This window comes from Pyrus communis, chromosome 3 (assembly GCF_963583255.1).
Source record: "Pyrus communis chromosome 3, drPyrComm1.1, whole genome shotgun sequence".
Classification (NCBI taxonomy): domain Eukaryota; kingdom Viridiplantae; phylum Streptophyta; class Magnoliopsida; order Rosales; family Rosaceae; genus Pyrus; species Pyrus communis.
The window spans coordinates 22603849-22664796 of NC_084805.1; the positions used below are offsets into that span (position 1 = coordinate 22603849).

The 60948-nt window shown below is 38.6% G+C and overlaps 5 protein-coding genes across 5 annotated transcripts; 3 read left to right on the forward strand and 2 right to left on the reverse strand.

Annotated features, from left to right (window-relative positions):
• The first annotated feature begins 14305 nt into the window (after positions 1-14305).
• LOC137728448 (uncharacterized) lies at positions 14306-14881 on the forward strand. Its single transcript, XM_068467231.1, has one exon. It carries the CDS (start codon positions 14306-14308, stop codon positions 14879-14881), a length of 576 nt encoding a protein of 191 aa, XP_068323332.1.
• Positions 14882-26959: 12078 nt separating this feature from the next.
• On the forward strand, positions 26960-27907 carry LOC137728449 (uncharacterized). The gene has a single exon (XM_068467232.1). The coding sequence runs from the start codon at positions 26960-26962 to the stop codon at positions 27905-27907; it is 948 nt and encodes a 315-aa protein (XP_068323333.1).
• An 8568-nt stretch (positions 27908-36475) lies between these two features.
• LOC137728450 (uncharacterized) lies at positions 36476-38145 on the reverse strand. Its single transcript, XM_068467233.1, has 2 exons — positions 38076-38145; positions 36476-37095 (listed from the first exon to the last, which is right to left on the reverse strand). The coding sequence occupies exons 1-2, from the start codon at positions 38143-38145 to the stop codon at positions 36476-36478; spliced, it is 690 nt and encodes a 229-aa protein (XP_068323334.1).
• Positions 38146-39524: 1379 nt separating this feature from the next.
• Positions 39525-41551, reverse strand: LOC137728452 (uncharacterized). The gene is made up of 2 exons (XM_068467234.1): positions 40918-41551; positions 39525-40477 (listed from the first exon to the last, which is right to left on the reverse strand). The coding sequence occupies exons 1-2, from the start codon at positions 41549-41551 to the stop codon at positions 39525-39527; spliced, it is 1587 nt and encodes a 528-aa protein (XP_068323335.1).
• A 9736-nt stretch (positions 41552-51287) lies between these two features.
• On the forward strand, positions 51288-54646 carry LOC137729867 (MDIS1-interacting receptor like kinase 2-like). Its single transcript, XM_068468918.1, has 2 exons — positions 51288-54001; positions 54095-54646. Exons 1-2 carry the CDS (start codon positions 51301-51303, stop codon positions 54442-54444), a joined length of 3051 nt encoding a protein of 1016 aa, XP_068325019.1. The 5' UTR covers positions 51288-51300; the 3' UTR covers positions 54445-54646.
• The last annotated feature ends 6302 nt before the right edge of the window (positions 54647-60948 follow it).

Here is a 60948-nt window from a genome sequence, read left to right on the forward strand (position 1 = left end):
CCCGGTCCAGAACGATCCCTACTTGCACCTATACTACAATTTGACAAAAAGAGGGTTTAATTTGTGCGCGTATAAAACTCGCATCAATCTCCGGGGACCATTTGGACTCCAAGCATGTATAATCTTGTTCTACACTTCTCTACCTTCGTTTTGGTATATTATAGGTCGAATTTGGTTGAAAAACAAGTGAGATATGGAGTTCCAAAGATTGCCCAGAAAATCTGCAAAATCTGCAGAATCCGGCGAAATTTCGTTAAGGTCCGCCACTTGAACATTATAACAATCGATGATCCGACTGTTGAATTGTTACTAAAATTTAATACATTATAGTACGTTATATTTGAGGACTATAGAAACTTACGGATCTTCCTGAATTGGAATTGTAAATTTATAAAATAAAACGTTAACCGTCACTTGAATTTGCAATTGGCGTAGATCCAGCCGTTGGATCGTAATGAAACTTTAGTATGTTGTTCTAGAAGCATAATGTGGATCTTTGGAAGTTACGGACAAGAAATCTGAGATGCGGATCTTCCAGATTGAGTTACGTAGGGTTGTGGACCCTACCGTCGATCTTTGACCGACAGTTGACTTTTGGTCAATGGGTCTTAAATCATTCTAGAACTTCCTTGGGGATGTGTTTTATGTAAATTACGTGTTCTATCAGTAGGGATTCTGAGACGTGGTTTGATATTTGTTCTAGACGCCGATTGTTCGTGACGCCTCGATGTTTGTGCTAGGGAGTTATAGCGCGGACTCCAAGTGAGTGGGCTTTTGGTTTTCTATATATACGTATATATATGTTTTCCATTTTCCCAGAAATTGTTTTAAATGGATTTATGTTTTTAAATGCCATGTCAATTACATTACTTGTTAGTATATGCACTAGTATACATATGCATAATATTTGTTGATGCTGCGGAGGCCCATGTAAGTTTCAAGTGAGTATGTCACGAGGATAGTGATTACGGTGAGTATGGTTATGTTTAGATGCATTTAGTGCTCATTATCCTGCACCCCGATGTTAGTGCTCCGCCTGTGGCCAAAGCCTAGCCTTTGCGTGATCGTTTACCTCCCACACCGCACGCTCAACTTGAATCCAAGTCAGGTGCCAGCCTGTCCTACATAACACATTAGGTCGTTCTGACTCGTAGGTGAGCTGCGATTCGTCGCACAGGCTTCACGTGATCGTAGCACTTGAACGTACTTATTTACACCCAATCTATCGTCGCACAGCCTTCACGTGATCGTAGCACTTGAACGTACTTATTTACACCCAACCTATCGTACAAACCATATTTGGTGGTTCCGACTCGTGTGCAGGAATTAGTAGATGAGTTATAGGCTTAGCTGTATAGGTCACGTTAGGTGACTCCGACTGACATATTAGCTACATTAATTTATTTCACCTGACTTACTTATTTTATTACTGAGATACTTGACATGGCATATACTTGGTTTTCACTACTCTTGAGCATGATTTCTACATAGGTATGTATTACTATTTTCTGAGAAATTATACGGGTGTTACGGTGAGGGGTTATTATTTTTTCGAAAAGAGAAATGGTTTAAAAAAAGCTTTTTTTTTGCCCATTCACGTTTTCTGTTTTTTGCCCCTCCAGGTTTTAGCTACTGAAAGTTCGTATCCACAAGGATTCTTGGCGAGTCTCAGTATAAGTGGCTACGTCTGAGGGTATAATCCTTACCTACTTTACTGAACTTTACTTATGCTTTGACATCACGTGTGAATGAGTTTATTCCCGCTCACTAGTGCACTCTGGTATTTAGGCACTTATAGGTTTAAATTTATTCACAGTTTCCACATCATTACACTTTATGGCTTCGTCACCTTCCGGGTGTCGGCTACTACAACTCGATTTGGAGCCTTAATGGACATTCTGGGTTGGGGTATGTCAAGATAGCTTGAGTTTGTGCCTCCATCATCGTGGCGGTGCACAAATTTAGTTTCAACACTACTCAAAGTGCCTTTATTTGGAATATGAATATATGCTCACATTGCAAACTTTCTGATTTCTATTTTAGAGCAGTTCAACAGTTGCTAAGGCCCCCGGTCTATTCACTATTTAATCCACCCAGTAAACAGTAACTGGCTTTTGCATCTCCACCCCTACACTGAATAGCCCTGGTAATAGGTAATAAAATATTAGTATTTTTTTTAAATAATACAAAATAATTTTATTTGTAATTTCGGATAGGACTTTTAATGGGTCTTGTTGTACCATTTTCTATTAAAAATTTTATTTTTATTTTTTTAATTTTTTCTTTTCACATAGTGCAGCACACCATTCCAAAACCTTTGTTTTTTTCACATGGTGCCGATGCACCATTCCAAAACCTTTTTTTTATTCTTTTTTTTCTTCTTCTTTTCACTTCGTGCCAACGCACCATTCCAAAAGCTGTGTTTTTTTTTTCTTTCTTTTTCAAGCTTAGCAGCTTTCTCTCACTTGAGCTCTGGAGGTAAGGCCTCAGACTCTAACAACATCAATAGCCGATTCGCGCAAAAATTCACAGTTTTTCCTTAGTTAAGTAGGTAAAGGATCACCAACTCCTTAGTTAAAATCTCTCTCTCTCTCTCTCTCTCTCTCTCTCTCTCTCCCCCCTCTTTTCCCCAAAAACAAATCCCAAATCTTGCAATCTGGGCGCGCGAGTGGAAGGAGGGGGATCGCGAATGCGTGTAGGCGAAGGCGATGTGGGGTGCGGCGGCAGCTGCAGAGGAGGAGGGATTGGGGTGCAACGGCGAAGGAGGGGGATCGTGAATGCGTGGAGTCGAAGCCTGTTGGGTTTTACATTTTTTTAATTTTTTATTAATATTTTTTATTTCTATTAATTTTATATTGTGGCTGACGTTGCCCTGACGTCAGCCCACGTCACATTGCCTTGGGCGCTCGGATTGGCACGAATTGCCGAGCCTCTCCCTTGGGCCTACTCGGGCTCGCTCGCTAGCACACGCTGGGCTTCATCACTCGGGCTACATGGCGTTGTTCCTGTGCCTGTCCCTTGGGCTGGAGCACACGGTGGACCTGCTCTTAAAGAGACAAAAACTTCAACGCAAAGTGTAACAAAATTCGAAGTCTTGTGAGACAAAGACCATAAAAGTGTAACAAAATTCAAAAGTCTTGTCGGACAAAGACCATAAAAGTGTAACAAAATTCAAAATCCTCAGACAAAGACCATGAAAGTGTAAAAAATCCAATTTCTATTTTAATACAAAGACCATAAAAGTGTAACAAAATTCAAAATCCTCAGACAAAGACCATGAAAGTGTAAAAAATCCAATTTCTATTTTAATACAAAGACCATAAAAGTGTAACAAAATTCAAATTCCTCAGATAAAGACCATGAAAGTGTAAAAAATCCAATTTCTATTTTAATACAACATTTGGATCAAAAGTCGATGATAACAAAAACAAATAGAGGATATGCAAATTAATAATGCATCTCACTATAAGTAAAGCTCTGAGTTGCTTAAGAAAAAGTATACACAAACCATGGTGAGATTTTCAAAATGAAAATTATCTATTTTTTATTTAAGTGGTTACCTAGGTAAGTTTTGGGGTCCTTTCTTAATTTTCAAACTCTTAAGAATTAATCGAGGTAGTGGTCAGCCGCCTAACGAATATTTTCAGAATGGTGATGTTAGGCATGCTATAAAAAGAGAGATACAGGCTTGAGGAATTTACATTAGGAAAGATCTTCAAGTAATACAAATACTAATAAGAAAGATCTTCCAGATCTAATAGGATTTCTACATAATCTTTACTTTGGATTTACACAATTACATTTTTAATCAAATTAGAATTTTGCAACCAACTGTACCAAATAAAAAAAATCTATATCTCAGAAAGAAAAAAACATACAATTAACAAAACTTAAAATTGTTGGAGTGTTTAGTACTACATTGATATAAAAACGAAAAAAAAAACAAACAACTAACAAAACTTAAAATTGTTGGAGTGTTTAGTACTACATTGATATAAAAACGAAAAAATAAAGAAGAAAAGGCACTTTGTAGTTAGACGTACGCAAAGATGAGGAAAGCAACACGAAGAACATGAACACAAATACCCTTAATGTATTCATTTGTGGCTAAAATATGTTCGATCGATATCTATTTTCTTCTCTTCAAGTTTTCACGTATGACTGAAATTTGCATATGGTCTAATATTCTAATGAATAAGGTGTTGGATTTCTACATATGCGTCTGAGTTTGGAACTTCTCCTTAAAATTATTGTAGTAGTTTCTAACTCTCTCCATTACTTTAATAATAATAAATTAATAAAAAAAATGAGTTAGTAAAATTCCAGATGTAGAGTATTCTTCAGATCCTCATGGAGCATGCATGCATTAGTAATATTACTAGTCAGTTGGTTTTGGAAGATTCAAAGTAGGACAGACTTCTATTTTCTGGCCCGATCTAACTTTGTCTTCCATGCTGAATTATACACAGCAGGCAGGTGTACCCCGCCACAAGCTGGCCATGAATCATTGAGAAGGTGATCACTTGATTCCATAAACTCGCGACTTTGAGATTTTTATCTTCATCACGACTAACAATAGTATAAAATATTGCCTGCGAAAGAAGCAGAACACTACGTATGAGTCCCGTCTGTGCATGTGTCCAGATTTATCGTAGAAGTTTCTTAAACAATAGTTGATATGGGACTTTATGATTTGGTGATGTTATTTGAACACACAAAACTAACATGCATGTTGATAATTTTATAATACATCTGTGATGCACATATTAGAATAAAGTTTAATTATAATAAAAAAGTATGTCAACAAAGGATATACTTAACATGATGAAAAAAAAAATTCAAAACCCAAAACCTAACCTCTAAAACCTAATTAAGCCTTTACATGCCACGGAACTTTTTGAGTTTCGTGGGCAAGATTTCACACCCTGCGTGCCATTTTTCCTTGATACCAAATGTTTGCCCAATAAAAGTTGACTTGTCCAACCGAATGACTTTGACGCGCACAGCCTTTGACAAAACCCTAAACGTAGATCATTTTTGTTGACCAACTGAAATTTCATCAGGTAAAAACACTCTACTTGACCAATTTTTATTCATCGAGCAAATAATAATTTCTGGTAGTGTGACATAGTCCTATTTTCTGGTCTAATGTTCAGACTTTGCTTTTATTTTCTTCCATCCTTAATTGCATAATATATGAGGCATTCACATAGTGATCACATTAGACGTTGAAAACCTCATACATAATAACAAGAAGAAATTTCGTTTTGCATAATTTCATCAACATGTGATTTTAACAGTTTTATTTTATTATCTCGAAATTATGTGGAAGTTTTGAGCATGACTTAATGGGTCGCATTTATATATACAGCTTACTTGCTTAGCTAGGGGAATGAAGGATACAAACTTTATACCTTTACTAATGAAAATGGTTCCCTTCCTTGTATTGCTATTGTTATCATCAAAATTAGTCTTTGCCAATATTTCACAAGATCAAATACACAGTTACTCTCTCTCTCTCTCTCTCATAAACATTAAACTATTGTTCTGACTGTTTGATAACTATTTAATTTTTAACTTAAAAATAAAAAATAAAAAATAAAAAATAAGTTGTAAGCTATTTTGTGAGTGTGTTTTCAATATAATGCTTTGATTTCGGTTTTCAATTTTCAATTTTTGTTAAACACTTACCAAGCAAATTTCTAAAACTAAAAAGTTGTAAATTGAATGGTTGTTCTAGTCATCTATAATGATGAAAGTTTCTTCTTGTTAATTCAGGGGATGCAAGGAAGATGGTCTTCAGAAGGTCGCAACTGCAAATGGAGCTGATTCTGGCACGGAAATCACCCCAACTGCAAATGGAGCTGATTCTGGCACGGAAATCACCCGTACGAGTACCTGATCCACCTTCTGGGTCGGATTGGCACCGTAGGATAAATGCCTAGGCGTTTCAAAATTAAGAAAGGGCACCTAGACCTGATGAGGCATCTGTCTAGACCGCCTAATCTGTCCAAACCCGTCTAAGCACCCACTTAGGTTGTGACTTCCTTAGATAGAAAATAGACAACTTTTCATTTTGTATTTTATTTTTTTCAATAAATTGTAAGAGACTTGCTAAATAATTAAATGAACACACACTGTATGCTTGTTCCCCATGTTTTCATTATGTTCTAATACTTCATAATATATATGTCATTCTATTTTGTAGTTTATGATAAAATTATATATTTTTTAAGTATAAACAGACACTTATTTACATGAAATATAATAGATTTACTTAAATCCGCCTAGTTCGCCTAGGCGCCCGCCTAGACCCCGCTTAGCAACCTAGACGCTAAGCCCCAGCCCGCCAACCAACTAGCGCCTAGTGTCTTTTAAAACCTTGGTTGTGACATCTGTCGTATTAGCTAGAAGTGTCACATCGACAAGCTTGTCAGAACGATGATTAGTTTGTTAAGCAGTTGGGCGAATCTCTCCAAGAAGAATGATTAGTATCTTTGTTTGTAATAAAATTTTCTACATGTTTATAATAAAACACTTTTAAATAAGTGTTTATTAAAAAAAAAGTGTTTTTTTTATAGAGTTTGGAATTGCTGTATTTTATTTAATAAATTGCTTTTGATGTGCTTTAAGAAGAATTAACTGCAAAATAAAGCAGTTGAGTGTTTGGTAAACATCTTTAAAAGTGTTGTGAATTTGAAAAACAGTGTAAAAGTAGTGTCTAGAAGGATAAATAATGTCATTGTTTAAAGTTAATGAGCTTATCATATGAATTAAAATATTCTAAAGACTCAACTCTATTAAAGCAATTTTTAAAAACAATCTATAGGTTGCGATCAGAAAGTCATTAGTTTTAAACAAGTAATATATTTTATTTTTACCAAATATTTTTTTACTACTTAACTTTAAAATGAAGTAATTTTTGATGAAAAAAAAACAACATCAAATTGAGCCAAAATGAATGAATGGGCGAAAAAGGTAAATCCAAAAATAAGAGTTTTTACCTAGCTACTATAATCTTTGCGGAAAAAACAGAACGCTGCAAAAAAAAGTTGTTCTTATTAACAATGTTAGGCATGTTGTAGCTAAATTTTGCGAGGCTTTTTACATGCAAGTGTTTTGTAACTTAACACTTTAAAAAAAAACACTTTAAACTCAACTTTGTTGTAGCATAAGTTTAGAGAGAGAGAGATCCACATAGATAAAAGATAGATAAGGGCATGAGGACTATTAGAAAATACGAGAAATTATTAAGAGAAATACACTAGACTAGGTGAAAGTCATGCGGTAGATAAGTAGCTTGTTAATAGGAGAAATTATTAGGTAGTACTGTAGTACCACGTAGCTGTGATACTTTGATTCAAATTTCGCCATTTGTTATTATTTTGGGTAAGTTACAGTTTGCCTCCTCAGTTTTAGATGTAATTGGGACCTCATACAATATTTTTTTTTTAAATTTCAATCTCATATATTTACTTTTTTTTTTTTTCTTTTTCAATATCATACTACCGTTTTACTTTCTATTAATTTATCTGTTATCTCCTGATGTGTACATTGCAAACCTACAATATTTGTGCCATGTGGATAAAATAAAAAATAAAATAAATTCAAAAAATTCCTATTCTTCAAAAAAAAAGGAAAAAAAAAAAAAAAATTGGATAACAATAAAAAAAAAATTAAAAACTAAAATTAAAAAAAAAATGAAAGAAGATACAGGAGGAGAATCAGGAGACCAGATCCAAATCCAACACCTTTGCCATTATCGTACAGAGGTAGGGAGGAGACCGAAGTTCATTTGCTCTTGGCCTTGCTGAGATGATTATTGAGACCGAGTTCTTGTGCCGAGTTGAGCCCGGCGAGACTTGCCCAATCAACGTCATCAATATCCGGCAACCACTCGAGCACGTCGTCGAGCTGACGAGCACGATTCACCTCACGACATCACTCCCCCATCTGTGCTAGACAAATCGAACCTCTTCTGCGACCATAACAGCTGTGAACGGCCCCGACCTGCCCCCGCAGAAGCAAAACATGGCGTTTGGGCTCGTTCAACACTATCGCGTCCTCGATCCTTGTGCTAGGTCTAGCCATGAACGCCAGGATAGCGTGATGGTGTCGGGAACTGCACTCCGGGGACGACGGTAAACCATTTGGTTTGGAAATTGATGTGGGTAAAGAGGGAGATTTTGAGTCTGATTTTGGTAAGGAAAAAAAAGCCTAATTTCATTTTTTCATTCGAGGAATTTGAAAAATCTTATAAGCAAAAACGTTGATTTGAGTTGGGGAATTAGGGTATTTAGAATGGGAATGAAACTTTGTAATTAATTGTGGATTATGAGAAGACAGAAGAAGATGAGCAGTGAGCGAGGTCGGCGGGTCTGGGAAGAGGTGTGGGCTAGCAGCGGTTGGTAACCGGGGAGGTTAGGCTGGGGAAGGAGCTGTCAGGGAGGAGTGGCGTTGGGTTAGGGATTGAAGGGGTGGGCCTACCTTTTTTTATTTTTGTTATTTGTTTGAATTTTTATTTTCTTTTATGATTTTTTCTTTAATGATTTTCCATGTGGCAAAATTTTGATGTCCATATCAGTAGGTTTGAAGCTTGTCATATCAGCACTTAACGATGAAACAAACGGATTGATTAACGGATGTATAAAATTGAATTAAATAATACGAAAATGTATAAGATTGAAATGATTTAAAGATATTATATGAGATTGCAATTATATTCAAACTTAAGGAGGTAAACAATAATTTACTCTATTATTTTTATACGGTTAGAATTTAATTTAATTTTTTCTTTTTAAATAATTTTTTTTAAAAAAAAGCAGAGGCGATCCGACGATCTCATACGTTTACTTTTTTTTTTTCTTTTTCAATAGCATACAACCGTTTTACTTTCTATTAATTTATCTGATATCTATTTTTTTCTCTTCAAGTTTTCACGTATGATTGAAATTTGCATGTGGTCCAATATTCTAATGAATAGGGTGTTGGATTTCTACATATGCGTCTGAGTTTGGAACTTTCTCCATTCCTTTAATAATAATAATTTTTTTTTTTAAAAAAAAATGTGTTAGTAAAATTCCAGATGTAGAGTATTCTTCAGATCCTCATGGAGCATGCATGCATTAGTAATATTACTAGTCAGTTGGTGTTGGAAGATTCAAAGTAGGACAGACTCCTATTATCTGGCCCGATTTGACTTTGTCGTCTATGCTGAATTATACATAGCAGGCAGGTCTACCCCGCCACAAGCTGGCCATGAATCATTGAGAAAGTGATCACTTAATTCCATAAACTACGTACGAGTCCCGTCTGTGCATGTGTCCAGATTTGTCGTAGAAGTTTCTTAAACAATAGTGGATATAGAACTTTATGATTTGGTGATGTTATTTGAACACACAAAATTAACATGCATGTTGATAATTTTATAATACATATGTGATGCACATATTAGAATAAAGTTTAATTATAATAAAAGAGTACGTCAACAAAGGATATACTTACATGATGAAAAAATATTCTAAACCCAAAACCTAATCAAGCCTTTACATGCGACGAAACTTTTTGGGGTTCGTCAAGCAAGATTTCACATTCTACGTGCCATTTTTTCCATGACACCAAATGTTTGCTCGACAAAAACTGACTTGCCTGACCGAATGACTTTGACGCGTACAGCCTTTGACAAAACCCTAAACGTTGATCATTTTTGTTGACCAACTGAAATTTCGTCGGGTGAAAACACTCTACCTGACCAATTTTTATTCATCGAGCAAATAATAAATTTGGTAGTGTGACAGACTCCTATTTTCTGGTCCAATATTCAGACTTTGCTTTTATTTTCTTCCATCCTTAATTGCATAATATATGAGGCATTCACATAGTGAGCACGTTCGACATTGAAAACCTCGTACATAATAACAAGAAGAAATTTCATTTTGCATAATTTCATCAACATGTAATTTTGACAGTTTTATTTTATAATCTCGAAATTATGTGGAAGTTTTGTGGATGACTTAATGGGCCGCATTTATATATATAGCTTACTTGCTTAGCTAGGGGAATGAAGGAGACAAACTTTATACCTTTACTAATGAAAATGGTTCCCTTCCTTGTATTGCTATTGTTATCATCACAATTAGTCTTTGCCAATATTTCACAAGATCAAATACACAGTTACTCTCTCTCTCTCTCTCTCTCCCTCCCTCCCTCCCTCTCCCTCTCTCTCATAGACATTAAACTATTATTCTGGCTGTTTGATAACTATTTAATTTTTAACTTAAAAATAAAAAATAAAAAATAAGTTGTAAGCTATTTTTGTGAGTGTGTTTTCAATATAATGCTTTGATTTCGGTTTTCAATTTTCAATTTTTGTTAAACACTTACCAAGCAAATTTCTAAAACTAAAAAGTTGTAAATAGAATGGTTGTTGAACAAGCCTTAACATCTAGTCATCTATAATGATGAAAGTTTCTTCTTGTTACTTCAGAGGATGCAAGGAAGATGGTCTTCAGAAGGTCGCAACTGCAAATGGAGCTGATTCTGGCACAGAAATCACCCCAACTGCAAATGGAGCTGATTCTGCCACGGAAATCACCTGTACAAGTACTTGATCCACCGTCTGGGTCGGGTCGTTCCCCAATTAATGTCTAGACGTTTCGAAATTAAGAAAGGGCACCTAGACTTGATGAGGCATCCATCTAGACCGCCTAATCCGCCCAAACCTGCCTAAGCACCCGCTTAGGTTGTGATTTACTTAAACAGAAAATAGATAACTTTTCATTTTGTATTTTATTTTTTTCAATAAATTGTAAGAGACTTGCTAAATAATTAAATGAACACACACTATATGCTTGTTCCCCATGTTTTCATTATGTTCCAATACTTCATAATAAATATGTCATTCTATTTTGTAGTTTATGATAAAATTATATATATTTTAAGTATAAACAGACACTTATTTACATGAAATATAATAGATTTACTTAAATCCGCCTAGTTCGCCTAGGCGCCCGCCTAGACCTCGCCTAGCAGCCTAGACGCTAGGCCTTAGCCTGCTGACCAATTAACGCCTAGCGTCTTTTAAAACCTTAGTTGTGACATCTATCGTATTGGCTAGAAGTGTCACATCAACAAGTTTGTCAGAACAATGATTAGTTTGTTAAGCAGCTGGGCGAATCTCTCCAAGAAGAATGATTAGTATCTTTGTTTGTAATAAAATTTTCTACATGTTTATAATAAAACACTTTTAAATAAGTGTTTATTAAAACAAAGTGTTTTTTTTTATAGAGTTTGGGATTGTTGTATTTTTTTTAATAAATTGCTTTTGATGTGCTTTAAGAAAAATTAGCTGCAAAATAAAGTAGTTGAGCGTTTGATAAATATCTTTAAAAGTGTTGTGAATATGAAAAACAGTGTAAAAGCAGTGTCTATAAGGATAAATAATGTCATTGTTTAAAGTTAATGAGCTTATCATATGAATTAAAATATTCTAAAGACTCAACTCTATTAAAGCAGTTTTTAAAAACAATCTATAGGCTGCGGTCAGGAAGTCATTGGTTTTAAACAAGTAGTATATTTTATTTTTACCAAAAATTTTATTACTACTTAACTTTAAAATGAAGTAATTTTTGATGAAAAAAAACAACATCAAATTGGGCCAAAGTCTCCAGCGAATCCTTAATACTAGTTGAAAAGTTGAAAAACCAAAGAAATTTTTACAAATGAATGAATGGGCGAAAAAGGTAAAACCAAAAATAAGAGTTGTTACCTAGCTACTATAATCTTTGTGGAAAAAACAGAACGCTTGTTCTTATTAACAATGTTAGGCATGTTGTAGCTAAATTTTGCGAGGCTTTTTACATGCAAGTGTTTAGTAACTTAACACTTCAAAGAAAAACACCTTAAACTCAACTTTGTTATAGCATAAATTTAGAGAGAGAGAGATCTGCAGAGATAAAAGATAGATAAGGGAAAAAGGACTATTAGAAAATACGAGAAATTATTAGGAGAAATACCACTAGACTAGGTGAAAGTCATGCGGTAGATAAGTGGCTTGTTAATAGGAGAAATTATTAGGTAGTACTGTAGTACCACGTAGCCGTGATACTTTCATTCAAATTTCGCCATTTGTTATTATTTTGGGTAAATTACAGTTTGCCTCCTCAGTTTTAGGTGCAATTAGAACCTCATACAATATTTTTTTTAAATTTCAATTTCATACGTTTACTTGTTTTTTTTTTTTTTTTTTTTTTCAATACCATACAACCATTTTACTTTCTATTAATTTATCCGTTATCTACTTATGTGTACATTGCAAACCTACAATATTTGTGGCACGTGGATAAAATAAAAAATAAAATAAATTCAAAAAATTCCTATTCTTGAAAAAAAAAAAAAAAAAAAAAAAAAAAAAAAAGATGCAGGAGGAGTCAGGAGACCAGATCCAAATCCAACACCTTTGCCATTATCGTACAGAGGTAGGGACGAGACCGAAGTTCATTTGCTCTTGGCCTTGCTGAGATGATAATTGAGACCGAGTTCTTGTGCCGAGTTGAGACCGGCGAGACTTGCCCAATCAACGTCATCAATATCCGGCAACCACTCGAGCACGTCGTCGAGCTGACGAGCACGATTCACCTCACGACATCACTCCCCCATCTGTGCTAGACAAATCGAACCCCTTCTGCGACCATAACAGCTGTGAACGGCCCCGACCTGCCCCCGCAGAAGCAAAACATGGCGTTTGGGCTCGTTCAACGCTATCGCGTCCTCGATCCTTGTGCTAGGTCTAGCCACGAACACCAGGATAGCATGATGGTGTCGGGAAGTGCACTCCGGGGACGACGGTAAACCATTTGGTTAGGAAATTGAGGTGGGTAAAGAGGGAGATTTTGAGTCTGGTTTTGGTAAGGAAAAAAAAGCCTAATTTCTTTTTTTCATTCGAGGAATTTGAAAAATCTTATAAGCAAAAACGTTGATTTGAGTTGGGGAATTAGGGTATTTAGAATGGGAATGAAACTTTGTAATTAATTGTGGATTATGAGAAGACAGAAGAAGATGAGCAGTGAGCGAGGTCGGCGGGTCTGGGTAGAGGTGTGGGCTAGCAGCGGTTAGTAACCCGGGAGGTTAGGCTGGGGAAGGAGCTGTCAGGGAGGAGTGGTGTTGGGTTAGGGATTGAAGGGGTGGGCCCACCTTTTTTGATTTTTGTTATTTGTTTGAATTTTTATTTTCTTTTATGATTTTCCATGTGGCAAAATTTTGATGTCCATATCAGTAGGTTTGAAGCTTGTCATATTAGCATTTAACGATCAAACAAACGGACTGATTAACAGACGTATAAAATCGAAATAAATAATAAGTAAATTTATGAGATTGAAATAATTTAATGATATTGTATGAGATTGCAATTATATTCAAACTTAAGTAGGTAAACAGTAATTTACTCTATTAATTTTATACGGTTAGAATTTAATATTATTTTTTCTTTTTAAATAAATTAAAAAAAGAAAAGCAGAGGCGATCGGACGATCTCCTTCCTGCTTTTGGATGGAGGGATGGTGCTGGTGACAATAAGGAAGGATGGTACATATTACTACCTCTAGTGATAATCAGACGTGGGTGAACATGATTTCGATCTCTCTCTCTCTTTCCCGCCTCTGGGTTGAATCCCAGTTTCTTCGCGCCTCCTTCTATGGCAAAACCCAGCAAATCCTAATCATGGGTTGCAGAATGACACAATCTATTAGTGAGGAGGTGAACAGAATCCTGGCTTTTTTTACCAAATATGGGCAAGTACAGAGGTCAGGGGAAAGCCTAGAGGAGAATAATTGTTTGGCAAACTGAAGTTTGGGTCAAGTTTTGCAGAAAGACACAATCTTTGAGAGACCCAGAGGAGGGAAAAAAAATGTTGGCGTGAGTCAACTTTATGATTTAGGAATGTAATTAGAATAGGATTACTTGACTGATTCCTTGGCTATTTGGGATTCTTGTTTCCTAATTTATAGGGCCTCGTGTATAACTATATATATGCCTCCTAGAGAGAAGAATAATATAACAGATTAAACCCTAAACACATATACTTTTATCTTGGCATCAGAGCAGGTTTCGGCCTGTCTCTTCCCAAACCCTAAAACAAGTCAAACCCAAAGCCGTGCATTCTGCAAAGATTGCATAAGAAAAAAGAAAAAAAACAAATCTTGGTGTTCTTAGAATTTGAACCCAGAAACCAAACAAGACCCTTGTGGCTTTGTAATAATCAAAGCTACATCAAAATTTGATCTTGCCAAATCTCAACTAACCTGGTGCGATGGCAGAAGATAGAAAGTTTGGAGAGTTGGTTACCGTCCAACCCATGTCCAGTTCGATGGAGTCCACCAACATCAGCGGCGTACCGTTTAGAATTCGATTGAATGATACAAACTTTAAAGTTTGGTCAAAGATGATGGAAGTCCATGCTGCAGGCCTCGGCAAGCATGGATATTTGACTGGGAAAATTCTAGTTATGGAAGCAGACTCTCCGGGCTACACAAAGTGGGTCACCGAAGATGCGATCGTGCGAGGGTGGCTGTTGAAAACCATGGAACCACACCTGTTGAGTCTCTTCATTGATCTTCCGACAGCCAAAGATATCTGGGAGAGTGCAACCCAGATGTTTTACGACGGATCCGATGAGTCTCAGTATTATGAACTGAGATGTGAGGCTACACGGACTAAACAGGATGGTCGTCCTGTAAATTTATACTTCACAGAACTGAAGGGAGTATGGCAAGATCTTGATAAAAGACGTCCTATCAAGACGGTTTGCGCAGTCGATCTTCGAACCCATAAGGAAGAGCTGTCAAAAGATAGGGTGTATGATTTTCTTGCAGGCTTAGACAATTGATGCGAGAATTATACGCGCATAAATTAAACCCTCTTTTTGACAATTGTAGTATAAGTATAAGTAGGGATCGTTCTGGACCGGGGATTAGGAGGGATTGTTAATCTCTTGGAAACTGACTTAAAAACGTAAAAACAATATAAAACACTAAACTAGACTCAAAGAATTCAAAAATACTTTAAAACATAAACTAAACAGATTCTAACAAGTTCAAAAGACTCAAAACTCTTAAAAACACAAACTAAATTGATTTCTAACTAATTTGACATTAAAGTAAAGGGGGATTTAGGTTTTGACAAAATTAAACTAAATGAACAAATTGCAATTAAAACAGAATGTAAATATGAATGTGAATAAAATATGGATGATGGAATAGCCAAGGGGTTCTTCTCCACACATGTTACACTTGCATACAAGATTGATTCTCAGTTGGTCTTTCGATAAATTATGAAACTCAATGCTCCAAGTTAATTAGGTCCGCTTAAATTAACCTTCAGATTTCCCTATATTCATTGGATTGAATGGGATACGCATTACAACCAAATTATTCTTAATCAAAGTCCCTAACTATGGAATACGCATGATAGAGACATTCAACAAAGATCATTAAGTTCAACGGAAATCATAAACATCGACGAGGCATTCGTTACTATGGAATACGCATGAAACTTATGCCAAGAATTCATTTAACGCGATTGTTTATAAGCAACCTCCACTACTTGTGAATATAAGTTCATAACGATTAGGTGAAATTCACTTATATTCTAGCGTCATATTCATGCATGAAAATTAAGCTTGCAATCTCAATGAACATTCATAAATAAGTTATCAATCAAACGGTTAAACAAATTGAATCCACAACTTATGAAATTCCAACGAAAGTTAATCAATTCATATTGCAAATATAAACATAGTTTCGAATCACCCCCTAGCTAAAGGGGGTTTTATTTCCTCATATCTTTGAAATCAAAGAAACGCCTAAACATTCCAACAACTCAAACTTGAATTGTATGAACGTTTAGGCACTCTTCTCTTCCATTCCTCATACGCACAAAACAAAGAGAATTAAATTTAAACTTTGAAATCAAAGAAACACCTAAACATTCCAACAACTCAAACTTGAATTGTATGAACGTTTAGGCCCTCTTATCTTCCTCGTTGTTGTAGCACAAGGTCTAAGGTGAGGTTTGGGGGATTATGGAAATGGATGAGGAGTGGTGTAGAAGTGGAAGGGGAATGGAAAAATGGTGTTTGGATTATAAGGGGAGAGATGGGAAGCTCACGGCTAAGAGAGAAAGGGATGTGTTTGTGGTGTGTTGTGTATGAAATGAGATGTCCATGAATGAATGAATGCAAGGGTATTTATAGGAGTAGTGGAGGGAACATATGGCTATGTCATTTGTAGGTGAAGTAGGTGGATGTTGTAGGTGAAGTAGGTGGATGTTGTAGGTGAAGTAGGTGGATGTTGTAGGTGAAGTGGATGTTGTAGGTGAAGTAGGTGGATGTTGTAGGTGAAGTAGGTGGATGATATGTTAAGTGATAAGTGATAAGTGATATGATATGTGGTTATGATATGATAAGTGGTTAAGTGGTGATGATAAGTGATAAGTGATTAAGTGATATGATATGTGGTGATGATAAGTGATAAGTGCATGTGGGTTAACTAATGAAGGAAATGCATGTTGATGCGAGAATTATACGCACACAAATTAAACCCTCTTTTTGTCGATTTGTAGTATAAGTATAAGTAGGGATCGTTCTGGACCGGGGATTAGGAGGGATTGCAAATCTCTTGGAAACTGACTCAAAAACGTAAAATAAAGTTTAAAACACTAAACTAGACTCAAAGAATGCAAAATTAAACTTTAAAACACTAAAACAAACCAAAAGACTCAAACAGTACCCAAAGCACTCGAAACTAAAAAAAACACTTTCTGGGCAGTTTTGAGCACCTTGAGTACTTTGGACGAATTTGGGAAACAAAATGAATCAAAATACTTATAAGCACAAGCTAAATGTATTTCTAACTAATCTAACACTTTAAAATAAATGGGGGATTGGTTTTGGATGAATTTAAACTAAATGCACAGATTCTAATTAAAACAGATTATAAAAACGAAATTGATAAAATAGAATGATGAAAAACTAGTTAGAGGGTTCCTTATCCACACATGAACATAAGCATATAATTTGACTCCCAGTTATGACTTCAACAAACGATGAATGACAATGCTCCAAGTTAATTAGGTCCGCTTAAATTAACCTTCAGATTTCCCTAGATTCATTGGATTGAATGGGATACGCATTACAACCAAATTATTCCTAATCAAAGTCTCTCACATGGAATACGCATGATAGAGACATTCAACAAAGATCATTAAGTTCAACGGAAATCATAAACATCGACTAGGCATTCATAACTATGGGATACGCATGTTAATCCAGCCTAGGGTTTACTAAACACAATCGTGACTAGCGATTTTTACTACTCATGAATATAAGTTCATAACGATTAGGTGAAATTCCCTTATATCCTAGCATCAAGTTTTAGGCATGCAAATTAAGTGTCGACCCTCAACCCACATACATAAACAAGTTCTTAATCAAAACAGGAAAGTAACCCACATCTAAAGTTCATGAATTCATAACTGGAGTAAATCAAATCATAACCAACATATGTCCATGGCTTCAAATTCGCTTCTAACTAAAAAGAAATTAGTTTCACATGTTTAACATAATTGAATAACAAGTTAAATTAAACATGAAAACAGAAACAAGAAAAGAAAGAACAAATGGATGGAATTGAATGGATGGAAAGTTAGCTACGGGGTTCATCTCCACATATGTTATACTTGCATAATAAAACGATTTCCAATTGCATTTCAACAAATCATTAATTCTCAACGCCCCGGGTCAATTAGGTCCGCTTAAATTAACCGTCAAGTTTTCCTTAAGTTAATGAATTGGATGGGTTAGCGCAACGCAATTCACAACATTCTCCAAAAGTCCTTTACGTGAAAAGCACAATAAAGATACAATCAAAGATCATTAAGCATCATGAAAACTTTAAGTGTTGACGAGGCATTCGTTACTATGGAATACGCATGAAACTTATGCCAAGAATTCATTTAACGCGATTGTTTATAAACAACCTCCACTACTTGTGAATATAAGTTCGTAACTATTAGGTGAAACTCACTTATATTCTAGCGTCATATTCATGCATGAAAATTAAGTGTACACTCTCAATAAACATACATAAATAAGTTATCAATCAAACGGTTAAACAAATTGAACCACAACTTATGAAACGCAATTAGAAGTAATCAAATCAAAATGCAAGCATAAACATATATTTCGAATCACCCCCTAGCTAAAGGGGGTTTAGTTTATTATAACTTTGAAATCAAAGAAACACCTAAACATTCCAACAACTCAAACTTGAATTGTATGAACGTTTAGGCACTCTTCTCTTCCATTCCTCATACGTACAAACAAAGAGAATTGAATTTAAACATTGAAATCAAAGAAACACCTAAACATTCCAACAACTCAAACTTGAATTGTATGAACGTTTAGGCCCTCTTCTCTTCCTCTTTATTGTAGCATAAGGTCTAAGGATAGTTGGTTTGGGGGAATGGAAGTGTGGAATGGAGTGAGGAGTGATGGAAATGGAAAAATGGTTTTGGATTCTAAGGGGACTCACGGCAAAGAGAAGGAATGGAAGTGTTTGTGGTGTGTTGTGTATGAAATGAGATGATGCTTGAATGAATGAATGCAAGGGTATTTATAGGGGGAATGGGAGAATATGTGGGTGATTGTTTAAGAGTGAATGTGGTTGTTATGATTGAGAGTGCATGTGGATGAAATAATGATGGAAAAAGAGCTAGGTTGTTGGTGTGTGAATGCATGTGTTGAATTGGTGGTGCAATGATGAAAGAGTAAGTGCATGTGTGTGTGAATGGTGGTGCAATGATGAAAGAGTAAGTGCATGTGTGTGTGAATGGTGGTGTAATGATGAAAGAATAAGTGCATGTAAATGCATGTGAATGCATGTGGCTAAGGGTTGTTGATTGGGCTAGAGGTTTTGCATGGCTCAAATGATTGTTTGATTGGGCTAGGCCCTTTGTTTTATGTCCAAAGTGCATACAAGGCTTTCAAATTCGTCCAACACTTTGGCTCCAAGCATATGCTATCCATTCCAAGCCCAATTTTGCTCCAAAATGCTCCAAAATGCATCTTTTTGCTTCCTTAGCCATATGAACCTAAAAACACACGAAAATGGCTTAAACTACTAAAACAACTATGAATTAACAACATAGATGCACGAAAACAAGCTAAGTAAGTCGCCTAAATATGCTCCTATCACATGTGCAATGACAATGTGTTAGAATGGATGTGTGTTATGCATGGCATGATTGGGATTAGGAAAGGTTTAAATGTCCTAAAACTAAAGAGAACAAGGTTCCAACACTTTGGCTCCAATTAGGTCTTCAATTTCGTCCAACACTTTGGCTTCAAGCATAAGCTATCCGTCCTTAGCCCAAAAGTGCTCCAAAAGTCTCCAAAATGCATCTTTTTGCTCCTTTAGCCCTTTGGACCTACAAACACACGAAAATAGCTTAAAGTACTAAAATAACTAAAGAAACATAACGTAAATGTACGAGAACAAGCCATTTAAGTCGCATAAATATGCTCCTATCAAATACCCCCACACTTAGCTTTTGCTAGTCCTCGAGCAAAACAGAAAAACAAAACAAAAAGAACAAAACACAACCTACACCTTCCAACAATCGTATCAGGGACTTCCAATGCACATGACAAGTTAAAAATCATTATTCTCACAGATTTGAGCCATCTTTACACTTAAGTACATTCTTAATCATAGTCACCACATACTAGTTCACAATTAAGCAATTAAAACACATTTCAAATGTAGTAACATGCCTTTAGAGAATTCCCTCAATTTCTTACTAGATGTACTCTCGTTTTTCACACAGATTTTCTGACTACACACCCTACACTAGGTATATGTGAGAAGATTGATGTAAACATGTAGACGAACACTCACATATGTTACAATAAGGAAAGCATTTTCTGGAGTTAATAAGCATGTTTAGATATGATCTCATGAATGGAATGCTACTACTTAGACGCGAGAACCAGTGACACCATAAGCTCATACCAAGTTCAAACTCCACAATTGAAATACATAACACTCAATATAGAAGTCAAAGGGTAGTAACGGGGCTAGGGTATTGGCTAACAATGAAAGGTGAAGGATAAACAAACATTCTTAAAGCAATAGTGAGCAAAGTATTGAATTAGGCACTTAGAATTCCCTTAAGAACGCAGAAAGTCAACTTTGAACACCCAAGGGAAAATCACACAAAACTTAGGGCCATATTCAACTTTTTGGACCCTTTCTTCCACCATCAATGCTCGTGAGTTCATTCTTACTTATTTTCACTCTTTTTTTTTTTTTTTTTTTTTTTTTTTTTTTTTTTTTCTTTTCTTTTCTTCTTTTTCTTTTGAATCTCAAAACATACATATAAACGTAAGAACAAACTTTTACTCCCCCACACTCATTTTCTTGCATAATGTAACTCAAAAGGAATTCATTTAAGTCATGCTCACTAAACTTTAAGAACAAGGGTATAGGAAAGTCCTACTCTAAGCTAGGTAAGGGGTGATGTGGGTAAACAAGGAATAAAGGCAAAACGAGGCTCAACGGGGTTAAAACTTACAACATATACGAAGTATGGGAAGTAAGGCTATTTGGCTATGGTGGTGGTCACTACACAACTTCTTCTTGAATATGTGTTATGCAAATCAATAACATGCTTTGAATGAAATGGGCATGAGTTCTAGCATTTGGAACTATATGATGAAACGCCTTCTAAGTAGTAACCAAGCAAAGAATAATAAGATCATGCAACGACTTTAGAAAACAAGAAATCACAGATTATACTCTCCAAAGAACGTTATAGGCTCAAGTCTCTCAGGGTTGTAGCGTTTGTTTGAGTTCCTTCCTTCAAGCATGTTACATAACTAATTTTTTTCTTTTATGATTGCATGTGAAGTCATACATTATAACCATAACCAAGCATATACCAAGAGTAAATCAAACTTTTCTCTATGTTTATAACTCTTTTTAACAGTCATGCAATTAGAAACCAAATCCTTATCATTGTGTTGGAAGGTGACCTACGACACAAAAACGACTCAAAACAACTCTTTTTGGGTTTTTCAAAACAATTTTTCAAATTTTTATGGGATTTTCGAATTATAAAACAAAACACACTAAAACACTCTAAAACAACTTAAAAACACCTTAAAACAGCAAGGAACAACATTAGAAGTTATGGTGGATAAAACCCTACGAATTTGCATCAAAACACTTTAGTTACCCCCCCACACTTAAATCAAACATTGTCCTCAATGTTTTAAGCATAGATTCACACAAAACATAAGTAAACACACAAAAAGCAACTAAACATATTAAACATGGCATAATGTAATTAACAAAGAGAAGAGTTTAGAGACGCAAATCTGGTTATAGAGTGTAAATTCCATCTTCTCCTTGGTAATTGCATTGAGGCTTTGATCTTTGTGATTCCACAGGCTTCCTCTTGAATTGCGCTGCTCCCATCGTTGATTTTCCTTTGTGCTACTCATGAACTGGGCAGCAGGCTTCTTTTGGTCTCCCCCGAAGGTCTGAGCTTACTCCTTTGGTCTGTTTCTTTGTTCAATCTTTCCAATTCGTATTGAAAAGGGTTGGAGGATAACTCAGCCTACGTTTGTCTCCACATGCTTCAATGTATCATTTTCCCTTGCCTTACTTGCTCCCCTTTGCAGAAGTGGTCCCTTCTCTGGAAGTGTATCAACCGTTGAAGATGACTACTCGAGAGCAACGCTAGGTAAGCAATCAGGAATAGATTCCAGGCAGTTGGCTCCAGATCGGAAGACTGACTCCAAGTGCCGGCTGATTGCTTCTTTTACTTTGCCATGCGAGTAAGAACAAGGACAAAGAAAAAGACAGGGAAAGAGCATGATATGAGATACTTTTGCTTTTGACCTTGATGATATGAGATACCTTTGCTTTAAAGAAGCGGTGAATGAATCAGCACATGCTTCAATCTGCCGTTTCCTCCTGGGTCATATGTACTCCAGGCATCTGGTATCATCTTTGGGGAAGAAGAAAGAATTGAGTATTTTGAAAGGCTTTGCTGGGAGTGCGCCCTCAGAGGTGAGGGAGAGTTGGGCATTTTCTTCAGGTTTGCCTTGCCATAAAAGACGAAGGTCGACATATATAGAGATAATATCAAGTGGTGGTACTTTTTACCCTTGTCGACAAACGTTTTGATCCCGCAAATCCGGCTCTTTGAAATAGTGGCGCCTCTTCGATCTTTGAATACGCCTCTTCGATTTCTGAGCAGGCGCCCCTTCGATTTCTGAACGACGCCCCTTCGCTTTCTGAACGACACGTGGTAGTGCAGATGCGGCTCCTTTTGACAAAGCTGCACGCGTCTTCTGAAAAGCAGAGAAAGCGTCGCCGAACTTTGCGCTTGTCGGCTAAAGATGTGTAGATGCGATGATGGCCTCCACGTGTTTTCAGCTTTGTCAGAAATCTTTTGACAAAGTTGAACGCGTTTTCTGAAAAGCCGAGGGAGCGTCGCCTAAATTACGCCGGAAAATCCGGCTCTTTGAATCGGTGGACGCGTCATCTTGGCTTTTTATAGAGCTATCAATCACCGCCAACAACACACTCTGAAGATTTCCCATTCTTGAAAATCGACTCCGGCCCTTGGAAATTTAACTCCAACCCTTCTCTTTGAACACTTTTGAAAAATGGCAAACTCATCGAACCTTAGCTTGGAATTGAGCCTTAGCAGTGATACGGGCGCGCCGCGTCAAGGTAACGTATGGCGCCCTTCTTTCTTATCTTCAAACGGTCCTCTTTCAGGTGAAGACTCTGTGATGCAGGACGCCACAACAGCTACAATAGTAGCTAGGAACCTCCTCACTCCAAAAGATAGTAGGCTGCTGTCAGGACGGTCCGATGAGTTGGCCGTTCAAGAGTCCCTCGCACTTAGTGTTCAGTGTGCGAGTTCTGTGTCCAACATGGGCCAACGCCTGCTTGCCCGCTCCCGTCAGGTGGAATCATTGATGGCAGAGGTGGAAAGTCTTAAGCAGGAGATCAAACTGCTTAAGCATGAGAATAGAAGTTTGCACGTGCTTGCCAACAACTATTCGACGGGCATGAAGAGGAAGCTTGATGAGCTGCAAGAGTCTGAGGGTCGAATTCACAATGACCGTCAAAGGCTTGCGTCTTATCTCCAGAGGCACCTTTTTCCTGGGTCATCCAGCGCTTGGCCAAGTATTGAGGCCTGGAATGCTCTAGCTCCGATGCCTCCCGCTTCTATGGCTTCCGCTCCGATGCCTCCCGCTTCTATGCCTCCCGCTTCTGCGCCTTCCGCTTCTGCGCCTTGTAGTGGGGCTTCACGTAAACAACCTTTGTGAAGCTCCACCTTTCTCCATGTTTAGTATCTTTTTTTTTTTTTTTTTTTTTTTTTCATTTTTTTTACATAAATAAAATCAAACGGCATGGAATTTATCTTTGAATGGGCGGTGATACTTGAAATGATCCGGTAATAGTTTAAATTCCAGATTGGGTGCCTGAATCATTAACCACATGTTAGTATAAAAGAAAATTGAAATTCGGGGAGGCGGCTTACCTGTGTGCTCCAAAATGAACTCCAGAATAAACACCCCTTCGAAAGTTATGACTTGTCCCGTGTCATAAAATCCAACTTCCTTGGGAATTGTGGTTTCAAATATGTCCTCTTTGATGCCTTCTACATCTTCTCCAGCCACTACCTTCTCTTGAATCATTCTTCTTGGTGTACAAAGTCCTTTGAAGAATTCAACACCATCTAAAACTTGCTGTGTTGCACCAAGAATTTGAATAGCATTTTGCACCTTTGGGAAGGCTTCCACGATGTCCTTTTTACTCTCTTCTTGGTTGGGAATCAAAAACCTGCTAGGAAAAGGGACATTGGGTGGAATAACATCAGAATAACATGGAATTGGGACGTCCTTACTGGTGGTGGGTGGTTTAGAGGGCTTAGGGGGCTGCGGCAAGGGTTGTTCTACCCTTGCCGTGTGCATGTCTTCTTCCTCCTCCTCAATTAGCAGCTCTTCATCCACTTCTAAGCTATGTTTGGACATTTTTAGGTCAGCTCCAACCTCCATAGCACTTCCCAAAGTGATAGCATTATGGATTTCAAAATCTTCCTTCGAGTTTTCAATAGTTGAGTTGGAGAGTTCACTTTGCTCTTGAATTTGTTTCATGAACTCCATAATCTGCCCAAATTGCTCGTCCAATTTACCCAACTCCTTGGCTTGATTTTGTGACCCCTGCGCCAAAGAGGTTAGTAATTGAAAATTTTTATCATTATCCATGGACATACTTGAACTTGATTGGAATTGTTGTGGGGGAGGTTGTGGTGGCTGCATAGGTGTTGTATTGAACTCCTCATATGGTTGCCAATATGCTTCTTGTTGAGCCTCCTTGGCTTGATTTTGTGACCCCTGCGCCAAAGAATTTATTTCATTAAGAATTTGATTATAATCTATTGGCGAACTTGAATTTAATTGAGCATATTGCATATGAAGTTGTGGTGGCTGCATAGGTCTTGAATAGAACTCCTCATATGGTTGCCAATATGCTTCACGTTGAACTTGTTGATCTTCCCACCATATAGAGTTTGAATGATCCCTCCAATCTCTTTGTGGACATTGATTGGCTTGAAATCCTTGCCTATATGAAGCACCAAATGTAGGGACACTCTGCATTGTGGTCCTTTCGGCATACGGCGACAATTTAGAAGTAAGATTTGCCAATTGAGCTTGAATGCTAGCAAAATCCATATCTTACTTCTCTAGTACCTAAAATCAAAGAAAGAGAACTAAATCAAATATCAAAAGTAACAACAAACAAAGAAAACAACATTAAGTTAGAAACTAAAACGAAAACAACTAAACAAAAAAAAAAAGAAAAGAACCAAGGGATTAGCAAAGTTGCTAATCCCCGGCAACGGCGCCAAAATTTGATGCGAGAATTATACGCGCATAAATTAAACCCTCTTTTTGACAATTGTAGTATAAGTATAAGTAGGGATCGTTCTGGACCGGGGATTAGGAGGGATTGTTAATCTCTTGGAAACTGACTTAAAAACGTAAAAACAATATAAAACACTAAACTAGACTCAAAGAATTCAAAAATACTTTAAAACATAAACTAAACAGATTCTAACAAGTTCAAAAGACTCAAAACTCTTAAAAACACAAACTAAATTGATTTCTAACTAATTTGACATTAAAGTAAAGGGGGATTTAGGTTTTGACAAAATTAAACTAAATGAACAAATTGCAATTAAAACAGAATGTAAATATGAATGTGAATAAAATATGGATGATGGAATAGCCAAGGGGTTCTTCTCCACACATGTTACACTTGCATACAAGATTGATTCTCAGTTGGTCTTTCGATAAATTATGAAACTCAATGCTCCAAGTTAATTAGGTCCGCTTAAATTAACCTTCAGATTTCCCTATATTCATTGGATTGAATGGGATACGCATTACAACCAAATTATTCTTAATCAAAGTCCCTAACTATGGAATACGCATGATAGAGACATTCAACAAAGATCATTAAGTTCAACGGAAATCATAAACATCGACGAGGCATTCGTTACTATGGAATACGCATGAAACTTATGCCAAGAATTCATTTAACGCGATTGTTTATAAGCAACCTCCACTACTTGTGAATATAAGTTCATAACGATTAGGTGAAATTCACTTATATTCTAGCGTCATATTCATGCATGAAAATTAAGCTTGCAATCTCAATGAACATTCATAAATAAGTTATCAATCAAACGGTTAAACAAATTGAATCCACAACTTATGAAATTCCAACGAAAGTTAATCAATTCATATTGCAAATATAAACATAGTTTCGAATCACCCCCTAGCTAAAGGGGGTTTTATTTCCTCATATCTTTGAAATCAAAGAAACGCCTAAACATTCCAACAACTCAAACTTGAATTGTATGAACGTTTAGGCACTCTTCTCTTCCATTCCTCATACGCACAAAACAAAGAGAATTAAATTTAAACTTTGAAATCAAAGAAACACCTAAACATTCCAACAACTCAAACTTGAATTGTATGAACGTTTAGGCCCTCTTATCTTCCTCGTTGTTGTAGCACAAGGTCTAAGGTGAGGTTTGGGGGATTATGGAAATGGATGAGGAGTGGTGTAGAAGTGGAAGGGGAATGGAAAAATGGTGTTTGGATTATAAGGGGAGAGATGGGAAGCTCACGGCTAAGAGAGAAAGGGATGTGTTTGTGGTGTGTTGTGTATGAAATGAGATGTCCATGAATGAATGAATGCAAGGGTATTTATAGGAGTAGTGGAGGGAACATATGGCTATGTCATTTGTAGGTGAAGTAGGTGGATGTTGTAGGTGAAGTAGGTGGATGTTGTAGGTGAAGTAGGTGGATGTTGTAGGTGAAGTGGATGTTGTAGGTGAAGTAGGTGGATGTTGTAGGTGAAGTAGGTGGATGATATGTTAAGTGATAAGTGATAAGTGATATGATATGTGGTTATGATATGATAAGTGGTTAAGTGGTGATGATAAGTGATAAGTGATTAAGTGATATGATATGTGGTGATGATAAGTGATAAGTGCATGTGGGTTAACTAATGAAGGAAATGCATGTGCAATGACAATGTGTTAGAATGGATGTGTGTTATGCATGGCATGATTGGGATTAGGAAAGGTTTAAATGTCCTAAAACTAAAGAGAACAAGGTTCCAACACTTTGGCTCCAATTAGGTCTTCAATTTCGTCCAACACTTTGGCTTCAAGCATAAGCTATCCGTCCTTAGCCCAAAAGTGCTCCAAAAGTCTCCAAAATGCATCTTTTTGCTCCTTTAGCCCTTTGGACCTACAAACACACGAAAATAGCTTAAAGTACTAAAATAACTAAAGAAACATAACGTAAATGTACGAGAACAAGCCATTTAAGTCGCATAAATATGCTCCTATCAACAATGACTTTGATCAAGTCCGGAGTGAAATCCTAAGAATGAAACCCATTCCTGGGATTGAAGAGTGCTTCAGTTTGGTTCGACGTGAAGCGCAAAGAAAGACAACTATGCTTGGGACAAAAGCCACGACAACAAGCTCCTCTATGGCAATGGTCACCAAGTCCCCATCATCGTCCATGCGTCCACCATTCACGGGAACACCACGTCCGAATCGTACCCAAGAAGACATCGACAAGGATAGACTTCGTTGCAATCACTGCAATGGAAAACGGCACACTGAAGAAACATGTTTTGAATTACATGGGTATCCAGAGTGGTACTGGGAATTGAAAAAACAGTTGAAAACCAAAGGGAAGCGCACAGGCCAGGCCAAACTGGCCGAGTCTGGAGATGGAGGAGCTGCTATAACAGCAGGCCGAATTGGATCCAATTGCAACATTGGGCAAGTTGCTATGGCAACAAAGTGTTCTGAGCCTAGGCCCCACACATCAGCCCACGGCTTGGAGAAACAATTGCAACCCACGGCAGAAGAAGGTACTGACCAGATGCTCTCGTTGACTAAGCAAATATCAAATGAGGATACAAGTAACATGAGTACTGCACTCTTAGCATCCATTAAACGAGATTCCGGCTGGATAATAAACTCCGGGGCTACTGATCACATGACATACGACAAATCATTATTTCACCACATGACTTCCCCACCAAAGGAAAACGTTATCACGGCAAATGGTGAAGTTGGTCCCGTTACAGGAGCTGGTTTAATAAATCTTACTCCATCTTTATCCTTGCACAATACACTGCTTGTTCCGTCATTATCAAATAATTTACTCTCTGTTGGTCAGGTTACGGAACAGTTGGATTGTGTAGTACTAATGTTTCCTACTTTTTGCCTACTTTAGGATATCCAGACAAGGGCGATCATTGGGCGTGGTACTAAGAGGAGAGGGTTATATTATGTGGAGGATGTGGCACCAGGCCGAGTCAATCACGTGCGTAGCAGTTACAATAATAAGACCAAGACAATTTGGTTATGGCATCGTCGACTAGGACATGCATCTTTTGGTTATTTGAAAAAATTACTTCCGTCGTTGTTTAGTGGCATTTCTGAGTCTGATTTTCGCTGTAATGATTGCATTCTTGCAAAAAGTCATCGTACTTCATATCATTTGAGTTTCAATAAAAGATCAGTGCCTTTTGAGTTAGTTCACTCTAATGTATGGGGTCCTTCACCAATAGTTACACAACATGGTCTTCGGTGGTTTGTTATCTTTGTGGATGATTGCACTCGAATGACGTGGCTGTATACAATGAAACAGAAAAGTGATGTTGGTCCAATCTTCCAACAATTTTACTGCATGATTGGGAATCAATTCTCCCTTCCTATTAAAGTCCTCAGGTCAGATAATGGTGGAGAATATCTTAATTCAGAACTCTCTCAGTTTTTCACGGAGCACGGCATTGTTCATGAAACCACTTGTCCCCAAACTCCACAACAGAACGGTGTGGCGGAGCGTAAGAACAGGCATATCTTGGAAACTACTCGAGCACTTCTTATTGGAGCACATGTACCTAACACATATTGGGCGGATGTTGTCACCTATTCTGTGTATCTCCTGAACCGAATGCCTTCCCGGGTTCATCATTTTCGTACCCCTTTGGCAACCTTGACAGATTATGTCTCTCTTCCGTCCTCTCTCCAATTGTCACCCCGTATTTTTGGATGTGTGGCATATGTGCATCTTCAAAAAAACCAACGGAGTAAATTGGACCCCTGTGCGGTTCGTTGTGTGTTTTTGGGATTTAATAGCCAACAAAAGGGATACCGATGTTATCATCCCTCTACTAGGCGTTTATACGTCACCATGGATGTTACGTTCTCTGAAACTGAAATGTTCTTTGTTTCACAACAAACCCACCCTACTCGTCAGGGGGAGTTGATTGGTATACCAGACGAATATCGGTGGTTTGATATGCCACTGGAGCTATCCAATGGGAGAGTGGAAAACAACCAAGAAAATAATGAGCTTGCTGCTAGTACACAAGGCAGCGGCCCAATCATTAATCCATGCAGTGATCCATGCATTAACAGCGAACCAAGTCCTGATCCGTGTATTGAATGTGGGGAACATGATGTGGGGTCTTTGGGCAGCCCAAGTGCTGACCCACATGCTGTTTTTGAGGAGCATGCTGCGGAATGTAGCATTGGACCGACAGGAGAGCCTTTGACTAGGCCTATAAATGGGCTTGAATTGTTTGGGTCAGCGAGAATGGAAATGGATGGCACCGAAGTAGCAGCAGGTCCAGCAAACCATAACCATTATTCTCCTCTGCCAGTACACGCTCATGTCCCCGAGGATATCCAAGAGGTACGTTCTAATAATTCAAGTATTATTGAAAATTCGTATGTTTTACCTCCTAGGCAAAACCGTGGTAAACCACCTGACAGATTCTCTCCGGATGGAAAAGTGAGATATGCAATTGCACAGTATATGTCAACACATCGTTTATCACTTAAGTATCAAGCGTTTGTGAGTCAAATGGCTGGAGTCAAGATCCCAACCAAAGTGGAAGAAGCCCTGCAGGATCCTCGTTGGATAGAAGCCATGGAGGTTGAGATGGAGGCCTTACAAAGAAATGGAACATGGAACGTGGTACCACTACCACATGGGAAGAGACCGGTGGGATGTAAATGGGTATTCACCATAAAACACAAAGCAGATGGATCCATAGATAGATACAAGGCAAGATTGGTTGCTAAAGGGTACACGCAGACATTTGGAGTTGATTATCAAGAAACGTTTGCTCCAGTTGCAAAAATGAATACTATTCGAGTTCTTTTGTCCTTAGCTGCTAACTTTGATTGGCCCTTGAAACAGTTTGATGTGAAAAATGCCTTCTTACATGGAGATTTGGAAGAAGAAGTTTACATGGATTTTCCACCTGGATACGAAATACCAAATGGAGGTGGAAAGGTATGCAAACTTCAAAAGGCCCTTTATGGACTCAAACAATCACCTAGAGCATGGTTTGGGAGGTTCACCCAGGTAATGAAGAGTTATGGCTACAAACAAGGAAATGCAGACCATACACTGTTTATCAAACGTATGGGAGGTAAAGTCACTTTGTTGATAATCTATGTGGATGATATGGTAGTCACTGGCGATGATACAGAAGAGATAAAGAGGCTGCAAAGTTATCTTTCTTCGGAGTTTGAAATGAAGGATCTAGGGGGCTTGAAATACTTTCTCGGAATCGAAGTTGCTCGTTCTCGCGACGGTATTTACTTGTGTCAGCGCAAATATGTACTAGATCTTCTCTTTGAAACTGGGATGTTGGCATGTAAACCAGCAGAAACTCCCATCGTGCAGAATCATCACCTGGCAATATACCAAGATCAAATTCCGACTAACAAAGAGAGGTACCAGAGGTTAGTAGGAAGATTGATTTACTTATCACTTACGAGGCCAGATATTGCATATGCAGTTAGTGTTGTAAGTCAATTTATGCACTCTCCTAGTGAGGATCATATGGCAGCCGTAATGCGTATATTGAGTTATCTGAAAGGTGCACCTGGGAAAGGATTAATTTTCAAGAAACATGGACATATGGAGATAAAAGGGTATACTGATGCTGATTGGGCTGGGAACATTACCGATCGTCGTTCCACATCTGGCTACTTTACATTTGTAGCAGGAAATCTTGTAACTTGGAGAAGTAAGAAACAAAACGTGGTGGCCAGATCCTCAGCTGAGGCGGAATATCGAGGTATGGCACATGGGATTTGCGAATTGTTATGGATCCGGATTCTTCTCACTGAAATAGGTTTTAAGCCTCGGAAGTCGATGTTGTTATATTGTGACAATCAAGCGGCGAGAGAGATAGCCAATAATCCAGTCCAACATGATCGTACAAAACATGTGGAGGTGGATAGACATTTCATCAAAGAGAAGTTGGAGGTTGAGTTGATTGACATTCCGTATGTGAAATCCGAAGAACAGTTAGCTGATGTGTTAACTCATGCAGTGTCGGTGAAGTTTTTTCAAGACTCACTCGACAAGTTGGGCTTAGGTGATATCTACGCACCAACTTGAGGGGGAGTGTTGGCGTGAGTTAACTTTATGATTTAGGAATGTAATTAGAATAGGATTACTTGACTGATTCCTTGGCTATTTGGGATTCTTGTTTCCTAATTTATAGGGCCTCATGTATAACTATATATATGCCTCCTAGAGAGAAGAATAATATAACAGATTAAACCCTAAACACATATACTTTTATCTAAAAAGAGAGATCGAAATCATGGGTTCCTTTCGTTTCTTGCATGTTTTGGTTCTTCCAAAGACAACAAGACGTATGAGTAATCAGGAGAGCAGGTTGGTGTGCGGAAAGAATTACCGGATTTGGTGGGAGGAGGAAGGAGATTGTCCGATATCCTATGTTCTCTTTTTTTCATTTTTGTTAATTTATTTAAAAGGCAAAAATGATATCAAATTTCAACTGTGTAAAAATAATAACAGATGGCAAAATTTAAATGGAACTATCACGACTGACGTGATATTACTGTACTACACTATAATTTATCTGTTAGTAGGTAGTTTAATTTAAAAGTTAATTTTTGTTATTTCATAAACTGGTTGGGTATCCAAAGAAATTCAAAATTAGATATGCATATCCAAAGAAATGGAATAGGATCCTCTCCTGAGCAAATGCTTGGGATCCTCATGACCAACCAACACAGGCTGTTGGATTTTGATCCAACGGCTACAATTGTTATAACTTTTAGGGGGGCCCATGTTTGTAGCCATTGGATCAAAATCCAACGGTCTGTATTAGTTGGTCATGAGGATCCTGAGCATTTTCTTAGGAGAGGATCCTATTCCCAAAGAAATGAGGTGTGTCCAAAAATAATTTTCGGGCGTAAACAAAATTTCCTAATTAGAATTTGGATTAATCTCTATCGATGCAAATTTCCACTGTCTCTAGGATATAGACGTCCAAAGAAATGAGGTGTGTCCAAAAATAATTTTTGGGCGTAAACAAAATTTCCTAATTATAATTTGGATTAATTTTTGTCGATGCAAATTTTCGCCGTCTCTAGCTTTGACCAAAATGCACCTACAAAACAATCAACACTTTTGATCAAGGACCTAAGCCAATGCGCCCACGAGGTCGGGAGGGGGGGTGGGTTAGGCCAATAGATCTCCAATACCTAAGTTAGTTTCTCTGAGAAGGTGATACTTACTTGATCTTAATGTACTCTTTTTCCCTACAATTAAGAGCATTTTCCCACTGGTTTTTTGCTACCTAACTAGGTTTTAACGAGGCACCCACTTTGAGTTGATCATATCCCTTGTTGATGCATAAAATCAGTGATGACTTTGGTACAACAGAAAGTGTGAAGTTTATGACCTTCGCTAGATTGCTCTGGTCATTATTGTGGTAAATGAATAAAGACAGGGAAGCAAATAACACAAGATGTACGTGGTTCACCCAGATTGGCTACGTCCACGGAGTAGAGGAGTTCTCATTAGTTGTGAAGGGTTTACACAAATACATAGGTTCAAGCTCTCTTTTAGTGAGTTCTAGTGAATAATTTAGTACAAATGACATTAGGGATTATTGTGGGAGAATGATCCCCTTTTATAGAAGAGAGTTTCTAGCTTTGTTCTGACATTGACACATGTTGTGTTATGATTGGCCTCTGATATCGACACGTGTTGCGCTGTGATTGGCCTCTGATACTGACATGTGTCGTGTTGTGATTGGCCTCCTGGTTGGAGGAAAAGTCTTGTGGGTCCTTGACGGTATGTTGTTGACTGGTGTTTAGTAGTTTCGGGATTGGTTAAGTATGGTACAAACAGTGTTTCCCTAAGTTCCCGAGTGAGGGAAGCTCCTCGGTTGGGGACTTGCAAGATTGAAGCCATTGAGTAATTACGAAACTTCCAAGTACCGAAGTGTGGTGTCGCCTTCACTTGCCTTCTCTGTCCTGTAAGTAGATGTGGCATCTTCTCTTGGAAGTACTTTTCCTTCATCCATGAGTGGTATCTCTAGTTGGCGTTGACGCACAAGGTAATGTATCATTTTCATTTGAAGCTTACTTATAGTTTCGAGTTTGGTCAAGTGCGATACAAATCATATAGTAGGAGTTCTCCAAGTCTCTAAGCGAGGAGATCTGCCGAAGGAGGTGACAGACAAGGTAAGCAATCAGGGTTCTAAGCAATCAGTCTCAGATCGGTAGGTTGATCTTGGGTTCCGGCTGATTGTACTCATTCTCCCTGTCTCTCATTCATCAATAAGGATAAAGAGCAGAAACAGGGAGAAGAGATGATATGAGGTACTCTTGTTTTTGGAGAAGACGGACGAATCAGTACGTGCTTTGTTGTACTTGACTTTCCACAGATGTATTTTTGAACTGGGCTGGAGGGTTTTCTGGTTTCCTCCAAAGGAGTGAGCCGACTCCAGAATTTGAAGGTCAAAATAAGTCCGTTAGACCTGGAGTATGTTCGATCCTGATGATATGGGATACTTTTGTTGTTTGACAAAGTAGTAGATGTGGTATGGCAAAGCTTTGTTCTTCGACGACGGTGCTAGCAAAAGGCTATTGAGGCTTCTCGATCTCTTCAATTAAAGCAATGATGCCGAGCTTAGATTTAACTTAGACTCTTCCGTCTAGATTATACGGTTCCACAAGAAGGGCGTCGTGCTGTAGTGATCTGTTCTAGCTCGCCGTTGAACCTTCTGCTTCAATCTTTTGTATAGCAAAAATGGTGCGCAACCTTTGCATTTAAATGGTCCTTCAGAGCACTACTTCTCAGTGACTCATCCATGCTTGGCAGCTTTAGTGTAAAGAGCCAATATCGTACCAATTGTTCTGAGGTATTTGCCGAAGGAATTCATGACCTTGACAACATTTGAGGATGAGTACTCAAGAGCAATGCTAGGAAAGCGACTAGGCAAAGGTTCTGGGCAATCAGTTATAGATCGGAAGTTTGATTTCAAGTTCCGACTGATTGCATTCTTTCTCCCTATCATGCAGGTAAGAGTAATGGCAAAGGAAAAGACAGGGAAAAAACATAATATGGGATACTGTTGCTTTCAACCCTGATGATATGAGATATTCTTGCTCTGATGTAGCTAGTTGGCATGGGTATTATCGAATGAGAAGAAAACGAAGTATTTCGAGAGGCTAGATTGGGAGTGGCATTTCAGATGTGAGGAAGGGTTGAGCATTTCTTTTTATTTGGCAGGTCTACCTAGCTATGGAGGATGGAGGTCGACATATATAAGAATTGTCCCAACAGCGAGTGGTAATGCTATTCCTTTACCCTTCTCGGTCAAAGCAATTTAGTGGTCGCTACAAGGTTCACGTGTTTTAACTTTGTCAGAGCACTTTGAAAAAGTGGCCTGTGGTATCCAGAAAGCTGATGTTGCGTTTGGGAAGCGGTGCCTCTTCGATTTCTGAGCAGGCAATTTTGTTGGGGATATGGTTCTCGAGATTCAGAGAGCGGTACCTCTTCGATTTCTGGGCAAGCAATCTTGTTGGGAGTGTTTTCTTAGATGTGAAGAAAGGTTGGGCATTTTTGCAAGTTTGCTTTGCCACGGAGCACAGAGGTTGACACACATAAGGATTTTCCAATAATCAAGCAGTGGTGCTATTCTTTTATCCTTGTGGGTAATAGTAGGGTAACTGGGCCTTCAACATTTACATGTCTTAACTTTGTCAGAGTTCTTTGGCAAAGTTGACCTTGGTATCCGAGGAACTGATGTCGCATGTGAAGATTGCTAATAAATTTTAATTCAAGAGTGTGTGAGGCTTTTGACATTTGTTGCCCTCCATTTGTTGAAGCTCTTTTACTTCACACTATCTTGATCAAGAGTGTGTGAAGTTTTTGAGAATTGTAGTTGCTTTCCATTGATGAAGCTTTGTTTGATGTTAAAACTTTGTTGTTGAAGCTTTGTAGTTGAGAGTTGAACCTTTGTAGTGGTGTTGAAGCTTTTGTGTTGGAGTTTTGGTGTTGAAGCTTTTGTGTTGGAGTTTTGGTGTTGAAGCTTTTGTGTTGAAGCTTTGTAGTTGAGAGTTGAACCTTTATAGGTGAAACTTTTGTGTTAGTCACCATAAATTGGTTTTGCTTCACACTATCTTGATCAAGAGTGTGTGAAGCTTTTGAGATTTGTTGTTGCCTTTCATTTGTTGAAGCTTTTGTTGGCACTATAAGTTGGTTTTGCTTCACACTATCTTGATCAAGAGTGTGTGAAGCTTTTGAGAGTTGTAGTTACCCTCCATTTGTTGAAGTTGTTGAATTTCCCAATTTCTTTTTCTTTTTTTTTTTTTAGGAAAATTAGAAATTTGAAAATCTGGGAGAGACAACATATACAAATTTTGTGGAAGAGAGACAACATGTACAAATTTTGTGGAAGAGAGACAACATCTACAAATTTTGCTTCTATATTGTTGAGCAAGAGATTGTGATGCAAGCCACACCTTGTAGTAGTCAAAGGTTTGGATGAACCATATAAATTGAATCTGCTTCGAACAGTCTTGATCAAGAGTGTATGAAGCTTTCTACGAGTTGTAGTGTTTGCATTGTTACAAATGAGAAATGTCTGAAGCAGATGTAAGAGGGCTGAAGAGCTTGATCTTCGTATATCATGGACTAGTCGTTGTTGGCTTTCAATAAGACTTTGTTGGTGACTATAACTCTTGTTAGGCATAAGTGCTCCCCTAGTTGAGTTGTAAAGCTTGAGGTTTTTGATTATTTATGAATGCTAGGAGTTCACATGTACAAGTTGTACCATTTGTCTTCTGGTTGGTGGAATGAATGGTGAGTTGCTTTCATCACTTGGTTAGTGGTATGAATGTGAGTTCCTTTATCACCTTTCATCACCTGGTTGGTGACACGAAGATGAGTTCCTTCTTCACCTGGTTGGTGGCATGAGTGGCAAGTTGCCAAATGATGTTAGAGTACGGGTTGTACATTTCATCACCTAGTTGGTGGCACGAAGATGAGTTCGTTCTTCACTTGGTTGGTGGCATTAGTGGCAAGTTACCAAATGATGTTAGAGTACGGGTTGTACATTTCATCACCTGGTTGGTGGCACGAAGATGAGTTCATTCTTTACTTGGTTGGTGAGAATAAGGGCAAGGTGTCGAGGCACATTGTAGCAAGTGCCGAATGACACAAAGTATGTTGAACCCTTTCGAAGCACAGTTGGCTTATATATGGATGTGTTGGAATGTATGATGTTTATGTATGAATGTATTGGAATGTATGATGTTTATGTTGATTGACATGAGTGATGCTTATGAATGTTTTGTTATACGTGAAGGGATCCCTTGTTTGGATATAAGTCATGTTGACATATACTTAGACTTTATTTCATGTTGTAAGCATTCGTGTTGAAGCTTCAAACTTGAGCTTTTCAGTGATAGGGATGTAAGGGAGTTAGGACCAAGTTGTCTAAATCACCTATTTATTGAATTGATGCCAAATGGCCTTCATCACATAGGATGCCGAATGGCCGTAGCTCAACACTTGTACAGTGTGAGTCGACTTGTAATAGTACTTCAAGTGATCAGCGTTCCATAGATGGCCAAAGGTCTTGCCATCGGAGCTCCTGAGCTTGTAAGAACCAGGGCAACTGATGCCAATAACTTCACTCGAGACTGTATCACAGAGTAGTTTTTTCTTCAATACCCAGTCCCCCGCTTTGAAAGAGCAAGGTTTGACTTTTGACTCATAGTAGTTGGAGATGCGCTGCTTGTAGGCGACATTCCTCAAGTGAGCCTGGTTTCTGTGTTCCTCGACTAGATCTAAGTTGAGGGTGAGTTGTTTGTCATTTTCACTTTGTATGTAGTTCTGGACTCGGAACGTTGCTTGCTCAAGCTCAACTGGGACAACAGCCTTTATACCAAAGGTAAGTGAGAATGAAGTTTCTCCTGTTGAAGTCCGATATGAAGTGCGGTATGACCAAAGAACCTGGGGTACAAATTCTGGCCAACAACCTTTAGCCTTGTCCAAGCTGGTTTTCAAAGTGCGCTTGATTATTTTGTTGATGGCCTCAACTTGTCCGTTAGACTGGGGATGAGCTGGGAAGGCAAAACATAAGTTGATGTTGAACTTAGAACAGAACATCCTAAACTTCTTGTTGTCAAACTGTCACCCATTGTCCGTGACTATCGCATTAGGAATGCCAAATCTGCAAAGGATGTTCTTCCATACGAAGTCTTCTATTTTTGCCTCAATAATGGTTGCCAAGGGTTCTACTTCGGCCCACTTTGTGAAGTAGTTAACTGCAACGATTGCATAGCGGACCTTGCCCTTTCCTGCAGGCATTGGGTCGATCAAATCAAGTCCCTATTGGGCGAAGGGCCAAGGGCTAATTATAGGAGTAAGAGGCTCGAGATAGGAGTGATGAATAGTTGCCTAGCGTTGACACTTATCACAAGAGCGGGATATTCTGATGGCATCTTGGTGGAGTGTTGGCCAGTAATATCCTTGGTGAAAAGCCTTGTGTGCTAGGGATCGAGATCCAGCATGATCTCCGCAGACTCCTTCATGTATTTCTCGAAAGACAATTTCCACTTCCGCAGGTGTGAGGCACCATAAATATGGTAGGTTAAAACCTCGCTTGTAGAGTTGGTCATTAATGATCAGGTAGCGGGTAGACTTGTATAAAATTTGTTTAGCTTGGACTTTATCATTTGGGAGAGTACCATGAACAAGGAATTTATAAATTGGGGTGATTCAGCTATCCCCATGTTGCAAGTTGCACACTTCTGTGACCATGGTGCTTGGTGTTGCCAACAATTCAACATGAATTTTTCTCCAATCTTGTTTTCCACTGGTGAGGCAAGGCGAGCCAAAGCGTTTGCATGACTGTTTGCCACTCTAGGGACTTGGGTGATCTGGTAGTGGAAGTGTTTGAGCAAAAGCTGCATTTGCGCAAGATACGCTGCCATGGAGTTATCCTTAGCGTCAAAGTTGTTCGTGACCTAGTTAACCACCAATTGGGAGTCATTGAAGATATTAATTTGTTTAACTCCAAGGTGTTTGGCCAAACGTAAACCTGCTAAAAGGGTCTCATACTCGGCTTCATTGTTTGACGCCTTGAATTTGAAGTGAAGAGCATACTCCATTGCCACTTTGTCGGGGGTAGTCAGGACTAGTCCTACTCCACAACCCTATTGGTTGGATGAGCCATCAACATATAGAGTCTATATTGGGAGTGTTGGTTCTACCTTCCAGGTTTCCAGGGGTGATGAAGCCGCTGCCTCAGGTGTATGAGAAATGTTAAAGGGATAAGTGAATTCCGCAATGAAATCTGCAACTGCTTAGCCATTTTTAGCTAGCTTTAGGTGGTAGGAGATGTCAAACTCTCCCAGTGCTATGGCCCATTTGATCATTCGCCCCGAAGTGTCAGGACTCTAAAGTATTTGTCGAAGGGGGTGATTTGGTAAGCACGATGATGGAGTATGCTTGGAAGTAGGGGTGAAGTTTCCCAGCAGACATGACTAATGTTAGGGCTAATTTCTCAATGTTGGAGTATCGTGTCTCCACATCTTATAGAGCCTTGCTAGCGTAGTAGACAGGTCATTCGATACTACCATCCTTACGAATGAGGACGGAACTAACTGCTAAAGCTGAGACAAATAGATAGACAATTAGGGTGTCGCCAACTTCAGGTTTGGAAAACAGATGGGCTTTACTCGTGTACTCCTTGAGGTTCTTAAATGCTTCGACACATTCATCGGTCCACGTGATATACTTCTTACTTCCCTTAAGTGCTTTGAAAAAATGAGCGCATTTGTCTGTTAGAGATGAACTTGGTCATGGCTGCCACCTTGCCAGTAAGGCTCTGGATGTCTTTTGAGGTTATTGGTTATTTCATGTCTATGATTGCTTTAATCTTCTCGGGGTTAGCTTCAATGCCTCATTGGCTAATCATGAAGCCCAAGAATTTTCCAGAGCCCACACCGAAAGCGCATTTGTTGGGGTTCAACCTTATTCGATACTTCTTCAGGATGGAGAAGGTTTCAGACAAGTTGGCAATGTGTTGGTCAGCATTTTTGCTTTTGACTAACATATCATCAACATAAACTTCCATGTTTTTCCCAATCTGTTCAGCGAACATTGAATTGACTAATCTTTGATAAGTCGCCCCTGTATTCTTTAGGCCGAGTGGCATGGCTTTATAGTAATATAGTCCTCTATCAGTGGTGAAGGCCGTGTGTTCTTGGTCCGAAAGGTTCATGAGGATTTGATTGTACCCTGAGTAAGCATCCATGAAGCTCAAGAGTTCACACCCTGGTGTAGAGTCTACAAGTCTATCAATGAGAGGAAGGGGAAAGCTATCCTTCAGACATTCATTGTTTAAGTCGGTGTAGTCGACACACATTTTCCACAAGATCTTTTGAAGTAAGAGACTTTCCTTGGTCGGATTTTTCTTAACAAAGACCACATTTGCGACCCACGTTGGATAATTGACTTCACGGATGAAGCTTATGCTTTTGAGTTTTTAAACTTCTGCCTTCATTGCTTCATATTGTTCAACATCATAAGATCTTCGCTTTTGTTTCACCGGCTTGGTCTTGGGATTAATACTTAAGCGATGACAGATGATATCGGGAGAGATGCCTGGCATGTCCTCGTATGACCAAGCAAAGACTTCAGTGTTCTTTTGCAAAAAAGAGATCAATGTCAACCGAGTGGGTGGTGACAAAGTGGTGCCAATCTTCACTATGCGATCTGGATAATCTTTTGAGATAGAGACCTTTTCCAACTCTTCAGCAGGTTGTGATTGCTGGGTGAAAGAGTCATCTCGAGGATCGTCGAGTTGATTGTTACCATTGTGAATATTCAAGTTGGCTTTGTTCGAGCTGGTCTTGATAACTTGGTCATGTATAGAAAGTGTTTCTTTGGGTACATGCAAGTGTTGTTGCTTGACTGAAGTGTTGTAACATGATCGTGCACTAAGTTGATGTCCTCTGATGTAACCATTGCCATAGGGGGTTGGAAATTTCATCAACAACATATGAATGGATACCATGGCCTTGAGATCATTAATGCATGTACGCCCAAAGATGACATTGTATGTCGTTGGGCAGTCAACCACCAAGAAGTTAGTGGTGATGGTGGCTGTGTACATGCATGTACTGATGGTGAAGGGTAAATGTACACTCCCTAAAGGTTGCACAACATCACCAGAGAAGCTTATACAAGGAGAAACCGAGTGATCGAGCAAGTGTTCAGCTACATTAAGTGTTTTAAAAGCTTCAGCAAACATGATATTGAGCGATGCCCCCGTGTCTACTAGGATTCGTCGTACCTCAAAGTTGGCTATGTGAACCTTCACAATCAGTGGGTCGTTGTGAGGATAGATGATACCTCTTTCTTCCTCAGGGTAGAAACATATTGGATCCCAGTTAGGCTTTTGATACTTGCCTCCCCTGATGTCTTCGACGTGAAACACTTGGTGTCCAGGCTTCAACGTTCATTCATTGTTTTTCATGGCCTTGTTGGAAGATTCAGATATGGGTATGCCACCGCTTATGGAATATATCACATTCACTTGGCGTTGGTTGTGGTTATCCCTTGGAGGGTGAAGAAGGAACTGGTCAATTTTTCCTTCACGTGCCAAAGCTTCAATATGATCACGGAGGGTGATACATTTCTCGCCATCATGGCCATTATACTCGTGGTAACCACAAAACATGCATGTGTTCTTCGTGGACTTGAAATCAGGCTCCCTCGGCCTTGGCTTTGGTATCAAGTGAGCTATACTGGGGTAAATGGCCGTGCATGTGCCGTTCAAAGGTGTGTATGTCTCATACCTCAGGGTAGGACCATTCTTGACACGTGTTTGGCCCACTGCATTGACTGCTTGGGGGCGGGTATTATCATGGTGATACCTTTGGTAGTGCCCCTTACTCTTTTTATTAAAATGAGCTTGTGAGGATGAAAGTCTTTCCTCTTGCCCTGAGAATGATACGCATGTTGACTTGGCGAGGTATTAGGTAGGGCAGGGGGAAGCGTTGCTGCTGTTTGGAAGGTTGAGGTCTTCTCATTCGGTTGGATTTGGCTTCCACTCCCCATTTGCTGATCAGGGATAGCTGTAAGGAGTTTTCCTTGATATGTCCTTGCCTCGGTGGAGGCATGGTTATAAGCCTGTGCCATTACCTCAGAGTAAGTCTTACAAGTGTTAGCATTGATCATGTACTTGAAGAAACAGTCGCGTAAGCCTGCCGTGAAGGCTTTAAGGGCGGTCATGTCATCTGCCTTTGCACAGCGAGAATACTCATGGCTGAAGCGGTCAGTATACTTTTGTAGTGACTCATCCGGCTTCTGGCGAATAGTGTACAAGTCATCAGCGGAATGCAAGTGATCTGTCTGGAAGATGTGTTGAGAGACAAATAGTTTCCTCAATTCCTCAAATGAGTCTATTGTCTCAGGTGAAAGACGGCAATACCAATTCAGAGCTCCGCCAGAGAGGGTAGAAGGGAAGAGAAGACATCGTTCTTCGTCAGTGTGCATCCGGTATGCCATGGTGGACTCAAAGAGGTTAAGGTGTTCAATCGGGTCATCCCCTCTAGTATAGAGTTGTAAGCCAAGCTTCTGCTTTGTCTTTGCTTGGAGAGGGTGTCGAGGATCCTCCTTGTAAGAGGGCCAAGCCTAGGTTGGTTCCAGTCAGGTATTTCGGCCTGACGTTCGGCCTTCAACTTGTTTACTTCCTCAAGGAGTTGTAGGACAAGGGGGTCCTGAGTGGAGTCAGGTACTGCTGGATCCTTCATCCGTAAGACTCCATCTTCTCTTGGAAGTAGGAAAGCTTGGTCAAGGGCATGGGATTTTTCTTTGGACTCACCGTACTGACTTCCAGGGCGAGCCTATCGAAACGCCCCCGAGTCCCCCGTACCTTCATATTCCTCTAGGACATGTCGCTCATTCCTTAGATTGGCAATTGGCTTGGGGCATGAGAGAGGACCAAACCTTTCAGAAACCTTTGGATCATTGACCTTCGAGCTTATGTGGATGGCGTTCTCTCGACGTTGCCTCAAGAAGTCCCGACAGTCGCGATAAACGGCTTTTGATCCTTCTACTCATTCTGCAAGAAGGTGTCTTCCTCTACTTCTTATGCTTCGGGTCGAATCAGCTGGGTCTAGAGAGGTCTCATGTTGATCAACACCTTGATGAGTAACTCGTTCCCTATTAGGGATATCCATGTTGAAGGCAGGTGATCCCCCGTGCTGGGGGGCACCCAGGTGGTGGTTGACTTCTCCGAGGACGATGAGTTCGTGTGTTTGAGTATTCCTAGCTTCATGGAGCATTTCGAAGAGCTTTTCATACTGCTCCTAGAAGATCTCATTCTTTATCACTATCTTGTTGTTCTGAGCCTCTAGCTCATCGACTTTAACCTGAAGAGCAAACCTCTTTCGTTCCTTCTTTCGTTGCTTTGTACTAAGTGCGAGGGAGGTGTCGTTCTACATGTTGTGGCTCCCTTTACTCCCCATGTTGGAGAGGGGTGCCTGGTCGAAACAAAGTGTGCGAATGGTGGAAACCAGCTTGACAAAGCTGGAGAGAGTAGGAATAAGTGCGATTCCCACAGACAGCGCCAAATGTTGATGCACAAAATCAGCGAGGACTTTGGTACAACAGAAAGTGTGAAGTTTATGACCTTCGCTAGATTGTTCTGGTCATTATTGTGGACAAGTATGTAAATGAATAGAGACAGGGAAGCAAATAACACAAGATGTACGTGGTTCACCCAGATTGGCTACGTCCACGGAGTATAGGAGTTCTCATTAGTTGTGAAGGGTTTACACAAATACATAGGTTTAAGCTCTCTTTTAGTGAGTTCTAGTGAATAGTTTAGTACAAATAACATTAGGGATTATTATGAGAGAATGATCCCCTTTTATAGAAGAGAGTTTCTAGCTTTGTTCAGACATTGACACGTGTCGTGTTATGATTGGCCTCTGATATCGACACGTGTTGCACTGTGATTGGCCTCTGATACCGACATGTGTCGTGTTGTGATTTTCCTCTTGGTTGGAGGAAAAGTCTTGTGGGTCCTTGACGATATGCTGTTGACTGGTGCTTCGTAGTTTCGGGATTGGTCAAGTATGGTACAAACATCCCTGATGACGTCCTGTAGACTTTTCATTTGACTTTGCATTACTTGAGCATTTTTCCTTAGACTATGGATTTTGTCCCTTCTTGGGTTTTTGCCATAGGTATAGGGTTTTTTGTGAGACTTACTTCATTATGCAATTTCCTACCTTATTGAGAATAGCTTGTTCCTAGATTAGATTTGATTCTAGTTATTCTTTCCTATACGGACTTGTATTCCTTAGAGATGAAGGATTTCTTCTCCCTCTTATTACTATAAATAAGGGCACTACATAGGGGGGAATAACACACACATCCCTCTACACAATTCTACAAACACATTTTTTTTTTTTTTCCTCTCCTTGCCGCTGGCCCCCTTCCCCTTGTCAGTTAAATATAGGTCACAACAAATGTATGAAAGTTTGGAAACCACAATACTTTCAGGATAATAAAGTGGGAATTACTCTGTTTAGATTGAGAATGTCATTGTGACAATATCTTATGTATAGGTATATATCACTCTCAGCTTAGGGGTGTTGTATAACATGTTTATATACTAACTGTTAGATTTTGATTGAAGTCAAATAATTACTTTTTGATTGGTAAACAGATGTTCTTCATAGAAAAATCAATAGGTAAAAATGCTACATGTTAAGTGTAAGGGATCTTTCAATTACATACAGACCTCTTCTTTGTCTGAGTGTGAGGATGTGTATGAGTTAAATTTAAATTTATTTATTTATTTAAATCAATTAATTTATTTGATTTATTTAGATTAAGTTTTCGCCAAATGTTGACCCATGTCACTCTTGATGACCGAGGCTTACAGTGTGTGCCATGTGAGCCCTGGCATCCCAAAACTTTAATTTGGGGTGCGTTTTTATTTCACCGGTGCCTACAAGAGCATTTGAACTTGGAATGTACTGGATTGACGTTGAAGACATAACCTACTGATTCAATTATTCTTCACAATCCTCTGTCAATAACCAGATTGCTAAATATTAAGAGTTATAAATGAAAGATATTGTTTTGATGTAATCTAATGTTGAATAATGGTTAATTGTAAACTTAGAGAGAGAGAAAAGAAAAAACGATAAACAAACTAATACCAAATAAGAGCATATTGAATCTCAAGGGTCGATCCCATTTGGATATTGTATTAACTAATCAAAGAAATAATAAAAATCAGTTACAAACTATTATTCTTATTCATAAACACAAAATAAAAAAGAAGGCTACAAATTACAGACCACGATAATCCAAATTGCTACATCTTGCCAGAACATTCGAAATTTATTTACAAGTTATCCTAACATGAAAATAAACCAAAGTACTACTTAGTTATTGTGTTTAGCTTTTTTGGGAACTCCAGGCGACCTACCTGGAACTGGTACGCCTACTTTCTTTGCATGAATAATCTTCATTTGCAGACGCAACCTCAGTGACGTCCTCTTAGGCTTGTTGGTGTGAAGATTGGCCAGTATGGACGATGGTACGCCTCCTTGCCATCAGTTGTCCTTTTGTGTCAACCTTCAAGGTTGCTTGGCGCTTCATCCTTGAAGGAATCGAGCTTCGAACTTCGTCTTTGTCTACTAAACCGTCAAGCTTTTCTTTCTTCATCGTTGTCTTTCTCTTCCTAAAAGGCTTATTGGTTTCTTCGAGTTTTTCCAAGGCCGACCATTGCGGAGGAGAGCTAGCCGTGTTGCTTTGCTTCTTAGGTTTTGACAACCTTTCAAAAACAGAGCTTTAGGGTGTTGGCATGTTAAGCCGTTTGAAGACGGAAGTTCAGTCTTGACCACCAATGCGATCAAGTATCGAAATTCTAGGTTTTGAACGATTCAGCCTATCAAAAGCTGACGTTTGAGGGGCAGGTTTAGTCTTTTCTTCATCTTATTCAACGCTTACGCTAATATGTTGAGCGCTAGCGTTCTTCGCTTTGCTTGAAATCTTAACAAATGTATTTGGTGTAAAGCCAAGCCTAGCTTTATTGTTGTCAACTCCGTAACAATGTTCCTTCAACTTCTTTTAAGTCTTGGTGAGGTCACGTTCTTTGTTGTTGACGGTGTTTGAATCCTTATTTCCCAGATTTAAAAGGGAGGCGAAATCATACCCAACCTTTGACATGAGTTTGAAGGCGTTTAGGTTGAAACCTTCTTCAATCCTCTTGGTTAGAAGAGCTTGGTTCCACCTCTTTTGGCAGGGGTTTTTATGAAACCTTGTGGTGGTTTTGAAACTTTAGCGTCGCCTAGCTGTGTCAGAGGTAAAATTGCATTTGTCTTGAGTAGCTTTACATCGTCCTTGTGCAACTATGTGTCGGCTTTGCTTGTTCCAGTTTCGAATAGGGATAGCCCATTCTTTTTTCTCAACATTAGGATGTATCAGAAGATGAGTGTGTTTGGTCCTTTTGAGAGCGTTACACTCCCATTGGTTGTTGAAGGCTTAGTAGGCTCATCGTCGTCTTTGCTTGAAGATGACACGATTTCCCCTCCTTGATTATTGGGCATGGCTTGCCACTTCTGCCTTTTAGGTGTGGCTTTGCCCGTGGATTTGATCTATTTTGGAAGATATTCAGGCACCATGTCTTCATCCATGTAAAACTTGGCGTCCGTGAAGTGTGATTCGGCTTCGGTGAATGGCTTGGTGTCGCCTTGTATCACATTTACGCCTTATCGGTAGAACTTTAAGCATTAGTGAAGAGTGGACGACACTAGTCCATTCTCGTGGATACAAGGCCTTCCTAAGAGTAAGCTGGAGAAAGTTCTTGCATCTATCACATGGAATAGCGTGCTTAATTTGAGTTTGCCAATGGTCATCTCGACTCGGATCATGCCCATCGCTCTTTGTCCTCCTTGGTTAAAACCTTGGATTAGAAGATGGCTTAGGGATAGTTCATCCACTTTGATGTCGATTGTAGTCATTGTCGAATTTGGCATGATGTTTATGGCCGATTCATCATCCACAAGCATATGGTTGATTTTGTGCTCTCTTACGTACCTAGAGACGAAGAGAGAACAGTTGTGAGGCTTTGATCTAAGCATCAAGTCTTTGTCGATAAAGTTGATTGCATCATGGGTGGCACAACATGTGGTTGATGTTTCAAGACTTCATCCTTGCTTTCTTGCACTTTGTGGTCGTCGGGGCTCGCCAAGACCGCTATTAGTGCTTTTCGCATCTCTTTGGGCAATCGTAATGCTTCTTCAATGCTAAAGTATGTTGGCAGGTCTTCTTCGGGTGTGATGGTCTTCTCTTCCTTGACAACGATAACTTTGCCTTTTAAGGGCTCCTCTATCTCCACTTCAACCATGTGACAGGCAGCGGTAGTGCACTGTTAGAAGAAGTCCTTCAGGAAGTACTCGCGCAAAGAGACGGGAATGTGTGGCTTTTGCTTCATAAGTTCCTCTACATACGTTCGCTTAGCAGCTCTTATATTTCTTTTGGGCTTCCTATTGTTGCGGTGGCGGTGCTTTCTCCCTTGCTCCACCGTGTGGCTTGTGGTCTTGGCTTTTTTGTCTTCTTATAGGTCACAAATGTCCACCCTTCTTCATCATCGGTGGGTGCATTTTAGTTGCTTGCCCCCAATGATGGTTGTACAGAAGGTTCTGTGTGGCTTGAGCAATGACAGGAGTGGTCATGCATCACTTGGAAAGGCACGACATCAAAGGGTCCAAACACAATCATAGTAGTGTGTGTTGCGGCCGTGTCTTCAAGGTCGAGTTCAATTTTCCCTTGTTATGCTAGCTTCATGATGAGTTCCTATTTTCAAGGACTAAATTCATTGATTTTCAATTCTAGGAACCATCTTGATGGTATGGATCAATTTCAGGGACCACTTGTGATAAAAACTCGTAAATCTTGTGGGCCCATTTATGCATCGCATCAGCACTTAGCGGAATTTTAAACAAAATTGTGACGGAAAGACCACATTGATTTGTGACACCTATTTTCAAGGACTACATTGATTGATTTTCAATTTTAGGGATCATTATCCTAAATGTTTTATTCTCTTAAAAATGAGAATCAAAATATTATAACATTAAAAAAAATAAAAATATCAAAATAATTTAAAATTTTAAACACATTAAAAAAATTATAATAATTAATTTAGAATTACGAAAAAAAAGTGAAAAAAATGTGCAAAAGCTCATATCGCATCCCCTAAGCTTTGAGAATTCAAAGTATGACATTGACAGGCTTCTAATTTTCGGTCCAATTTGCAGACTTTAGTTTTATTTTCTTCCATCTTAATTCCATGTTGGACATTTTGACATTGAAAATCTCAACCATAATTAATAACAAGAAGAAATTTCCATCAATTCATCAATATGTGATTTTGAAAATTTTGTTATCACGAAATTATGTGGTGCAAGTGCAAAGTCGTTTGGACATAAATTTGAGTGGGGTGTTCATAGATGACTTAATGGCCATGCATGAACCTTGAATCAACGTTTGAAATTTCTTCAATAAGATTCATATTTTTGTAAAAATATTCGTAAAATTAGAGAAAGACATCGAAATGAGAGTGAAGTCTAACCTTCATCCCATATCGGAGAAATTCTTGAATTTTAGCTAAAATACTCAAATTTCATCGATATTGTTCTCATATCGGGTAAACATCAGAGAAATTCTTGTATTTCCTCTAAACCAGTGTTTGACATTCCTTAAAGCTTCATTTCAAATTTTCATAATTTCCATAAAAAACAACCGATATCAATATATCTATCGATATTTTCATAAATTTGCATTTTGATATCTTTACATCAAGGCTGTCTCTGAGATTTTGGAGGCCCTGTATGAAATTTATGAAAGGGCCCTTCCTTAAGATAGTTTTAAAAAAGGTAGGACAATGTATTGATGCTAGAAAATAATCACTTAAATCAAAATAAAGTTTAGCACTCACTGATTGCAAGTTTAAAAATGTCATTAATAATAAGTAAAAAGAGCTACAAATATAACGTTCACTAAATAATCAAAACCATTTCAATCTTAAACAACCAAACAAGAAAAAAAAACTTAAAAATTTCCAACTTTAAAGTTTCACTTGAATATATAACATTATTATATACTAAAATTGAAAAAAGAATACCATTTTTAAGGTGTTAGAAAAGAAAAAAAAAATACGCTTATAAGGAGTGCACAATGAAATTGAAGGTGCTAACAAAAATTATTTTTAAGTATAGAACGTTATTACATAACAAAAGCAATTTTTAAATGTAGAACATTATTACATATAAATATTAGATTAGATGACAAAAGTTTTGAGGGCCCCTTCAAATTCAAGGCCCTGTGCGACTGCATCTTTCACTCCCCCTTAACCCCTTCTGCTTTACATATTGCCTTGAACTAACAATAACATGCAATAATCGGTTCCATGTCAAATAAGTATTAATAAAAAGTGGTTTTTGAACTTTAATCTTTCAAGAAGATTAAAATTTAATAAAAACCTGGTGTTAGATTGAATATTGATTTTAGTCATTTAATGTGTACTTAATTCAAATTCATATTATATTTTTATTTTTATATTTAGTAGATAATTTATTTAATGTTATTACATTAAATTTTAAATTTATTATTATACACATTTTAATTCATTAATTTCATTTAACTTTCTCTAATTAGTATACCTAAATGCTTGTATCATAATATATTTTATAGAAAACTAGATTTTAATCCCTAAATAAGATGAAATTTAGAAAAATGTCTTAAACAAGATTAAAAATTGATTTTAGTCCCTAGATTCTATTTAATGCCACCATATGTATTCAATGTCTCTTTTTATTTATTTATTTATTTTTCATAATTTATGAATTTAAATTTTATGAAAATATTATAAATTTTAATTCTCATTATGGTAAGCATCTTATATAAGAAAATATTTTCGTAGAAATTTTTCGGTACACTTATGTTTTTTCATAATTTCTTATATGCCACTAATTCATTACAATATATTTTAGGTACGAACATTTCAATACACTGGATTAATATAATATGTTCAGGTACAAAATTTTCGGTACACTAGTTTAGTATAATATATTTAGGTACCGGCATTTCGGTACACTAGTTTAATATCATGTAGTTAGGTATGGAATTTTTGGTACACTTATGTTTTTACATATTTTCTTATATGTCACTACTTCACAACAATGTATTTAGGTACGAACATTTAGGTATACTAATTTAGTAAAAATGGGGTTTTTGAACTTTAATTCTTTAAGAAGATTAAAATTTAATAAAAACCTGGTGTTAGATTATTGATTTTTGTCCCTTAATGTGTACTTAATTCAAATTCATATTATATTTCTGTTTTTATATTTAATAGATAACTTATTTAATGTTATTACATCAATTTTTAAATTTATTATTATACACATTTTAATTCATTAATTTTATTTAACTTTCTTTAATTAGTGTACCTAAACGTCTGTATCATAATATATTTTACTAAATTAGTGTACCTAAAGTCCGTACCTAAATATATTGTAATGAATTAGTGACACATAAGAAAATATGTAAAAACATAAGTGTACCAAAAATTCCGTACCTAAATATATTGTAATGAATTAGTGACACATAAGAAAATATGTAAAAACATAAGTGTACCAAAAATTCCGTACCTAACTATATGATACTAAACTAGTGTACCAAAATGTCGGTACCTAAATATATTATACTAAACTAGTGTACCGAAATGTTCATACCTAAACATATTATACTAATCCAGTGTATCGAAATGTTCGTACCTAAAATATATTGTAATGAATTAGTGGCAGATAAGAAAATATGCAAAAACATAAGTGTACCAAAAAATTTCTACAAAAATATTTTCTTATATAAGACGCTTACCATAATGAGAATTAAACTTTATAATAATTTCATAAAATTTAAATTCATAAAATTATAAATAAAAAAAGAGACATTGAATACATATGGTGGCATTAAATAGAGTCTAGGGACTAAAATCAAATTTTAATCTTGTATAAAACATTTTTCTAAATTTCATCTTATTTAAGAATTAAAATCTAGTTTTCTATAATAAAAATTGGCTAGATAAAATGGGTTTAGATATGTGGTGTAAGTTCTTTTGTGATAAAAGTCACATAGTTCCTTTCATGATAAAAGTCACATACTATCTGTGTTTTAAAAAAAAATTAAATAGTTTTAATTGAATGAAAAATAAAATAAAAGAGGTAAAAAGTAGGAAGTGTGAGAGAGAAAGTAAAAGAGTAAAACTATGGTAACATTTGGATAAGGGAAGAAAAACCAACAATTTTATTCCCCAGTTTATACTTCTGCTCAGGATTTTATTTGTGATATTTTTATTGAATTGTAAATAAAGAACCAAATTATTTTTTTCACTATGTTTTAGTTGACAAAGAAAATTTTGTTAATAAGTTGTCTAGATTATAAAATAATACAGTTTCAATTATTTACCACATATTTCTATTTTTTTTATTCTCTTCTTTTTTTCTTTTTTCTTTTTTAATATCGATTTATACCTTTACATGACCAAAGCAAAGACAACTTCAGTCTAAAACTGCTTACTGACTTGATCGTCAGAGAGCTTTTTGCCAGCACACATCCCTCCACTCCAATCTTAGGTTTGCTCACGATGATTCTCAATTTTACAAATAGCTTGAGTTTGTGTCTCCACTATTACGGCAGTGCACAAATTTAGTTCCAACACTACTCACGGAGCCTTTATTAGGAATATGAATATAAGTTCACACTGCAAACTTTCCGATTTCTATTTTAAAGAGACAAAGACTTCAACACAGTAACAAAATTTAGACTTATCAGACAAAGACCATAAAAATGCAACAATATTAAAAGTCTTCACAGACAAAAACCATAAAAGTGTAACAATATTCAAAGTCTTCATTCAAAGTCTTCACAGACAAAGACCATAAAAGTGTAAAAAAATTCAAAGTCTTCCCAGACAAAGACCATAAAAGTGTAAAAAAAATTCAAACAAAGACCATAAAAGTGTAAAAAAATTCACGGACAAAGACCATACTAGTGTAACAAAATACAAAGACCATGAAAGTGTAAAAAATCCAATTTCTATTTTAATATGGCATTTGTATCAAAATTCAAAGATAACAAAAACAAATAGAGGATATGCAGATTAATAATGCATCTCACTATAAGTAAAGCCCTGAGTTGCTTAAAAAAAGATATACACAAAAACCACGATGAAATTTTCAGCTTATTGTGATAAAGTATGCTTTCTAGCTTGCTTCATCTTGTCTCTTCAGCTAAATTCATCTCAAAAAATTGCTTTTGCTTCTACCAATTCCACTGAAGCAGAAGCACTTCTCAAATGGAAAGCTAGCTTTCAAAGCCAAACCCAAAACAACCTGACCTCGTGGATGAATGCAAATGAAGCCCCATGCAATACTTGGACTGGTGTTTCATGCAACTCAGCTGGAAGTGTCAACAGATTAGACCTCATCAATTCTGGTATACAAGGTACTCTACTTGAATTTCCATTCATGTCCTTGCCTAATCTTGCATATGTTGACCTCAGCTATAATAAACTTTTTGATCAAATCCCACCTGAGATCAGTTCCCTCACCAAACTCATCTATTTTGATGTATCCTACAATCAAATGTCTGGAAAAATCCCACCTGAAATCGGTCTTTTAACAAACCTTCAGGTCCTTCACCTAAATGAAAATAAGCTCAATGGCTCCATTCCTCAAGAAATAGGCCAACTTAAATTTCTCTATGAGCTAGCTCTAAACTTAAACAATTTAGAGGGTTCAATTCCAGCTTCTGTGGGTAATTTGAGCCAATTGATTTCTCTGTTTCTCTTTGGAAACCAACTTTCGGGTTCTATTCCTCCCGAAATAGGAAACCTTTCGAAATTAGGTGAACTTTACATGTATGACAACTATTTATCAGGCCCAATCCCTCGGAGTTTCGGAAACTTGAAAAATATAACCCATATGTCCTTGCACAACAATACCCTTTTTGGTTCGATCCCAACTTCTTTGAGCAATTTGACAAAGCTTGTTTCTCTCTCTCTCTACGGTAATAATCTTTCTGGCACTATTCCTGAAGAGATTGGAAACTTGAAATTTCTTGTGAGTCTAGACCTAACCAACAATCAGCTCAACGGAACTGTTCCCTCTTCATTCGGCAACTTGAGCAGCCTAGAAAACTTATATCTCCGCGGCAACCAGCTATCTGGATCAATCCCCCAAGAGATGGAGAATCTAATGAAGTTGACCATACTTGTCTTGGCTACTAACCGATTTTCTGGTTATTTGCCTCGAGATATTTGTAGAGGTGGACTCCTACAAAGGTTAACTGCACAAGAGAACGAATTTACAGGTCCAATCCCGAAAAGCTTGAAAGGTTGCAAGAGCTTAGTCAGAGTCAGTCTCCAACAGAACCAATTTACAAGCAATAATATATCTGAAGACTTTGGTGTCTATCCGAATCTTCAGTTTGTAGACCTAAGCTACAACAACTTATCTGGCGAAATCTCAAGCATCTGGGGACAATGTCCAAATTTAACAACCCTACGGATTGCGGGCAACAAACTTACTGGGAGCATACCATCTGAGATTGTCAATGCAACTAAAATTCAAGAACTCGATTTTTCTTCAAATCATCTGGTTGGGGTGGTTCCCAAGGATTTGGGGAGATTGACTTCTATGGTGAATCTAAAGTTGAATGGCAATCAACTTTTTGGGTCTGTACCCTCAGAATTTGGAGCATTCACTCAACTCGAATATCTTGACCTGTCCACCAACAAGTTGAATGGCTCAATTCCAAGCATTTTTGGCGAATTGGTCCATTTAAACTACTTGGATTTGAGCAACAACAAATTCAGTCAAGAAATTCCATCTCAATTGGGCAAGTTATTTCACCTGTCACAGTTAGATTTGAGTCACAACTTACTTGACGGCAAGATACCATCAGAAATTAGCAATATGCAGAGCTTGGAGCAGCTAAATCTTTCCCACAATAATCTTTCCGGTCTCATTCCAGCAACGTTTGATGGAATGCGAGGCTTGTTGTACATAGACGTATCCTACAATCGCTTGCAAGGTCCCATCCCCAACAACCAAGCGTTTCAAGATGCTCACAGCTTTGAAGGGAACGAAGGATTGTGTGGAAATGTTGGAGGTCTAGAATCCTGCAATAAGCACGTCTCAAAAAGAAAAAACAATAGAAAACTCGTGTTTGCAATCGTTTTCCCTTTCTTGGGAGCAGTTTTACTTGCTTTCCTTGCAATTTTCTTCATCAAAACAAGAAGAAAGAAAGAGCGGGAAACAAACAAGAGAGATATCCATGATGAAGTTTTTTCAATCTCTCTTTTTGATGGGAAAAAAATGTATTGGGAGATCATAAGAGCAACCAATGCTTTTGACTCCATATTTTGCATTGGGAAGGGAGGATCTGGAAGTGTCTACAAGGCAAAGCTACCATCAGGCAACATGGTCGCAGTGAAGAAACTCCATCAAAAACTTGACGGCGACGAGACATCGCAGGAGTTCCACAATGAAATAAGTGCACTAATCAATATACGACATCGAAACATTGTGAAATTTTGTGGCTTTTGCTCAAATTCACAGCACTCCTTTCTGGTCTATGAATATCTAGAAAAGGGTAGTCTGGCTTCAATCTTGAGCAAAGAAGACGAGGCAAAAGAATTGGATTGGAGTAGGAGGGTGACAATTGTAAAAGGCGTAGCTCATGCACTGTCTTACCTGCATCATGATTGTGTGCCGCCAATTGTACATCGAGACATATCAAGCAGCAACATTTTGCTGGATTACGACTACGAGCCTTGTGTTTCAGACTTCGGCACTGCTAAGCTTTTGAATCCAGACTCATCGAATTGGAGTTGCCTTGCAGGCACATACGGATATATAGCACCAGGTAAAGTAAAACAGTTAAAATATATAATGTTGAATCTGGTGATATAAAGTTAAACATATGCTAATGGCTTGATTTCCCTTTATTTTCATCCAGAGTTAGCCTACACAAGGAAGGTAACTGAGAAATGTGACGTTTATAGCTTCGGAGTGCTGGCACTGGAGGTCATCATGGGAAATCGACTAGGTGATTTAATTTCGTCCATTTCGTCTCCATCCGAATGTGAAAACAAATTGTTGAAGGATGTATTGGACCAACGGCTTTCACCTCCTACACCTGAAGTTGAAGATGAACTGACAACCGTTGCAAGGGTAGCAATTGCATGCAGGCACTCACGACCACAGTCGAGGCCAACAATGCACATGGTTTCTCAATCATTATCATTTCAAACTGCAGCTTCCACTAGAGGACCAGACATCACGCTTGAACAACTCATTAAGATTTAAATTGCATTTAACATTGTTTGAGTTGGCACAGAAGTCAGATTTTCTTGTTTAAATATATCATATATGTAATCTATTATATTTGCAGGTAAATTGAGAATAAGAGAGGAGTGCTAGCTGGACTTGCTGAACAGCGAGTCCAACATATATTACTACTTAAATGGTGTTAAACATTGTATGAAAGATTATGTTGAAAGATATTAAAAAAATTATTATTGAAAAAGTTATTTTTGCATAAAAAATATTTGATCGATACAATCTACATTTGCATTAATAAAAGATGACAAAAGTTGTTGTCTAGAACACCAAAAATTTCTCATTGCCAAGAAAATAGCCTAGGCAAGGGAAAAAAAATTAATTATTAAAATTCCTGCAATGAATATTGACATGAACAGATTTATATTGTATAAAAATGTAAGGATACAGTACGGTTACTGTGACAGCCCATCCCGGGAATTTTAAAATGTACACGTGAAAAGATGATTTTGCCCCTAGTGCGTTTCCTTTACGTGTTGTGGTTGTTTTGGGTTTTTGTTGGCATGTTTTGGGCCACACACACACTAACCTACACCTACACACTTTCCCTGCCCTATACCCCCTATCCCGTGCCCAGTTCCCAACCCCATTCCTTCTCCATTGTACGGACACACACACAAACACACTAAACCTCCACAGATTGAAGAAACCAAGCACATATCCATGCTCGTGAGGCTCGTAGGAGTCCAACCATACCCATTTCAGGTAAGAATACCTTCGTTTTCCCGTCGAACTCGGGATGCCCGATTTTGGTACTGTTCATGCACACGTAATTTCTCATGTTTTTGGGAATTTCAAGCTTGTAGGAAGCTTGGTGAGGTCCCTAAGAGGCTCGGGGTGGTTCATTTGAAGGTTTTGGACGTCGGGATAGTGAGTTTCGAGGTTGGCCGGAGTTGGGGTGATTTTCCAGGTGAGATTTCGTGGATTTTAGCACTTGAAAGTGGTATGATTGTGTTCCTCTCGTTGTAAGCTTCATTTTGGTACCAATTTTGTGAAATTTGGTTGAAAAACGAAGAAGTTACAAAGGTTTAAAGTTTTTACGATTTTCCGGCGTCGGAGCCTCGCCGGAGAAGACGACGGAATATTTCGTCAAATCTGACGGAATATTCCTGATGTCGTTGACGGTTACCGTTAGGGATAACGGAATATTCCTGACGGCGTCAACTGACGCCGTCAACGTGCCAGGCACGTGCCTGCGAGTGACTGGCGCGTGGGGGTGCATGCGACGGTGAAAAATTATTTTAAAAATATGGGGATGTTCCTGAGGTTGAGTAGATCACGTTGGTGTATTCATACATCCCATTTGAGCATTGTTTGAGAAGGTATTTCTACAGGTTGGTTATGTGTTTTAAAATTAACGTTTTTGTAGTTATTTCGCATATAGGTGAATCCTATCCCGAGGACGAGCGTGGTCACTCGAGGCAGGGGGGTTACGACCCTTCCACATACCAGTGAGTGGGCTTTTGGTTTTCCTTATATACCTATATACTTATATTTTTCCCCAGAAAGTGAATTTAAAATGTTTATTCGTTATATGCCATATTTATATTGCCGGTTGTTATGCATGATTAGTTGCATTGTTAATTGTTTATATATATGTATATTTGGTGCTGCGGACGCACAGGTAAGTGCACCTCCCGCACCACACGCTCAGCTTGGATCCAAGTTAGGTGCACAACCCTGTCGTACAGACCACTCTAGGTGGTTCCGACTCGTAGATGACCCGCGATTATTCGCCCAGCCTTCACGTGATCGTAGCACTTGAGCGTATATATATATATATATTACACCCAGGTCTGTCGTACAAACCACTTTAGGTGGTTCCTACTTGTGTGCAGGTCTAGTTACTGAGATTGAGACTTGAGCTCTAGATTCAGCCGTATAGGTCATGTTAGGTGACTCCGGCTGACAATTTATATGATGTTGATATGATTTTTACCTAAGCACTTACATTTTATTTTGAGGTTTTGGCATAGCATATTCTTGAGCATTGGTATATATATCTATATATCTATTTTCTGGGAAGTATACAAGTTTTACGGCGAGAGGTTAGAACTCATTTATTAAATGGTTTTCGAAAAGCTTTGTTTTTTCCCACTCACGCTTTTGTTTTGCGCCCCTCCAGGTTCTAGTTGGCTAGCACATTTGGTGGTTTCCCAGAGGATTTTCCCGGCATTTCTGACAGACGATCACCAACGTAAGGCCACCTTCGGGTGTACTATTGTTGTGTCTTTTTCTTCTGGACTGCTTTAGGCTTTATGCTCTGAACTTAGCGTCACACTTATGCTTGCACTTGTTATTACTTTATGTAAAAACCAGTTTTTATTTATTCGTATTACTATTTCCATTATTATTTTATTAGCTTCTGCACTATGCACATGGTTACGTCACTTCCACGTGACGGCCATCATGCCCTGATCTCGATCGGGGTGTGTCAGTTTGGTATCAGAGCCTAGGTTTGGCAGTCCTGTGCTTTTGTCGTATTCTAATGGTTTTGGTGTCTTCTTTCAGAATTATGCCGCCTCGTCGGGTACCACGTCGCTCTGCTGAGCCTAGTTTCCCCGATATTGCTCAGCTGGGGGAAGCTATTGCTACAGCTATTCAGTCAGCGATCCGCCCTCCCTAGAGGACTCCTCTGGAGACTATGTATAATTTGAAGTTGGATAAGTTCGAAGGTAACGAGGGTCATGAGGGTGCATAGAGATGGTCAGAGCATATTGAGAAGACTTTTCGTGTTTTGCACAGTCAGGGGAATCTCCCAGTTGAGAAGTGGGTTGAGACGACATCATGGTTTTTGGGTAAGGAATCTGCAGCCTGGTAGGAGCAGGAACTTCGTCGTTTAACTCTAGCTGAGAAGACTGATTGGGATGTTTTCCGAGAGTTGTTCAAGAGAAGGTTTGTACCTCCCGAGTATATTGATCGTAAGAAGCAGGAATTTACGGAGTTGAGACAGAGGAAGTTGACAGCGAATAAGTACTATCGGAGGTTCACTGATTTGTCTTGCTATCATCCAGATGTTGCTGGTAATCCGACGGAGATGCTTCGTCATTTCCGTTTAGGCACTAAGAAGAAGTGACGTTCAATGGCGACCACTACCCACTGTGATACCTACCAGGAGTTTTACGAGATTCTGTTGAGGATTGAGGATTCAGAAAATATGCCGAGCGAGAGTGAGGAGGAAGAGAAAGATGGCAATTAGAAGAAGGATGATAAAGGTAAAGGTCAGGTGTCGCTCGGACCTCGTAGGACACAAAACTTCAAGAAGAGTGGTACTAGTTCTAGCTCTTCTAGCGGTGGTTTTAGCGCCATTGGTCAGGGACGTGGAGGTAGGTTTGCTGGTCGTGCTAAAGGCCAGAGACAGGGTGATGGTGGTAGAGGTAGGGCCCCAGTTTGCCGCAGGTGCAATAATCGACATTTTGGGGAGTGTAGGCGTGGTAGCGGTGGTTGCTTTACTTGTGGGCAGATGGGACATCAGGCTGCAAATTGTCCCCAGAGTCAGCAGCATAAGCCGCAGCCAACTTTCTTGCCGCCACCTGTACCGATTTAGCAGATTCAGGGTCCGGGTAGTTATGAGCAGACAGGTCGAGGCGGTGCCTACCACTATCAGGGCGATGCTGTTCCTTATGCCCCGGGACAATATCAGTATCCCCACGACCCATATTCTCAGGGTGGTTATCCTCCGTATTCTGGCGGCTATATGCCGTATCCTCCAGCTCCAGCAGGTGGTTCTCAGTGGTTTCAGGGATGACAGTTTCAGCAGGGGGAGATTGCTACGAGTAGTGCAGGGTCTTCGAGGCAGTCTGGTCAGCCCAGTTAGGGGTGTGGCATTCAGAGTCGTGGCAGCCAGACGAGCAGAGGTCGAGGTGGACGACAGCAGACCCAGATGCGTATTCATAATATCTCTCTACAGGATGCTCAGAACAATCCAGATTTGATCATGGGTACGTTAAATATTCTTGGTTATTTTGCTAGAGTACAAATTGATTGTGGTGCTACACATTCTGTGATTTCTCATACGTTTGCTCAAGTAAGGCAACCTCGCCCCACACCTCTAGGGTATGATTTAGAGTTCGCTATGCCTAGAGGGGAGAGATGTATTGTAGATCGGGTGTACCCAGGATGTCCAGTGATAGTGGAGGATGTAGTTATGCCAGCTGATCTTATCCCGTTAGACATTGTTGACTTTGATGTGATTCTAGGCACGGATTGGTTGCATTTCAATCGTGCCAATATTGATTGTTACAGGAAAATAGTTACGTTCCATCGTCCTGGACTACCTATGGTTACTTTTGTGGGCGAGTAGAGTGGGGTGAGACATGGTGTTATTTCAGCCTTGCGAGCGAAAAGGTTGTTATCTAAAGGTTGCCAGGGGTACTTAGCTCATGTGGTGTTGGATGAGGCCGTTCCTAGTAGAGTAGAGGATGTGAGGGTAGTCAGACACTTTCCCAATGTTTTCCCTGAGGAATTACTTGGTTTACCACCAGACCGAGACATGGAGTTTACTATTGAGTTGCTTCCAGGTACTAATCCTATTTCCTTGACTCCTTATCATATGGCTCCCGCTGAGTTAAGGGAATTGAAAGTTCAGTTGCAGGAATTAGTGGATAAGGGTTTCATTCAGCCTAGTACTTCACCTTGGGGTGCTCCAGTATTGTTTGTGAGAAAGAAAGACGGAACTTTGAGGCTATGTATTGATTACAGGCAATTGAATCGGGTAACGATTAAAAACCATTATCCGTTGCCACGTATCGATGATTTGTTTGATCAGCTTCGAGGTGCTTGTGTATTCTCCAAGATTGACTTGAGGTCTGGATATTATCAGCTGAAGATTAGTAGGGATGACATTCCTAAGATGGCGTTCAGGACTCGTTATGGTCATTACGAGTTTCTGGTTATGCCATTTGGGTTGATGAACGCACCAGCTGCTTTTATGGATTTGATGAACCGGGTGTTCCAGCCATATTTGGATAGGTTTGTTATTGTTTTCATCGACGACATTTTGGTGTATTCGAAGTCCAAGGCAGAGCACGTTCAACATCTTACTTTGGTGTTGAAAAGGTTGAGGGAACACCAACTGTATGCTAAGTTTAGCAAGTGCTAGTTTTGGTTAGACCAAGTTGCGTTTTTGGGGCACATCATTTCAGCTCAGGGTATTTTGGTGGACCCTCAGAAGGTCGCAGCGGTGGAGAAATAGGAGCAACCGCGAACCGTCACAGAGGTGAGGAGTTTCCTTGGTTTAGCAGGGTATTATCGGCGGTTTGTTAAGGATTTTTCTGTGATTGCTTTACCACTGATGAGGTTAACGAGGAAAAATGTTAAATTTGAGTGGGACGATAAGTGTGAGCGGAGTTTTCAGCAGTTGAAGTATTGTTTCACTCATGCACCTGTTTTGGCACTCCCGGACGATAGTGGTGATTTCGAGGTTTATAGTGATGCTTCTTTGAATGGTCTGGGATGTGTGTTGATGCAGCATGGTAGGGTGATTGCTTATGCTTCGCGACAATTGAAACCTCATGAGTTGAATTACCCTACACATGATTTGGAGTTGGCCGCTATTATCTTTGCGTTGAAGTTGTGGAGACACTACCTCTATGGAGAGAAATGTAGGATCTTTACAGATCACAAGAGTCTTCAATATCTTTTTACGCAGAAAGATCTTAATCTTCGTCAGCGGAGGTGGTTGGAGTTGCTCAGTGATTATGACTGCACGATTGATTATCACCCTGGTCGTGCAAATGTGGTGGCTGACGCACTTAGCAGGAAGTCTCAGGGCCGTATCAATGCGTTGTATGCAAGTCGTATTCCTCTTTTGGCGGACTTACGTTCTACGAGAGTGAGGTTAGAAGCAGAAGATCAAGATGTGGCTTTACTTGCTAATTTTCAAGTTAGGACAATTTTGGTCGATCAGGTGCTTGAAGCACAGGTAGCTGATATGGAAACTCAGGAACTGATCCAGGCTCGAGATCGGGGAAGGAGGAGAGACCTTAGAGTTTGTGATTCGAATGGCATGTTGATGCAAGAAGGTAGGATGTTTGTGCCTAATAATTTGGATTTAAAGAAAGCAATTCTCGATAAAGCACATATTTCGGCTTATGCCATGCATCCAGGAGCTACTAAAATGTATCATACCATTCGACCATTTTATTATTGGCCGGGTATGAAGAGAGAAATAGCTGAGTATGTGAGTAGGTGTGCTGTTCTGTTCCAGAGTGGAAATGGGAAAATATTACTATGGATTTTGTGTACAAGCTTCCGCGTACACATAATGGTTTTGACGGCATTTGGGTGATTGTTGATCGGCTTACCAAGTCAGCACATTTTATTCCAGTGAAGGAGAAGTATTCTTTAGGCCGATTAGCGAAGTTATTTATTTCGAAGATTGTGAAATACCATGGTGTCCCTATGAGTATTGTCTCGGATCGTGATCCACGATTTACATCTAAGTTTTGGGTAGCATTTCAGGAAGCTTTG

Bases quoted from the DNA above. Each gene is read 5' to 3' on its own strand.
- LOC137729867 (XM_068468918.1), top strand. From the start codon at position 51,301: ATGAAATTTTCAGCTTATTGTGATAAAGTATGCTTTCTAGCTTGCTTC. The intron at 54,002-54,094 runs GTAAAGTAAAAC...ATTTTCATCCAG, and splicing joins ATACGGATATATAGCACCAG to AGTTAGCCTACACAAGGAAG.
- LOC137728449 (XM_068467232.1), top strand. From the start codon at position 26,960: ATGTACGAGAACAAGCCATTTAAGTCGCATAAATATGCTCCTATCAAC.
- LOC137728448 (XM_068467231.1), top strand. From the start codon at position 14,306: ATGGCAGAAGATAGAAAGTTTGGAGAGTTGGTTACCGTCCAACCCATG.
- LOC137728452 (XM_068467234.1), bottom strand. From the start codon at position 41,551: ATGGCATACCGGATGCACACTGACGAAGAACGATGTCTTCTCTTCCCT. The intron at 40,478-40,917 runs GTATCACCATGA...CTGGACACCAAG, and splicing joins AGTAAGGGGCACTACCAAAG to TGTTTCACGTCGAAGACATC.
- LOC137728450 (XM_068467233.1), bottom strand. From the start codon at position 38,145: ATGGAGTATGCTCTTCACTTCAAATTCAAGGCGTCAAACAATGAAGCC. The intron at 37,096-38,075 runs GTTTACGTTTGG...TTGCCTTCCCAG, and splicing joins GTATGAGACCCTTTTAGCAG to CTCATCCCCAGTCTAACGGA.